This window comes from Suillus fuscotomentosus, assembly GCF_016647785.1.
Source record: "Suillus fuscotomentosus strain FC203 chromosome Unknown F5891scaffold_172, whole genome shotgun sequence".
Taxonomy (NCBI): Eukaryota; Fungi; Basidiomycota; class Agaricomycetes; order Boletales; family Suillaceae; genus Suillus; species Suillus fuscotomentosus.
Genome location: NW_024539684.1, coordinates 1 through 69,522, shown reverse-complemented (window position 1 = coordinate 69,522; position 69,522 = coordinate 1). Strand labels below are relative to the sequence as shown.

Genomic DNA, 69,522 nt, shown 5'->3' with positions numbered 1-69,522 from the left:
AATCGTCTCTTCACTCTCCGAGGAGGCCAATCGCCTCCGAGGAGAGCAGAAGCTCGCCGGACCAGGATCAGAGTATGCTAACGCTATGTCGTTCTCTCGACCTCCTGATGGGAAGGCAAATTCTAAGACAGGCATCCGAATCCATAAGTCGAATCCCAAGGGCGTCAGCTGCGACAACCCGGCATGTTCTGGGCTGCCACGGTCCTTAACACATGACCGTGAACATTGCTTTCAGCCAGGCGGGGGAATGGAAGGGCAGGGAGGCAACTTTCTCACAAGGGCTCGCGACAAGAGACCGGCAAAGAAACCGGAGGTCGCTGCTGCGACCACCAGTAGCACAGATCCTACATCCACTTCGCCTACTACGTCCTCCTCGAGCACTGATGAGCCTCGCAACCTCAGCTGTGCCGTCATTGAGGAACTTCCTTCTGAGTCTTACCCCAGCTTTGAGGACATGGCCTGCATAGTGCGCAGCTCCCTATCCACCATATTAGACTCAGGAACGACGTCGAACCTCATTGCAGATCGCAGTTTCTTCTGGACTTATACGGAGAGTTCACGCGTGACGGTCAAAACCGCCAACCACGGCAGTTTGCCCACTTCGGGACGCGGCGATTGCGTTGCAGAAATGTCACTGGGTGGGAAGACCTTCCGCATCACATTCACTGATTGTCTTCATGCTCCCGGGGCGATGATCAACTTGCTCTCCATCGGTCACATGCTCAAGAAGAAGTGGTCTTGTAACTTCGAACATTCGCCGGCTCGGTGTCAACTTAAGTATCACGGCGAAGTTCTGGGAGAAGTTCCAATGATAGGGAACCTATTCTTCATTGATCTTAAATTCATTCGTCCCAATAGTCCCGCACCTTCACCTCATCACGCACCTCGTGAGATCTCAGCATTCGCTCGTGTTCCCTTGTCGCTCGACTTATGGCACGCCCGTTTGGGTCACCCAGGGGGTGACATGATCAAACACCTCTCTCGTGCGGCCACCGGCATTACCATAGAGTCCACGGTTCCCCTTCAGCAATGTGAATCGTGTGTCATCGCCAAACACCCACGAAAGCCATTTCCTTCTTCTGACAGCCCTCGCACAGCTCATATGCTCGACCTTATTCATTCCGATCTTTGCGGTCCCTTTCCTGTCACGACGCCCCATGGTAAACTCCATTTCATCATATTTCTAGATGATCACACCAATTTGCTTAACCTGCAACTCCTCGCTACGAAGGACCAAGCTTTGGATGCCTGGGAGATTATCAGGAAACGCTGGGAGAATCACTCTGGGCGAGCGGTTAAGGCCTTTCGGTCTGACAATGGGGGGGAATTTGTGAGTAGTGCATTCTCTAAGGCTCTTCAGGATGCCGGGATAGAGCGTCAACTCTCCGTGCCATACGCACATCAACAAAATGGAAAAGCTGAGCGTGCGATTCGGACTATAGGAGGGCGTCTTTTCGCGATGTTAGAGGCCGCCAAGTTGCCTGCCAATCTCTGGGGCGAAGCCGCATTAACAGTCTGTTACCTATGGAACAGGAGTACCTCACGCGCTCTCCCACTCAATGTCACACCCTTCGAGCTGGTAAATGGCAGGAAGCCCGACCTTTCACATATCCGGGTATTCGGGTCTCGTTGCTTCGCTAGAATACCTGCTGAACTCCAGGTCAAACTCGGCCCGCACTCCCGACCGGCTATCTTCCTCGGGTACCCTGAGGGTACCAAAGGTTATCGCCTGCGTGATCAGGTCACCGGCGCCTTCTTTGTCGCACGCGACGTCATTTTTGATGAACACCTGCCTTCTGTGCCCCGTTCGGACGACGATTCAGACTCAGATGATGCGCTACCTCTCACTCCTTCTTCCGTTCCTCACGCTGTCCCTTCTCCTCCACAAGTCACCACAGCTCCCAAATCTCCTCTCATCGTCTCTACCATTCGACGTTCTACTCGGACTAAAGTATCTACTGCAGGCGGCCAGGCCTGGGAGGCTGAAATGAACGCCACCAAGAAACGCCTTCAAACTCTACGAGAATCTCGCGCCGCCCGCGCTCAAGTGCCTGTTCCGTCGAACGAGGGGGTGGTTGCTGAAGGAGAAGAAGCAGATGAGAAGGTGAACTTGGAGGAAATTGAGCCGAACATAGACGTCCCCGAGGCATTTGCTAACGTGATGATCGAGGAGCACGCGCACATCTCCATCCGAAGTGACCGAAGAAGAAATCCCAACGACTGCAACTACGACATGTCAATCCCTCCCGCGACGTACGAAGAAGCCATGCTGCGCCCTGACCATAATGAATGGCTTACCGCCATGAAAAAGGAGCTACAAATAATGGAGGAGATGCACGTCTACAAGATCGCGACCATCCCAGAAGGTCGCAAGGCAATCGGCAACCGTTGGGTCTTAGAGTTTAAAGAGGACAATAAGGGCGGGTCTATTTACAAGGCGCGTCTTGTCGCCCAAGGATTCTCTCAAATTCCAGGCATAGACTACGGCGCAACCTTTGCACCAGTACTAAAGACAGCATCCTTACGACTCATTGCAGCTCTGGCGTGCAAGCATGACTGGGAACTTCACTCCTTCGACGCCACACGCGCTTTCCTCTGGGGAGTACTTAAAGAGGAGATCTACATGCGTCAACCCAAGGGGTTCGAACATGGAGATTGGAGGGTACAGGTCTGGCGGATGCTTCGCACAATCTACGGATTGAAGCAGTCCGCCATGGAATGGTACGAGCAGGTGAGGGAGGTGATGGATGAGTTGGGTTTCACTCGGTGTCCCGTCGACTACACAGTGTTCCTTTTTGACAGCAGCACCTCCGGCACCCGTATACTCTGCATTATTGGGTTCCACGTCGACGACGGGATGGGAACGTCTAATTCGCCGGCTTTCTTAACCTGGGTCAAACAGAAGATCCATCAGCGTTTCGGCATCAAAGACATGGGACCAGTCACCAAGTTCATTGGTATCCAATTCGAACGAAACCGTAACACGCGCCAGCTGTGGATGCATCAAAGCGAGTATATCACCTACCTACTGGAAGAATACGACCTCCTTGAATGTAACCCAGTCCGTCTCCCTCTTGACCCACATCATCCATTCGGCAGACCAGACGCCGTCCATGACACAATCCCCAATCTCCCCACCCTCTTTCGCAAGCTCGTCAGTGAACTATTGTATCTCGCCATTTGTACCCGTCCAGATATCTCATACGCCGTCAACTCCCTTGCACAACACAACTCAAGCCCTCTCCCAGCACATTATGCAGCTGCGAAACGACTACTTCGCTATCTATCTGGTACTATCAACCTTCGCCTACAGTATGGGGGTGCCGGCGCAAACGATGAACTGCACGCGTACTGTGACGCCGATTGGGCTAGCTCACCCTCTGACCGGTTGTCAATCTCAGGCTACGTATGGTACTATGGCGGGGGCATCATAGCCCACGTCTCAAAGAAACAGACGACTCATGCTCTCTCATCCACAGAGGCCGAATATATGGCGGTCACGCACGTCATACAAGAAGGCCTCTGGATCAAGTCGCTCATCATCTCGCTTCACGTACATCTTCCTTTCCCCATCGTCATCTTCATGGACAATACTGGCGCCATCTCATTATCAACTGAAGCACGCAATCACATCCGTTCCAAGCACATTGACGTGCGATACCATTTCATCCGGGAACATATTGAGAAAGGAACATTCCTACTCAAATGGGTCGCCTCTCACAGGAACACCGCGGATATCTTCGCGAAAGCTCTCCCTCGACCTCTCTTCGAAAAACATCTGCCCGGCCTTCATCTGGTGTCTCGCTGAGGGGGTGTGTTGGACGATACGGGTCGGACGAATTGAGTATTGGATGGTACGAGTTGGGCGTTGGACGATACAAGTCGGACACACACGCATGGTACCAGTCCCGGAGGATTAGCCTCCGGGACCATTTTTGTCTTCTTTTCCTTTTCCGATCCTTATCGTATCTTGTCAGCTTCAGCACCATATGTTTCTCGGCAGCTTCTCTCCGTCTTGAACCTTCTATTGCTTACCTTTAAATATCTTGCTCGTACGCAGCGATACCTCAGCGTTGTCTTACACGTCCGCTGAGGTACGTATACCACTACTCTTTTGTATCCAGCTTTGCTAACGTACGACCTAGACCTTGGTCTAGGTAAATTCAATTCAGCGTTGTCTTACACGTCCGCTGAGACCTTGGTCTAGTTCCAACAGAAAGCCCAGAGAATAACAGCCGTATTGATGAAGATGGACCGATTCGCGACATGTTGACCAGGACACACTCTAGTATTTTCAAGTAAGGCATGAGAAAAGGTGGAAAGATGAACGATACCACTCACCGGCGGCCAAAACCAAAAGTGAAAAACTTGAGATCAGTGATCACCGCGCACACGACCTGCATCGTCGCGCGATGCGCAAAGCCTGTAGTGAAAGGTGGTCGTCCATTATCGCATCATCACAACTGAAATAAGACGTACCTCCAATAGCAGCCACTGTGACACTAATCCCATCAGCTACCCCTGACAGGTCTCCACCTGAGACCCTCGAGGATGAACACGGTAACTTGCGGCATAGCTTGAGCTCGAACGAAGACCGACAGACTCACGAACTGCGAACGGTGGGCAACGACTTGTATCAGCATGGCTGTTGCTTGAACGAGGATCGACACACTCACGACCTGCGAACGGTGGCCAACGTCTTGGATCAGCACGGCTCTTGTTCGAACGAGGAACGGTGGCCTGGTCCGCCAACGATTTGGATCAGAATGGTTCGAGCTCGAAAATCTTGACATACTCACTTCCTGCGAACAATAAGCAACGACTTTGATCAGCATGGCTCATAACATTCCCAAGTAGTACTTACCTATATTAATCATTAGCAAGAGTTCAAAGTGTTTGGAATTCATATAGCGACATAAGATACCTAGTGTTTGAACATGTTGTGACGGTGCAGTACTGTGTCACAGCGCGTCACGACTTAGTGGTGCCGAAGTCCGGTTCGGTTCGGTTCTTAGGCCTCTAAATGCGAACGCCGAACTGGACCATCGGTCGCGTTCAGGCAAGGAGGGCGAACGCTGGACCGGACCCTTATGAACGCGTTCACAAGCGTTCGGTTCAAGTTCAGAACGCGTTCGAACGCTCGAACGCTACATATAATTTGACAAAAATTGCAAGAAATACATGAACCGTAAATGAGTAGCTAAATTTCGTCCATGGCATAGTGTTCGTGAGCAGCAGCAAACTCAGCTTGAACCGTTGCAGAAATGTGGCCTTGACGGTACCCACTCTTCAATAACTGAAGGGCCTCGAATGTTGTTGGCAACAAACGATTACGGCGCGCAGTCCCAGTGATGCCGCCACTCGAAAAGGCTCGTTCAGATGCAACGGCAGAGCCTTGAATAGCGAGGTAATCCTTTGCAATGCGTGAGATGGTGGGATATTGAACGGAATGGTGCTAAAGGCATAATGAGTCAACTTGCAAGGAAATGCGATGCGAAAAAACTCACACCCCACCACGCCACTATATTCTCAACATCCTCTAATGGGGCAGCAAGGTAGTCGTCAAGCTCCTGGCGAGGTCTTCGATTTGCGGTGTCATTTGCGACACGAGTTTTGACAGCATCGCGCATCCAGCTATGGCCGTATGACCCACTGGAGTCGTGTTGCCAGCATCGCGGATTTTTTCTGTCGGTTTAACAGCTCGGCCTGAGCGAGACACAAAGGCAGTTAGCTTGCCATTGGATGCAGGAGGTGGAGGTGGAGGAAGCATGGGCGTGTCATCGTCAGGATCATTGTACCAATCGATGGCACTAGCATCCTTGAGTTGGCCGTCAGATCCAAGTGCGCACGACATTTGTGCAGCAAGGAGGGTGAAGATTGAACCTGTAGTAAGTAGCTCATTTATTCCAAATTTTATGATAAGAGATCAAAAAAATGACGCACCTTGAACATCCTGTTGCCATGCAATTACTTGGTGTTGAAGCTTGAAGTACCAGAACGAGAAACCTGAGAATATGTTCTGAAAATAAAGACCATTGAAGTCTGAATAAAGATTAACATTTGTTTAACATTAGGCTTACCAGAACATCGAGTAGATTACCAGGGAAGTCAGATCTCGCCAATGGAAATGTGTTGGGTGTTTTGGCTGCGAAGTCCGATCCGCTATTGATTGTCCCGAGATCGATCGACATGCCGGTTGCCAGAAGATCAGAGCAGATATATTGGTGGATCATGCAAAGAATATGAGAACACGTTCAGACGGGTTCGAACGGGTTCACAGTATTCAGGCAGCAGCCGAACGCTGAACTTAATAATCAGTTCGGTCCTTATACTATTTCGAACCCAGGACCGAACCCACGGTCCGGTCCGGGAGGGTTCAGGTCCGAACCGAAGTTCAGAACCGGACTGCGGCATCACTAGTTAGCACAAGCGTGTGGAGCTGCAGAGATCAATGCACGATGCCGTCGGTTACCTCCCAACCATCATATCCGACTATTCATGAAGGGTATTACCAGTCTCAGTCACCTCAGTGGTACTGAACACAGCCAAATATGTCGCTTCCTCCTTGGCATCATTATTGACATCCGGCTTCCCGGAAATCTTGCTTCGTCTCGCCTTCTAAAGGCTGTACACGGTCTCCTCGACTTCCTCTACCTTGCGCAATATCCATGTCATAGCTCTGAAACATTACTTTTACTAGATGAAGCTCGCGCACTCTTTCACGACAACAAGGAGATATTTGTTGACCTTGGAATCCGAAACAACTTCAACCTTCCAAAACTCCATGCAATATGTCATTATACGTCTATGATTCGGATGTTTGGGACAACGGATAACTACAACACCGAGTACACTGAAAGGCTGCATATAGATCTCGCCAAGGATGCCTATCATGCTACCAATCACAAGCACAAATTCACGCAGATGACACGATGGCTAGAACGAAAGGAGAAGATCATCTGTCACGAGCAGTACATAAAATGGCGCCTTGATAGAGATTGCGCTCCTTATCAACCGCGTCCACCCGACCTACGCCTCGACCGCACCCTAAAAATGACAAAGCATCCAAGCGCCAAAGCTGTCTCAGTTCCAACATTGATATCTGACTATGGCGCAACTTACTTCCGAGAAGCACTTGCTCGGTACATTGCAGAACAACAGAATCCAAATGAGGTTTTCACTCGTCAGCGGCTGGAGAACGTCGCTGCAGGTATCCATTTACCATTCCACTCCGTCCCCGTATATCACAAGATAAAGTGGTTATCGACTGACGCTCGAGGGCATGGTGATCCACTTGTGACGGTGGATAGCATACACGCTAAACCCCAACGCGCTGCTCTCCAAACTAGTGCTGCCGCAGTCCGGTTCCGAACCTCGGTTCGAACCTGAACCTTTCCGAACCGGACGCATGGTCCGGTCCAAGGTTCGGCCAAGACTCAGAACCGAACCTTTCCAGAGGTTCGGGGTTCGGGCTGGTAGTGAATAGGTTCGAACGGGTTCGAACCTCTCAATTTTTGTACGCTTTACACTTTTTTAAAAAGATGTAAGTATTTACTATGTGTCAATATATGCAAATGCATGTGTCTGCAACCCGCGCAGGTTTGAGCCGGGTGAAATTGACGCGGTCCTCTGTCGCGCCTGCCGCAGTCGTGATAGTGATGCCGCAGTCCGGTTCTGAACTTCGGTTCGGACCTGAACCCTCCCGGACCGGACCGTGGGTTCGGTCCTGGGTTCGAAATAGTATAAGGACCGAACTGATTATTAAGTTCAGCGTTCGGCTGCTGCCTGAATACTGTGAACCCGTTCGAACCCGTCTGAACGTGTTCTCATATTCTTTGCATGATCCACCAATATATCTGCTCTGATCTTCTGGCAACCGGCATGTCGATCGATCTCGGGACAATCAATAGCGGATCGGACTTCGCAGCCAAAACACCCAACACATTTCCATTGGCGAGATCTGACTTCCCTGGTAATCTACTCGATGTTCTGGTAAGCCTAATGTTAAACAAATGTTAATCTTTATTCAGACTTCAATGGTCTTTATTTTCAGAACATATTCTCAGGTTTCTCGTTCTGGTACTTCAAGCTTCAACACCAAGTAATTGCATGGCAACAGGATGTTCAAGGTGCGTCATTTTTTTGATCTCTTATCATAAAATTTGGAATAAATGAGCTACTTACTACAGGTTCAATCTTCACCCTCCTTGCTGCACAAATGTCGTGCGCACTTGGATCTGACGGCCAACTCAAGGATGCTAGTGCCATCGATTGGTACAATGATCCTGACGATGACACGCCCATGCTTCCTCCACCTCCACCTCCTGCATCCAATGGCAAGCTAACTGCCTTTGTGTCTCGCTCAGGCCGAGCTGTTAAACCGACAGAAAAAATCCGCGATGCTGGCAACACGACTCCAGTGGGTCATACGGCCATAGCTGGATGCGCGATGCTGTCAAAACTCGTGTCGCAAATGACACCGCAAATCGAAGACCTCGCCAGGAGCTTGACGACTACCTTGCTGCCCCATTAGAGGATGTTGAGAATATAGTGGCGTGGTGGGGTGTGAGTTTTTTCGCATCGCATTTCCTTGCAAGTTGACTCATTATGCCTTTAGCACCATTCCGTTCAATATCCCACCATCTCACGCATTGCAAAGGATTACCTCGCTATTCAAGGCTCTGCCGTTGCATCTGAACGAGCCTTTTCGAGTGGCGGCATCACTGGGACTGCGCGCCGTAATCGTTTGTTGCCAACAACATTCGAGGCCCTTCAGTTATTGAAGAGTGGGTACCGTCAAGGCCACATTTCTGCAACGGTTCAAGCTGAGTTTGCTGCTGCTCACGAACACTATGCCATGGACGAAATTTAGCTACTCATTTACGGTTCATGTATTTCTTGCAATTTTTGTCAAATTATATGTAGCGTTCGAGCGTTCGAACGCGTTCTGAACTTGAACCGAACGCTTGTGAACGCGTTCATAAGGGTCCGGTCCAGCGTTCGCCCTCCTTGCCTGAACGCGACCGATGGTCCAGTTCGGCGTTCGCATTTAGAGGCCTAAGAACCGAACCGAACCGGACTTCGGCACCACTAGTGCTAACCATCCAAGCAAATGCTTGACGAGACCCTGATATAGTTGGTGCAGCACGTCAGGCGTGATTGCCTGAAAAATGTTTGTATAGGGCAGGTCCTCTCAGAATGGATGGACAACTGGTTTGATTCCAGCAGCACGACATGCTTGTACAAAGGCCAGGTCACCTTCATCGATCAGAGCAAGAGCATCCAACACAGCATGAAGATCGCGTATATCGCATTGCGCTGTATTACTTTCGAGTTTGTCTGTGGGAACATCGCACTTCGGGCACTCCATCGACTTCACTCCAGCAGCAAGTAACTGCTCAGGATAGTCACCAACGAAGCATGCGAACAATGGGTGACAACGACGTCGTGCACCATCGCCACTACTCATCACAAGCCCATCAACTCCAGCAGTCTTTAGGGGAGCCAGTACGCGACTCATACAGGCATGGTAGAGGTTTGCAACAGCTCGACGTCTTGAGGCTTTATTTGCGATATGCTCAAGGCGGGTAGTAGGCAAATACGCTAGGAGAATGTGAGCGCGACGGGATGGCTTTCGTCGGATTTCCTTTGGAATGTTACTGATTGTAAGGTAGACGGGATATGCAGTTTTGTTGCGGAACATGGTAACCTGGGTTTTGTCGCTCGATATGATGACAGGGATGATTGTGGCACCTGGACGTCGTCGATCGAGCACTTTCTTGAATTACAAAGTCAATAATGTAGGCCAAGCATTGAATTTATGATACCATGCTTACCTGTGTGTCCCACCACCACTGACCAGTGTGCATATCATGAAATAATTGTATTGTCTTATCCTCATCAGCGTAATGACGCTCCGGTTTGAATATGAGAAAATCGGCGAAGTCAGGGTCACTATATAAAGATCTGATGCATTCAACAATATCTCGGTAGAAAATGTCAAATGCTTCGCCAGCGACAATGATTTGTTCACGCTTGAACTTTGGTCGTCCAGGAAGGTCCTTGTCGATTATCTTATTAAGCTCTTTTGAATTCTTGAATGAAAGGTTGAGCTGTTCACTGACCTACATATGGATATCAGAACAATCAAGGATGTAACCTTCACTGGCACCTACCTCATCAATTGCAAGAAGGTCAGTAAATGCTGTTGAACTAGGACTGCGTAACTTTGCCCACTTAGCAACGTCCCAGTCTATCTGGGAGGTGAAAGGAGCGTAAATATTGTTGGAGTTGCCAGCATCTATACCGTATGTGGTATTTGAATCATGAGCAGGCTGTCCAGTTATTGGTATGCCTGCATGGGCATCCGGATAGGGCACAATAACAATATGATCTTGCTCCATGGTACATTGCTCAATCTCCCGACGAGCTTCTCGGTTCTCCAAGGCTTCAGCACCTTCATTTTCCAGTATGTCGTCGTCAGGTACCGGAGGTTCCGGTTCATCATTATTGTCCTGTGCAGGAGGTTCCCATTCATCGTTGTAAAGGTCCTCTTCTTCGTCACCAGAATGGTCATCTGGCCATTCTAGATCAGCTTCCTCGTAAGTACCAAAAAAATCTCCCTCAAATAAGATTGGATGATCTTGTTCTTCCAAGGACCCTGGAGGCGGTGACAGGGAATGTGTGCCAGCTTGGAGTGTCGGATTCTTCGGACTCCCCAGGCCCTGGGAGTTAGAATTTGCACGAAAAGTAGCAAGGAAGGCTCTGCATTGCGTTTGTCTAGTCTTGGCTAGATGCTGACTATAACCTGTTGCAGAAAAGGATTCATGACATCCGGGGCAACTGACCATGCTGTATAATGCTATCACTGCGCTCTGCTGATAGATACTACTGTAGTAGTACACCCTGTAAGCTTCCTTTTTCAGGCTCCGCGCTAGGTATCCATTAATATATATCACCTGTATCACCACCTAAGTTCCGAGATTCCCTTACTATAGGATGGCCAACTCACCTCCGTCTCCTGTTCAATCTTGCAGCCCTCATTTGCCTTTGTCACCTGTAGAAATGAGCAGTCCCACAATTTCATCTTCTCCCGACTCCTTGGGCCAGTCTGACATGACTCTTTGTAATTCAAGCCTACAATCTGGCCTCTCTCCAAACATGATGAATAGTTCTCTGCGCATTGAACGGGATGGAGCATCCAAGCCTGCTGATTTAAAGGAGAGCCTATTCTCTAGGCATGGCAAAAGGTCACGGTCTCTATCTCCTCAACAGCACTTCGCACGCAAGAAACCATCAAGGACGTCTCTCCCATACCCCACCAACCCAGCTCCATTGGAACTTCGTTATGCAGCCTGGGTGATGAATCTCAAATTCCAATCCGAATTTCCATTGGAAGCAACTAAGAAGGTATATTGAATTGACTTCCCGATGTTAATAATCATGCTAATGTAGTCTTAAAGTTTGAAGAACAGTTAGAGAGTGGCCTCTCCCAAATGACAACTTTGACCTTGTACAGAGGATACAAGGCCAAGCTTGCAATGCGCGAGGTTGCGCGCCAACGCATGTTGTTGACAACGTGGGAAATCGAAGAGGCTGAGCGTCACTCAATATTTCTTGATGGTATCCACGCTGAAAACGAAGAACGATTCAAGTTGGCAGAGTGGGAATTGCAGTGCTTCAGGAAGATCTTTTCGCAGTGTGGCCAGGCAGAACTGGGTGATGATAGGAATTATCTCCAAGCTGTCTACCAGGACGAATCCGAGGCCCTTCGTATCATCAGTACACAAACTGATCAGGTTGCGAAGCTCCTGAGTGTACGTGTCAGGAAGGCGTTTTTGAAATCTCCCGAAGTATTCCCCATGTACCCCATCACATTCTCCTGCCTCAGCAATGAGGAACCTTCCGACTCATCTGATGAATCTTGCCATGTGGATGATTCGGACCTTGACTCCGAGGCTTCATGTGAAGGCTCTGAACAGTCGACTACCTGATAATTGCTCTTCCATTGGTACGTGAAATTCTCGTTTGAAGTATTACCACGCTGATCAACCATATAAAGCAGCGGTGAACTCAGATCGCATTTTCATCAATCCCCATTTGCCATCATCGTGACATCAATATGGAGGTGTCTATGGCGCGTCTGATAGTATTGCTTTAACCATATGTATTTTCTCTTCTGTGCAGTTATAATGTACTAGAGTTTTTTCATATTTATTTTCAAGTTGTTGTCACACTATTATGCTCGTTGGAACTACACATTTGTCAAAGAATACAACATCTGATCGGCACATGGAAGTCAGTGCGCAGCATTATTAAGATTCTCGGTACTGAATAACCATATTTGTCGACATTCAAACATCCCATATATGTACTGCTTCTCTTTGGCCGCCTTACATGCAATGCTCATGGTCGATTATTCAACGGATTGAGTGAGTCAATTCAAATTTCGCTTCCGTTCCCATCATCTCTTGAGCCTCACCCCACTGATATTGACCTTATGCGTCGCCATTATCATGGATTATTGCCGTTAGTATCAGATATGGCTAGCCCAATACCTTGGCTCTATTTAATTTTTCTTTTATTCGCTATTATATATTATAATGAGGTTCTACATCATGTTTCTAGCGCGCGATGCAGGAAATCGCTCAATTCCAGCCCCCAGATGCATGGTGTAAGTACCCTTTAACCAGTGGCCACTCCTTCCCCATCTCATTTCTCCTTACCTACTTGCTCTCAGCAAAGTATGCAGATGCCTGACCATAATCCGCGTTCAGGCATTTCTGGTGAACTTCAAGACATTACCAGCGAGTCATTTGAAAATGACTATGACAATCAATACAATGGATTCAGATCGGGAACAAGTTTGAATGGTATGTATTCATCCAATGTTATAGTAGTTGCGAGCTAATAGTGCATCAAGCAGATGATGAGGATCCACTTGAACGATTCCTCCGTATGACCGACCACCACCACATGATGAACACCGGTGATTTGCTATCTAACTCCCGAAAACCTTCCCCTGGGCCATCCAGCACTAATGATCCGTCGACCAGTAGCACTGTCGACAGCATTCAGCCTCTCATTCCCTCCTCCGCACAGTTCGACACCTTCTACCCACTACCCTTTCCCCAGTCATTTGTAGGATCCTCCCAGCGTTCTGAGAGGCATCGGCGTGCTCGGACCTCCTCCACCATGCCGTATTTCATACCCGGACCCAGAGCTGTTCCGCCACCTGAGCCAACGATGGCTGCCCTTGGTCCTGTGCAACCCGCAGTCACTGTCCCCCATACTACACACACGGCCCATCTAGCCCCTGCGCCACCACCTGAACCCATGGCCATGCAGCCGGCAATTATGCCGGTCATGCCGGTAGAACCTGTCACCTCACAGTCCACATCCAACACCGTTCCTGCTGCTATGCAGCCAGCCAGACCAGGTCCCATTATCCTTGATGTTACGCCTCAAGTTAAGAAGCAGATTGTTGAACACGTGAAGAGAAGAATTGTGAGGTTCATACTGACAGCAAATGCGATGGCCGGTACTGATGACACGGGTGCGGCACTTGTATCTGTTGCAATTTCGGAGGCAGCGTCTATCCTGGGTCTTAACGGTACGTTTTGGCAGATAAATTGAGTAGAATACTAATCTATTTATTTAGCTACAATTAAAACAACGAGTAGCCAACGGCAGCAGATTATGGTGGCATGGAATAACATTTTTCGGAAGCTCCTGGTCATCGTTCGGAGTTGTCTTGCCCTGGGCTACAACCTTTACCCACCAGTCGGCTCTAATGTCGTGCCAGATCAATTCCGGGGTCGCGTGATAGCTGCGTTGATCAACGATAGTGCCAACCCACTGGCCTTCATGCATAGGTTTACAGTCGACATAGTATGTTTAAATTTTGTTTCAAATAGACAGTGTTGATTGGTTGTTCTTCAGGACGGGAACATCGTTTTACTAGATGGCATCCTCGACAATCCCTTAATCTTTCACGTCACCGTTCACTTCATATGGTGCAGTGACCTCGGCATTTACGAATTTCTTGCCGCTATGACATCAGACCGACTCCAGCAAGTCAATTATGCTATCTCCGCTGTTGGTTCCATTGTGAAGCTTGTGCTGCGGGAGCAGCTGCCTCATCCACCGGTTGTCATACCATTCACGCAGCTTGAAGGGAAAGACACTTTCAACGACATCGTTCGCTACATTGATGGTCTGGACAATGTCCAGAAACTCATATTCGACCATTCTAAGTCTCACATGCTCAATGTTGGAGACTCGCAGCTCCAATCAACTAATGTATTAGCTCGACTTGACATGATGATGACTGGGGTCATGGTGCTGTAGTAGATATCATGTAGCACACATACTCATAACTTGTACTTCGTTCAACGTCTCTACAAATGCACAGTGTCTTCGCACATGAAAATTCATCCTTTTTCCTTGAGCTTACACTATACCTGTTATGATCACACCAAGTTCTAGAACAGGAGAGTCCAGTAAAGATGATATTCGAACACTAAGATATTGAAGGTAAAATTAAACTCCAGGCTCCTTTCCCAGCCCCCGATTCGAGTGTGAGGGGCGATATCTGAGGGCACCGTTTGATATGTCACCTGATACAAGAAAATTCGAACCCAGCATGACCTTATTCCTCAAACGGTGCCCTCAGATATCGCCCCTCACACTCGAATCGGGGGCTGGGAAAGGAGCCTGGTCAAATTCTAGCCTCTGTATATTTCTTTTCAGCTGCCTATACTCATGCGCTCTCAAGGACCTTATTTGTTAAGGGTAGGAGTGATCCTGAAATTGATGCTGACCAAATTGTACCTTTGATTTTGTTCGCGATCCGATGAAGCCTGAACTAATCTAAAACAGGCGCTCAAAAATTCAATCGTTTTGGAACCCATGGCAGGCGAGTAAGTTTTCCCTTGGCGGTGGCATCTAATATAAATTGGTAGTACCAAGGCCAGTACAAGGTAGTTTCCTCAATTTCCTTCCATTACATCCCAAAATCATCTACTAATATCTACTTGTTTAAAGTACCATTCAACAAGTCAGTATGGCACGCGCCGATAACACTGGTTCTAGTCGAAGTAAGTAGTACTTACTGTCATAATGAGAGCTAACTGTGAATATACATTATAGGTATTCGAAGCGCAAAGCAAAAGGCAATGGAAAACGCAGGTCAGTGTTATATGATGATTGTGGAATGCTTCTCACCAGATATTGTCCTAGTCTGGATGACTACAAAATCACAGCGGCAGCGTCCCACTGGAGGGAAGCTCACTCAAGCTCCTGTGCAATGCAAAACCCATGTGTCTACCAGTGCCACCAAGCGTCATGATGGCCACAGCAGTGTTGCTAGTCCTCATGTCCCAGAGATCCCTGGGCCTGTGGCTAGAAAGCGTCCAGGTAAGTGTTTGCACCAAGCAACGGACTTATGCTTACATGAGACTGTACCTCAAGCTCGTGACGCAACAGGGTCACTTACCAAGAAGCGCCGAGGTGAGCAAATGAACTATAATTTCATAGTCGTTGACTGATTCACCTGGCCCGGGTACCATTTAGTTGCTAAACCGCATGCAGTGTCCGACGATGAACTACTCAGCGATGAGATTTCCGAATTCCAACCTGGTCATGATGACTCGGAGCAGGAAAATGACTCGGAGCAGGAAAATAACTTGGACATGGAGGATATTGACGACGAGTTGGAGGAGCCCATTGACTCTGTCGTAAAGTCCTTATCAACTGAAGTAAGTGTCATTGTTACTGTTCTGGTAGCTGACTATACATTTCCTTTCAGAAACCAATTTTTGTTTCGATGTCGAAAGCTGAACAGGCTGACTTTCCTTTGACGCAAGCAACCTGGCCTCGCACAACTGCCTCAAAGAAGTCGAGGCAGATAGCTGAGCTGTTCCCCTTCGCGTCGACCCAACCAAGGACTCGTGCAGTGGCCCCTCAGAAGGCAAAAATTCAGTCCACACGCGATCGCAAACGAGCAGACGAGGTGAGCAAAAGTTTTATTGTGCTTATTTCCGTGTTTGATGTCACGGACACTGCAGATGCCTGTTTGGGCAGATGGTATTGCCGAGTCGGACAAGGAACTCGAAGAAATTATGGTGCCGGATGAGTCCAACGATTTAGAGGGATCTCAAGAGGTCGACTTAGATTATCATGATTCTGGCCTTACACGTCATGGTCGCCCTGGAAGTGCCAGACTCGTACGGACGAATACCGGTAAGCTGAAGTTGATGGACCAAGATATCGACACACGCCGTGTCGTCCAAAGAGCGATATTGGAGGCCAAAGTCCACGTTACATTTGTCAACGGGTATCCAGAACTCACCGAGAAGAGTCTGTTCACGTGGAATGCGCTCTTAACAGCAGCTCGTGCCTGTGGTGTCCCAATAATCCAGGATCGCCTCAAGTCCAACGACTCGTATGTGACAGCTCTTGCTACGCTGGTACGTTGTATTCTCTACTGGAGTACTAGTTAATTGAACCTCGTGCAGGTGGAAGCCAGAGTCCCACTTTTCCGCTCAGAATTGAAAGACGATGCTTGCGCACAGGTGACAGCATATTACCGTCTCGGGCCTGATTGTGTCGACACCACAAAAGCTTTGCTCGTCAATCACGTTTATCATTATGAGCAGCATTTCAATGTAGGTGGCTATATTCTGGGTCACACATGCTGATTTACCCGGTGACTGCAGGAGAAAAATATTCCAATTGCACAGTCAAAAAAACCATACTTCGCTGAGATCTTGCCATATCTGATGAGAGGGCACTACTTCAACGGGCCAAAGTCAGTTGGCATGAAATTTTCGGACCGTTTTGAGGAGATTGTGAGCAACAAGGCCCAACGGCCCGAGGTGACGATTCCAATGGTGGCCTTAACCAGTACTTCAGTATATTTCTTGATCCAGTCCGAGTTCATGTATTGACGAGTGCACAGGTATATGCTGCGCTTCTGTGGAAGGCCAATGGATCTCCATCCAAGTTCAATTTTACAGGCAATTTATTCAGCGAGGTCTACTTTTTTCATGTGAAACTTCTCGAGAAAATGAAGGGGGCCGCACCAGGCAAGTTTCATAAAATGATGGCCAATATTTTTGATGCTATCCAGTGAGTTGATTTCTGCATTGTACTATTGACTATCGTGTCCGAGTCTCACCTCTCCATAAGACAACTCTCCGCCAATGGCAATGCTGCTCTCGTCGGGTCACACGACTCCGCAATGGCATTCCTCGATCTTGATGGTATGGATGACGAAGAGTAGATTTCTGGGTTGACTGGCAGTTTCGTGTTAAATAGTCGCATTCGTTTATCTTCTTTTTTGCATTATGACTCGTTCTCTTAGAAGTGCTCCTTTCTCGTCTACTCAGCTATGTTGACATATCCCTCATTTAATAAAAGCTTAATTTGTTCTTGTAAAACGTTCGAACGAAATCAAAATCCTGAGCCGTCATCATTGATGTCATCATGTTCCGTGATAACTCATTGTAAATTTGCATAAAGCTTTGTAAATTTATTATAATTATCACTAAACTAGTGAGCGCGAGTGAGATATGGCGGGGCAGTAAAAAACTTTCTCTAATTCACTAAGGTGCCTACTTTTGTGAAACTATCGGGAATTAGAGAAAATTTTGTCAAATTCCACATACTTAGCCTAGGTTTATAGCGGAGGGTTTTCCTGATGCCACCGAGCCAGTTCCAGATAGATATATCTAACCGTTACATTTTCATGTGCCTTAGCTGTCAGTGTCATTGGACGTCATGTCCCCCTAGTAACTGACCATCTTCTCATTTTCTCTTTCGTACTTAAAGGTGGCTAGATGCTACACTTGCACCTCAGTCTTTCTTCCATTGACTGAGGTGCGTATACCATTCATTTATACTATACATGATACTTACTAGCGGTCCTACAGACTCGCACTACCTTAGGTTAGTTTACACGAACAGAGTCTTTCTTCCATTGACTGACACCAGTAGCTGGGAGAATGATGTATCACTTACTCATACTGTAGTAAATGTGTGATACACAAATGACTCTGAGCTGTAGGACCTGGTGATACATCATACTACTTGGCTTTACAGTCCGAGTCCGTCCCATCTATACTATGTTACTAAGCATAGAACTGTTTCTCGATCTTCTATACTATGTTACTAAGCATGGAACTGTTTCTCAATCTCATGACAGATCTTGGTGCCTTGCGAACCTCAAACTTCTGATCCGAGCGTGATATTGAAAACATGAAATGAATGACATATCAACAAGCTAATGTATTACTGACTACAGATCATCGTGCAACCGGGGCCGTGCATCAATAGTAGGTGGGACATCCTCGCTGTCCATTGGAATGCTCAGAGCGATTACACTCTTGGGTACGTCTCTCCACAAGTGCTGAAAGGAGGCAACGAGAGATGTGCGTAGTGCAGCCTGACGATAGGCATATGCAGCGACTCCCTCCTGTTCAGCTGACTCCAGCACACGAGCATTAACCCATTCACCCCACCACCCTGCCTGCCACTTCAAAAACTCTGTGACTCTTCGCATCTCCTCGAGCAGGAGATCAACTTCTTCGGACCACCGATTTACGCGTGCACGCGCTTTACACCACTCTACTCGAACGCCTATCACATTGAGTTAGTATCACTCCAACTTCGATCTCGGAGACTCACAGTCCTGAACTCGGTCATTTTCTGAATTAGTGTTATCTGTGCGCGAATCTAGCCAGATCCACGAGATGGTACCAGTCCCTTGTCTCTCCATATCGCCCATAGGCCGGACATCCGAATCCAAGAGCCGTGGAAGGGAAATTTCCCAGCCGGACTTGTCGAGTCGATGACTGAGAGCTAACAGTGCATTACGTGCACGCCGGTACTTCTCGACACTGGCTTGTTTCCTCACCTCGACACCATCAATGAGGGCCTGTGCGCGAGTGGAAGCGGCTTGACCGCGGACATTTCTGTCCTTGTAAATGTACATGTGCGACCAAAGACGAAGATGTGAACGGATTTCGTTGAGAGAATCGAGTGCTTGTGCATGCCGTAACTCCCATTCATGGGCAGCCAACCTCTCGTCGCATGTGGCTGTTGGCTCGAGCTCGGATGGAAGCCATAGCTTAAAGGTCTTGGGCCTCAGCACCGCAGTATTCGACACGCTAGCGTCAGACGATCGATGGCGAAATTGCGAAACAACAGGAATGTACAATTCCTGGATACGGGCCCAGGCATCAATGCGACGTTGAAGGGTGGTAATACGTGTCTGTAAATTTGTCTTCTGGTTGTCCGTGGGGTGAAGAGACATGTTGGCGATGTCCACCTTGAGGCGCTGCCTGTCGAGTTTTCTGATTAGCATAGTTTTCTTAGACTAATTAGCAAACTTACTGTTGGTCCTGTAGATCAATACCACTGGTGATTAGCCTGCTTGGAGAGATGTCGGTGTGCAGAGACACGTTGATCCCAGCCTGAAGCTCGCGAGCTTCGAGCTCAGCAAGCTGTAGGCGTACGGCAGCCTGTGTAATGGCTACCATAAATTAGTTTGTGAACTGTAGAACAAAAGAACATGACTCACGAGCAAAACGGCTCTCAAACGGATTGCGTTGAGAGTTATCATTTTCCCAAGCTTCCACTTCCCTCATCCACTGAAGGATCAGTGTCGGTTCGATGGTCTTCTCTAGTTCTCCGAGTGCCTCTCTGTGCTCCCTCTTCCACTTGATAGCGTCACCTATCTTGCGCAACAGTGTACGGCCTATTGCTGTGTGAGGCAAAGAAAATTGAATGAGAAACAGAACACACCTAATGCTGTGACCTTCTTCCAGTTCCAATCCCCAAAATGGTCGTCAAGAGTATCGCACCGCGAGCCTGGCCCCATCTCCTTTGTACTCGTCGCAACATGGTTAATATTTGACCACCCTCGCTCAGGAGCTTCCCCGTCTGTTCGTCCAACATGTTTGGTCCAGTTAAATGAAAAACTTCTCTGACATTCTTCGATGTGTGCCTTCAGATGAAACTTTGGCACGAAAAATCAGACGGTCATCGAGTCGTGAGGGATGTGCAACCGGGATGGCATGCCTTCCATGCGCGTCCAGAGTTTTTTATGCCATTTGCAGGCAATATTGTACGAGATGTTGACCATGGTTACTGTAAAGGCCAACAATGCTGAGAACACAAGATAGTCCATGTTAATATATCTAAATATGACAAACATTTAGTAATCATACGATATAAGATGAAAACATGACGCACTTTTCACCCTTCTGCAAATCTCCGACACCATTGGCAAGCTTCATATCGTGCCTGGCACAGTCTACCGCACCAACACCTGTTGCAGCCAGACCATCCGAGGACTTCGTGTCTGCCATATTAACAGCGTTGTGACTGACACACATGCTGCGCTGTATACTAGTCAGATGTTGCATCCCATAATAGTATAATGTACTTACATCTTGCTTGACGCCAGCTTGATCGGCCAGGTATGACTTGTAGGCAACCTCTTCGACAAAATAAGCCCACCCAGAGTTGAGGCTGGGGTCTACGTTATCCGATGATACTGCCTTGCGTTTTAGCCTAAAGTTTGCGTCGATCGCAATGAACAATGCATATTTCCACCTTCAAAATAAGCAATCAGCATGAATGCGGTACTGTAATCGCCAATTCAGACTTAGGACTGACCTAACTGATAGCGGTTGATCCTCCCAACCTTGCGGTAAATTTTTGCCAGGGTGGGGACACGCTGGACATTGCACAGCTAATTCACCCGTGGTAGTGGCATTGATGCCACCAGGGTCATGTCCCCTCCCTGCACGCCGAAGCTGCCTCAGATGCCGCCACTCGTGGACCATACACATGAATGCAGAGTAGCGATCCTAATATCACATGTCAGTATCCCGTAGACATTACATCTTTTGAATACATACCCTTATATCCGACAGGCCAGCGTTATTATTCCGTCTTGCTAGTGAGTGGTAAAATTCGTAAGCCGAAACCTTGCTTTCGAATGACAACAGGTGGAAATGTTCCAGTAAAGCGAAGGTTGCAGCAGTGCGAGGGTCTGATATGGTTGCTGGATACCAGCGGGCGCGGAGTAGCTGTTTGTAGCGAATTTGAGCACTCGCACACCCACAAAAATCCAGTGCAATCTCGTGGACACTGTGGACGTCGATGACGATAAATTCATCGCCAGAGGAGGTTCGAGGATTGTAGCATCTTTCGCCAGGAGTATGCCCTAGCTGTACGCGTAGACCCAGTTTTTTCAGGGAGGTGAGCTGAAAGAATGAATCATTCCACATCTTATAGGCACTCGTTAGTCTTTGATAGAATAATAAAAATATCTACGTACATCAATCCTGTGCAGAGGATTCCTTGTGTGGTTGTGAAGTACACACTCGTGGCAAAACATCTGTGTGCCAAAGCAGTCGCGACATCTGAAACGAGGGGCAGCAAGACCACAACAACAGAGACTTTCTGGAGTTCCGCGACCCTCCAGGCGAAGGGTTTCATCCAAAAAAAATTGACGCTTGGGGATCCACGCTAAGAGTGGTGTATCCTAAGGCATAATCAATCAATTAGAATAACAATAATAGGCGACAGTACTTACTGCAGCAGTGCATTTGCGTCTGTCAGATGAGGGTTCACAAAGCATTTGCTGCAGCCCCCCTTGTTCCAGTGGAATTTCATCCCAGTCGCCTCCACAAAACGGACCTGCATCAGAACCAGTATCTAGAGAGTCAAAGACATGGAGCGAGGGTGCAGGAACATAATGAGTGTGCAGTTGAGTGCGACCCTCAGTGGTGATTTCTCCTGTGCGAAGCCGTAACAGCGGAGAATTAGCGGCGGAGGAGGGTATGAAACGAGTTCGTTCGACCCGGGAACTCTTTGCTGAGCGTCCCCGAGACATTGTAACCAACACTCATCAACCAGGGTCAGTGTTCGAGTCTCTAAAGCCAAAAAGAAGCTTGGAGGGAGAATCAAGAATTTGTAAGCTTCTTTCGGCTTTGAATATAAAATGTACTCACTGACATTATGGTTGTCAACGATTCTTGCTGCCCTACCATCGTTTGCATGAGTACAACCAAAGACACAGATAAAAATATTAATCGGTGCTCACAGGCAGTATGGAATCCTCGCAGTCGTCTTTGACTCGAATGACTTATGCGCCTACCAGCGCTGCAACCCTGATACGTAGACGCCAAGGTAAGTAAATCAACCTATAGTGTCAGATTCAAGTGGATAATAAAATGTACATACTAAATGTGATTGCGCAAGCTCATTACCTCGTAGCCAGACATTATCGAAGGCCAACACGTGAGCCTACATTCACCTCAGATCAGTTGGAATGGCTCGCGGAACGCATACCTAGCTACATGCAATACGATCCGAAGTCTGATGAAACCCGTCGCTTCATCAGATCAACGATGGTCGAATTTGACGTGTTATGGCCGCTTCGACTGAAGTTGTGGCCAGAATACCCCGCAAGTACTCTATACACCAACGACATGCGTTCAGCGATGTTAGCGCAGACTTCTATACTTCGAGCAGTAAGCCAAGACTCCACGTAATAGTAACGAGCAAATGGACTCACTGGCCTCGGAGTAGAACATCACAGACCATCTGTTGTGGCAGACACGATATAAGCTTCGTCGCGAGAAAAATAAAACGGGTATCAAACCTGCTAAATGGTTCTGGTATTGGGGCGTTGGGCAAACTTGAAGGCTCGAAGTAGTAATATTAGTACCTGTGAACAGTAAACGGCAAATAACAGTCAGTTTTTCGAAGGTCCAAATGATAGAGACATGACTCAGATGATCATTGCACGAACAATGGAAAGGTGAATCACTGGGTGATCCGGGTGATCCGCACAAGCTTAGTCAGCTGGTCTGAACGACGGAAATGTGAATTGGGTGATCCGGGTGATCCGCACAAGCTTAGTCAGCTGGTTTTTGCTTCACTCCGTCCAAGTCAATTCCCGTTCTGTCTCTTATGTCCACGGACTTACTTACAATGTGTTCTTGAGGATCATGAATTACGACCGCACCTTGGCTGCATAAATAACTGTCTTGGTGAGTGATGTATTATTCATTGTCGCATACTCCCCTGCTCAATATCCAGCCTACAGTTGTGATGACTCAAATCCCAGCCCCTTCCAGTCAGACGGACACCTTAGTGTCCTTTCGACTGGATAGTCTTATAGACATCCTGCAGGGACTTAGTCTCTATGACAGGAAGGTGATATCTGATGCATTGTTGCCTGGTACCGGCGGTCAAGCAGTTGCTGAAGGTGAATCTATCTGTTTCTTTGATTTATCATGACTAACACCGCTTCTACACTATTCCAGAACATGTTGCTAATGTGATGGACACTTTCAGCATCGACGTTTCTGCACCTGCTGCCGAAAGCTCCGTGGCTACCACCGTGATTCCTTCCCCTCCCATCAGTGCAGCTCCTTCCGGACCTTCCCCTACTACTATTGCGGTGCCTGCTTCTGCCCTCGTTACTGTCCTCCTGGACTCTGAAGAGGAAGACTCCTCTGTCAACAAGGATGCAGCTAATGCAGCTGCGTCTCTCGCTGAGGACTCTACCCTCCTGTATTACCACGGCAAGTACTTCAATGTGCCTATTGAAGTCAAGGCGCCACTCTACTATATCACGAGAGGTCGCTACATTGGGGTCTTCTCAGGGTGGTAAGTCTAAATGTGCTTCATTTATTACGTTCACTGATTGTTTTTGCGCAGGGACGCTACCGGCCCCAAGGTACTTGGTGTTTCGCGTGCCATATATCACAAGGTAGAATCTGTTGAGCAAGGTGCTGGGATTGTGAGGCGCGCCATAGAACGTGGCAAGGCGGCGCAGGTAGTTTAGTATTAGCTGGTACACACATTGTTCGGTTGTCAATATCAAGCTATTTTGTTGCGCAAGCAGGGGAACACATTGAGAAAATTGAGCAGAGCACAATAGGATAGACATGTTTAATATCCTCATCGTTGTTGAGTGAGACATTACCTGAGATCTTTGGGGACTGTAGCTTAAACGAATGACTGATATTTGGTTCATTTCGAGTTTGAACTAGACAGATATTGAATTGAATGCGTAAATCTCCCAATTTATTTCCTACCTCGAAAGTGTTTGAAACTCATGCGCAAATACTGAACTGACACTAAGCTAATACCAAGCCACTCAGTTTGAAACTATACTAATACTATGGCAAAACCACGACTATACAACACCCCAGAAGAGAAATTAGAGGCCGCACGCACTTATCGGCGTGCTTACAATGCACGGTATGTTTCAATGGTCAGCGGTCTTAGTGACAGTTGAACAAATGATGTTTTTCAGTCAGCGCAACAAATTACTCGCCCCCGAAACAAAGACAACCAAGGCAAAACGAGATAGGTGAGAGACACATACCTGATCCGAACTGCACTCAATACAATCTGCGCAGTGTTCCATCAATGCCTGTCCCTGACAAGAAACGTGAAGCGAGATGTAGGTATAGACAGGTGTATTATGAATGGTATGTTGTGACGACTCACTGGTGAGATGGTCGGTGACCAGTCGTTTCCATTTAGTCACCGTGATGAGCTACGTGCTAAAAAACAGGAAAAATCTCGATCGAAATGTTGGTATGTTATTCGATATTCATTTCAGGAGCATTCCATTTACCTTAATCATTCAATTCAAGGACCACACAGTGTGCTGATATTGATGCACGCTTGCAGGCTGTCACTGGGTCTTCGAGCACAGCAAATTTTGTTGAGGGCCTTTGCAAGTACTTCGTTTCTCACCCGAACGATCCTGATTCATTGGACGTTATGTGGACCACTATTGGCATCTTAGAAAACCTTCATCAACATGTACAATCTGTGGTAGACAATGTTATTGAGAAGCGTGGGATGGGTTGCGACCTCAGTCGTACACAGGATTCTGTATTTCGAGTCTGTAGGGTTCTCACAGCTGTGGATGATGTACTCACTCATGCCATAGTGGGGGTCGGCCATTTGATTGAGGTACATGGACAATGCGGACTGAAGCATCAAATCGCTCAAGACAATATGACAGTTGCTATTCCTTAGATATACCATAGTATAGCATTTCTCGCATATCACTACCCTTGCTGCTTACCCTTACTGCTTGATCCCAGCCTCCACATTCCACGGTTTGCAAGCATTCATCACGGCAAACAGACCAAGCAGACTCCTCAGGTTCTAACAGCGATTAACATCTTGCAGCTGATCATTCGCCAGGTAAACAGACCAAGCAGACTCCTCAGGTTCTAACAGCGATTAACGTCTTGCAGCTGATCATCCGCCAGGCACCAAATCTGTGCATTTCGCTTTTATCGGTATTCGGTTAGCGATGCTCACTGTTTTCCGAAGGAAATATCCGAACAACACGCGTGCGTTTTTTACTAAGGATACATACCCTAGGTGGAGGTTTAGAACTGTGGCGTGGATACTTCCAGTAAGCTCGGCAGCCTGGCCTCACACTACGCCCCCAGTCCATAGCAAGATTGTACTTACCTTCAAATCAGCCACAAGAATAAATGGGCCGAAGTGGACGGTTCTAGGCTTTCTTCACATCAAGGAAGAAGCTCCATCACTTTGGACTCAGCGACCGCTTCTCATTTTCAAATTGGACTTTGCCTCGTTGCGTGCAGCAGGTTCCTTACATTGCAGCGCTTTACAATACTTTTTATTCTCATCATGACAATCAATATCTGACTTTTGCTAAATATCTCTGTGTTACGATGTCTGAATAATGTATGTGCCTCGAACATGGTGTACGCGCTGCATCCATTGGAAATTCCAAGATACTAGACCCTAACCCTTGACATTATTGACAGTGATTCGCCCAAGAACAACATAGAAGGACAACTGACTAATGATTTGTGAGTACACGCGTCTGTGGCTGGTGCAACTACGCGTCGTCTGCCTGATACCTTTCATTTTGCGTCCAACTTTGATCTCGAGCATCCCACACGAAGCGCCAACTCAGCAAAAACGCGACACGACAACTCAGATAGATCATAGATGGCACCATGTAGTTGGCTTTTGGGGGAGCAGCAGGCCTTTGTGCTCACCTACCATGAGAGTTTCCTCGAATGCAAAAAGAACGGGAACTATACCAATTTCTGGCCTCCCTTCTTTGAGAAATGGGAAGAAAAATGGCCAATTATTCTTGAAGAGGAGCCCGTAAATGAGGAGATGAAGCTCGAGGAGATAGCTAAGGCAAGAGATGCGCTTCAGACGGTATTATTATTTTCCTAATCAGTGTATTCGAATACTGGGTTGATCATGTACGAAACTAGTGTTTAACCGTCAAGCTATGGAATGACTTTGGTAATTCGAAAGCTGGTCGCCGAGCAAACGCCGCTGGGAACACCGTTGTTAGCAAACTGATTGGTGACATTGCTATCAAGTCAGGCAAGAAGAAATCACGTCCTCTCAATGCGACCGAGGTTTACGCCAAGAAATATTATGCGTCGCGCGTACAGCCTGCAGTGAAGGAGGAACTTGATGCCATGAAGGACGCACCAGATGCACCTGAACCGAAGAAGTGAGCTATGCAGGTTGTGCGCAAACAAATAGCATCTTACTGGGAAAATGAAAGCGCGGAGGTGAAGGAGGAAGTCGCCAAATTGGCTGAACAGATGAAGGAAGAGAGGGTGAAAGACGGGAAACGTGACAAGGAGCTGTCAAAGGAGACGTAAGTGACACCGAACATCTCGCTTCATCGTTGCTTATTGCAGGCAGAATCATATCAAGACTTACAGAAATCATGTCAACATTTTTCACCGAGTTGCACGATGCGACAGGATGGTCGTTCAGTGTTTTACTTGCTGGCCCTGACCCTATGAATGGTGGCAAACTCAACGTTAGTAGCTTGCATATCGGGACCACTACTGCCGGCAATCGGTTCAATCATGCATTTCCAAAGTTTGAGGAGAACATTATGGTGCCGTATTTTGAATTTGCATCGCGAGCATTTCGTGAGTCGTCAAATTGTTGGTGTCTCTTTCTAAGCTCATCAAGTTCTAGCTAGTGCTGCAGTATTGTTATCGAAAGGAACTACACTCCGAGCCCCTTCAGTGACAAATTCCGTATTATACGGGCCACCCGACCTCCATAATATCCCGTATGAGACGGGCCAGCTGATCATGGGCCCATGTTGTGTATATTCTCGATGATGACGGATGGGCCGGGACACATATTATTTCTGATGGAGACGGGTGGGCCCATGTATGCCAATGATATATATATCCTTAATGTTGACGGATGGGCCGGGGGAATATGATCATTCATGGAGATGGGTGGGCCCATCTGGGTAATATGTAGAGTAGGATATTATAGACAGCTGGGCTGAAGAGAGATGTAAGGCAAATATTGTTATATAGACGGGCGGGCCGACGTGGGTGTATTACATATATGGGTGGGCCGAGGTAGGGAAATATTACATAGACGGGTGGGCTGATGTAGGGTGTATTACATATACAGGTGGGCCGACGTGGAATGCATTACATATACGGGTGGGCTGACGAAAGGGATATCAAATAGACCGGTGGGCTGAGGGTGCTATAAAATATTTATTACATAGACAGGTGGGCCGAGGTGGGGTATAATTATATAGACGGGTGGGCCAATGCAGGATGTATTATATAGACGGGTGGGCCAACATAGGATGTATTACATAGATGGGTCGGCCGATGTGGGGGATAATACATAGATGGGTGGGCCGACGGGGGTGTATTACATATATGGGTGAGCCTAGATATGTTCCATCAAGACATACAGCTGATGTAGCCACCAGCGAATCAAACACATAGGATACATGTACACTATCAGTGCATATACCTACCATCAACCACCAAATCTAAACCCCTAAGCACAAAAACATGAATCGATCATGTGTGGCATTGACCAATAATCCAGGACTGAAGTGGAAAAACCCCACACCTGAACCCTGGTGTGCAACAAATCCTATTTCTAAGCATGGACACCAGAAGCACAACACTGACAAAAATATATATGTCAAATTTTCAGTGCCAAACCCCAAACCGAGATGTACCAACCCCTGAAACCCGAAACCCGAGACTGCCGGGTCTCAGGTATCGGGTGTCCGGAACTCGGAACTTGGGAGAATTTGGGGAGATCAATACAATTTAATTTACAATCGAGTTGATTGACAACACATTGACTTACCCATGTTTGCAATATATTTTTGTTTAGACATACCGAGTTCCGAGTTCCGGACACCCGAGACTGCCGGGTTTCGGGTGTCGAGTGTCCGGAACTCGGAACTTGGGAAAGTTTGGGGAGATCAATACAATTTGATTCACAATCAAGTTGATTGACAAACACATTGACTTAACTATGTTTGCAATATATTTTTGTTTAGACATACCGAGTTCCGAGTTCCGGACCCCCGGACCCCGAAACCTGAGACTGCCGGGTCTCGGGTATCGGGTGTCCGGAACTCGGTATGTCTAAACAAAAATATATTGCAAACATAGTTAAGTCAATGTGTTTGTCAATCAACTTGATTGTGAATCAAATTGTATTGATCTCCCCAAACTTTCCCAAGTTCCGAGTTCCGGACACCCGACACCCGAAACCCGGCAGTCTCGGGTCTCGGGTATCGGGTGTCCGGAACTCGGAACTCGGTATGTCTAAACAAAAATATATTGCAAACATGATTAAGTCAATGTGTTGTCAATTAACTCGATTGTAAATTAAATTGTATTGATCTCCCCAAATTTCCCCCGAGTTCCGAGTTCCGGACACCCGATACCCGAGACTGCCGGGTGTCGGGTGTCGGGTGTCCGGAACTTGGAACTTGGGAAAATTTGGGGAGATCAATACAATTTGAGTCTCGGGTATCAGGTGTCCGGAACTCGGAACTTGGGAAAGTTTGGGGAGATCAATACAATTTGATTCACAATTGAGTTGATTGACAAACACATTGACTTACCCATGTTTGAAATATATTTTTGTTTACACATACTGAGTTCTGAGTTCTGGACCCCCCAACCCCAAAACCCGAGACCCAGCAGTCCACAATTCTGGGGTTCAGGGGTTGGCAAAATGTGTATGAATATATGAAAGGTTGAATGAAACATTTTTGAAAGATGTCTCATATCAAATGTTAAGTCCCGAGTTTCGAATTTCGGGTTTCAAGACTCCAGGTTTCGGGACTCGGCACTCCCGAAATCCAGAAGTTGAAACTCGGGATTTGACATTTGATATGAGACATCTTTCAAAAATGTTTCATTCAACCTTTCATATATTCATACACATTTTACCAACCCCCGAACCCCAGAATTGTGGACTGCCGGGTCTCGGGTTTCAGGGTTCGGAGGTCCGGAACCCGGAACTCGGAACTCAGTATGTGTAAACAAAAATATATTTCAAACATGGGTAAGTCAATGTGTTTGCCAATCAACTCAATTGTAAATCAAATTTTATTGATCTCCCCAAATCTCCCCAAGTTCCGAGTGCCGGGACCCCCGAACCCCGAACCCCGAGACTGCCGGGTCTCGGGGTTCGGGGGTCCGGAACTCGGAACTCGGTATGTAGAACAAAAATATATTTTAAACATGGGTAAATCAAATTTTATTGATCTCCCCAAAATTCCCGAGTTCCGAGTTCCGGGACCCCCGAACCCCGAGACCTGGCAGTCCACAATTTCGGGGTTCAGGGGTTGGTAAAATGTGCATGGATATATGAAAGGTTGATTGAAACATTTCTGAAAGATGTCTCATATCAAATGTCAAGTCCCGAGTTTTGATTTCCAGGTTTCAGGACTCCGGGTTTCGGGACTCCGGGCTTCGGGACTCAGCACTCTTGAAACCCGGAAATCAAAACTTGGGACTTGACATTTGATATGAGACATCTTTTAAAATGTTTAAACCAACCCTTCATATATCCATACACATTTTACCAACCCCCGAACTCCGAAATTGTGGACTGCCGGGTTTCGGGGGTCCGGGGTCCCGGAACTCGGAACTCGGAATTTGGTATGTAAGACAACAAAAATATCTTTCAGGGTTCAGGGGTTAGTGAAATGTTTATAGATATACGTAGATTAATTCAAACATGTCTGAAAAATTTCGTTCATCTCAAATGTCAAATCCTGAGTTCCGGACTTCGGGACTCAGCACCCGGCAGTCAGGGTTAGGGGTTCGGCATCGAAAATTTGACATTCGGGTGTTCAGGTTTTGGGTGATATCTAAATCAACAACTTCGAGTTCTGCCAAAGCGTGAAACTTGAAAGAGTTCCGAGTGCCGAGGGCTGAGACCCAAAGCCTGAGACCTGAAAATATGTACACAACATGTCCATTTTTCACTCACTGCACAAATCATCGAGTTTCGAGTGCCAAAGCGTGAAACTTGAAACCCAGTGTGCAACATGTCCATTTTTCATGTACATTACACAATTCATTGAGTTCTGAGTGCCGAGGGCCGAAACCCGAACCCCGAGACCTGAAAATATGTATGCAACATTTCCATTTTTCACTTGTTGCACAAATCACCGAGTTTCAAGTGCTGAAACCCGAAACTCGAAACCCGGTGTGCAACATGTTCATTGTTCATTTACATTACACAGATCATTGAGTGCCAAGGGCAGAATCCTAAAACCCGAAGCCCAAAAACATGTATGCCACATGCCCATCTACTCATTGCACAAATCACCAAGTGTCGAGTGCCGAAACCCGAAACCCGGTACTTCAAATCAGTAGTCAGGTACTTGGTACTTGGTTCTGATACTTGGTACCCGAGAATCAGTAGTCAGGTACTTGGTACTTGGTTCTAATTCTCGGTACCTGGGAATCAATAGTTGGGTACTCCAGCCAATAGTCCCGAGTCCCGAGTACTGATATTTGGTATTCGGTAGTCAGGTTTGGAACTTGGGTCTTGGTTTGGTTATCATTTGACTGAGATATTGGTAGGCAATATTGGCACTCGGAGCTCAAATACTGACTATCAACTATCAAGTGTCGGGACTTGGTAATCGGTAGTTGAGACTTGGTGCTTAAATGGATATTGCATATATACATAATAATACAAAATATGTTCCTATGTGTTCATTTCTAGGTGAACAGACTTTGGAATTATATCTCAATCATCTATTCAACAATAGAAACAATGTATCAGGAGCTCAGGACCATAGGGTAATCCTTTATTGTATAGTGTACCTCCCCCTCTTCTGGTGGTTCACCCGCTGGGGGTTTTTCCCTGTAAAGCTGGACCTCAAGGACTGTAGGGAGTCTATTCCTGAGCATATTCGGAGTAGATATATCATATAACCAGCCCAGGACACACAGGATCCTTCTCCAGGAACAAAGCATAGACAATTGCACTTGTGACATTTTTTCACAATTTTCAGTATCTTGCCCTTGCATCCATGATCCAACCTTTTAATATATAATGAGCATAGCTTATATTCTTGCTTCTTATGACCAAGATCAGCTCACAATAGGCTGTAGTTTGTGAGCTAGTGTGCATACTTGCCATTTTGCCTGATAAGGGGCCCATGCCTTCAAAACATTGAATCTTCATAATCAGAAACCTGGGGTACATTTCAAATATCTTAAGTATCATAGACATAAATTTACAGACAAATCAACCAAGAATTGAGTACTGAGGAAGTGAAATGGGTAAGAAATTGAGTGTGGGAAACTTCAAAGACCCAAAGCATCGAAAATGGTTAGTTGAGCAGTGGTAGGACTTTAATGCTGGGTCAACTCATATTTTCACTATATCCCTTCTACCCACCCCCTACCCTCAGGGCAGTAGGCAGTATGGGTTCCTTGGGTAGTTTACAATCTATCCTACATATTTGTAATGATATTTTTGGCCTGAATCATATATAAATGTGACTTTGTATAAAAGATGTCTACTGTCACTCTCCACACATCATTTTGCCTATCATTACATCAATCCTTCATGAATATTTCTAAGCTTTTAAGCTATTATAATGGATGTATATGGGTGTTATTCCAGGTCTCTGATCACATCACAGGCTTGTCATGTTGGATATCTCGACATAATGTGCAAGTCTCGCTATTAATATTCATTCTTTATCTTTAGACTCACTTACTGCACACATGTATTTCATTTGTCATTATTGATGTTTTGGATTTCTTTAGCTTATATCTTGGTCACATGGTAACCAATGGACGAGAAAAGACTACAAATAAACTCACCTAGACTCGGACTACAACCTTGATTAAGCTGACTACTGATTCCCAGATACCGAGTATCAAAACCAAATACTGAGTACCAATTACCATGTACCAAGTACTGCGTAATGAGTAACAAGATAACCAATTGACAAGAAAAGACTACCACTACACTCACCTGGACTTGGACTACAACCTTTGGTAAGGAAGTTAAGCATAATAACAACTTTCATTTTTTCATTATTGCTGATGTTTTGCTGAATGACAAGGAAAGACTACCAAATCACTCACCTTGACATGGACTACAACTGTCATTTTTCATTATCATTTGCCTATATTGACTACCGAGTCTCGAGTACCAACCACTGACCACCAATCACCGAGTGCCGAGTACCGAGTACTGATAGGGAATAGTGTGGGTGAACCCCGGGGTATGAGTAGCACTACCCCCACCCATACCCCATGATATACCCACACCCACCTTGTGGGTGTGGGTTTTTTGGTGGGTATCAGGGAGAAACTACCGAGTCTTGAGTACCAACCACTGACCACCAATCACCGAGTGCCGAGGACCGAGTACCAAGTACCGAGTCCCAAGTCCCGAGTCCCGAGTCCCGAGTCCCGAGTCCCGAGTCCCGAGTCCCGAGTCCCGAGTCCCGAGTCCCGAGTCCCGAGTCCCGAGTCCCGAGTCCCGAGTCCCGAGTCCCGAGTCCCGAGTCCCGAGTCCCGAGTCCCGAGTCCCGAGTCCCGAGTCCCGAGTCCCGAGTCCCGAGTCCCGAGTCTCAAGTCTCGAGTCCCGAGTCTCGAGTCCCAAGTCCCGAGTACCGAGTCCCGAGAACCGAGTACCGAGTACCGAGTCCCAAGTACCAACCACTGACCACCGATCACTGAGTGCCAAGTCCCAAGTCCCAAGTCCCAAGTCCCAAGTCCCAAGTCCCAAGTCCCAAGTCCCAAGTCCCAAGTACCGAGTACTGACAAATACAATTCCCAGGTTATTTGAGCCCTACACCAATGGATAATACATACAAATACAATTTGTGTCCATTTGAAGTACCGGGTTTCAGGTTTTGACACTCGACACTTGGTGATTTGTGAAATGAGTGAAAAATGGACATGTTGTGTACATGATGTTGGGTTTCGGGCTTTGGGTCTCGGCCCTCGGCACTCAGAACTCGATGATTTGAGTAATGTAAATGAAAAATCAACATGTTGCATGCCGGGTTTTGAGTTTTGGGTTTCGGCACTTGAAACTCAGTGATTTGTGCAACAAGTAAAAAATGGACATGTTGTGCACATATTTTTGGGGTTCGGGGTTCGGGTTTCGGCCCTCGGAACTCGGAACTTAATGACTTGTGTAATATAATTGAACAGTGGACATGTTGCACACCCGGTTTTGAGTTTCAGGTTTCAGCACTTGAAACTCGGTGATTTGTGCAACAAGTGAAAAATGGAAATGTTGCATACATATTTTCGGGTCTTGGGCTTCGGGTCTCGGCCCTTGGCACTTGGAACTCGATGATTTGTGTAATGTAAATGAAAAATCAACATGTTGCATGCCAGGTTTCAAGTTTCGGGTTTCAGCACTCAAAACTCAGTGATTTGTGCAATGAGTGAAAAATGGACATGTTGTGTACATATTTTCGGGGTTCGGGGTTCGGGTTTCGGCCCTCGGAGCTCGGAACTCAATGACTTGTGTAATATAATTGAACAATGGACATGTTGCATGCCGGGTTTTGAGTTTTGGGTTTCGGCACTTGAAACTCAGTGATTTGTGCAACAAGTAAAAAATGGACATGTTGTGCACATATTTTTGGGGTTCGGGGTTCGGGTCTCGGACCTCGGACCTCGGAACTCAATGATTTGTGTGACGTAAATGAAAAATCAACATGTTGCATGCCGGGTTTCGAGTTTCGGGTTTCAGCACTTTAAAACTCAGTGATTTGTGCAATGAGTGAAAAATGGACATGTTGTGTACATATTTTCGGGTCTCGGGGTTCGGGTTTCGGCCCTCGGAGCTCGGAACTCAATGACTTGTGTAATATAATTGAACAATGGACATGTTGCATGCCGGGTTTTGAGTTTTGGGTTTCGGCACTTGAAACTCAGTGATTTGTGCAACAAGTAAAAAATGGAAATGTTGCATACATATTTTCGGGTCTCGGGCTTCGGGTTTCGGCACTTGGCACTTGGCACTTGGTTATTTGTGTGATATAAATGAAAAATCAACATGTCACACACTGGCTTTCCAGTTTCACGCTTTGGCACTTGAAACTCAGTGATTTGTGCAGTGAGTAAAAAATGGACATGTTGTGTACATATTTTCGGGTCTCGGGGTTCGGCCCTCGGCCCTCGGCACTCGTAACTCTATGATTTGGGTTATATAAATGAAAAATCAACATGTTGCACACTGGGTTTCAAGTTTCACGCTTTGGCACTCAAAACTCGGTGATTTGTGCAACAAGTGAAAAATGGAAATGTTGCATACATATTTTCGGGTCTCGGGGTTCGGGTTTCGGCACTTGGCACTCGGAACTCAATGAATTGTGTAATGTACATGAAAAATGGACATGTTGCACACTGGGTTTCAAGTTTCACGCTTTGGCACTCGAAACTTGGTGATTTGTGCAGTGAGTGAAAAATGGACATGTTGAACAATGGGTTTCAGGGTCTCGGGTTTGAAAAATAGCATAATAACAACTTTCATGTTTTCATTATCATTTGCCTATATTGACTACCGAGTCTGATAAGAGACCCCTTGGATGATTCATTGCTCAATGAAATACTACCTGATTGGAAGTATGCTGGTTATCAGATATTCATTTGTCGACTCCCGGGACGGTTGACCCAAATTTGGGTGGTCGGAACTTGGCATCTCATAGGGCAACACAAGCTTCACACCCTGGATTCCAAATTCTGCAAGACAACCTGTGCACCATCAAAGGCCATGTCAGGAGATCACCTGCTGCTCCGGGAACTCAGGAACTTTGATTTATTACCTCCTCTGAGTACGGTTGACCCAAAGGTTGGTAATCGGAACTTGGCTTCTCATAGGGTAACACAAGCTTCGCACCCCGGATTCCAAATTTTGCAAGACAACCTGTGCACCATCAAAGGCCATGTCAGGAGATCACCTGCTGCTCCAGGAACTTGGTCACTTTGATTTTATTACCTCCTCTGATTTGGTTGATGTACAACTACCTCAGCTCCATCGTGTTTACAATTATGATACACATGGGCCCACCCATCTATATTTTATACCACCCTCGGCCCACCTGTCTAATACAACATCCCATACAACACCCTCGGCCCACCGGTCTAATTAATATGCGTCTGGGCCCACCCGTATAATACAATATTGTATAATACCCTCGGCCCACCCATCTAATTTAATATATGTCTGGGCCCACCCGTGAATGTGATAACAAGTACCTACCCATCTATCTCATACACATCTACCTTAATACACTCATCTGCATAATATCCAACTACCTCGGCCCACCTGTCTACCTAATATTCATGTACATCGGCCCACTCATCTACTCTATATATCCCCTGCATGGGCCCACCCGCCTCCATCGGGAATAATTTGCCTCCCGGCCCATCCGTCATAGTCGAGGATATTTTGATCATGGGCCCATGGTCCGCTGGCCCGTATTATACGGGATATTATGCACGTCCGTTCCCTCGTATTATACGGAAATAGGTCACTGTAATATGTGACACTCCCTCAGGATGATACCTCAAGTGATACATCACCTGCTATGGTCCCTTCCACATCACCTGATACATCACTTACACTATTGGACCCATTGCCGTCGTCTATGGATACCACAAGTGATACATCACCCGCTATGGTCCCTTTTGCATCACCTGATGCATCACTTACGCTGTTGGACCCATTGCCGTCGTTGTCTGGACTATCCGGCGCACTTTTGGGGCAGGAAGCTGATACATCACTGGCTGGACTATCCAGCGCACTTTTGGGGCAGGAAACTTCCGGTCCTGATACATCACTCACTCATACACCACAGCCCGTCTACAACTTCTTTCGATACTCTCCCCCCGATCCTCAAGACGACAGTGTTGATCTGGACTTCAACAACACAATTCTACCCATGCCACCCAACTACAAACCGCCATCTCCGCTACCTCCATCTTCTCTGGTACTGTCTTCATCCCCCTCCTCTCAAACAGATTGTCTTCCTTCTTTGCAGCTCTCTCCCTTAACTTCCACCTCGCAAACTGGTCATAACGTCTCATTCAGTGATGCCGGAGAATTTCGTTTTGAGGATCCCTACGACGACACGACCTTGCAGACCTTCATGTCTCCTCCTCGTCTTCGCCACTTATCGTCAACTCTCGCAAACACTGCTCATAACCAACATCGCACCTCTCCTCTATACAACAATACTCCTACTCCCGCGGAAATTCCTGCTCCTGCCCACACTCCTACTGCTCATAACCAACATTGCACCTCTCCTCCACACAACAATACTCCTACTCCCACGGAAATTCCTGCTCCTGCCCACACTCCTACTGCAGTAGAGCTGCCTAATTCTACTCAACCGTCTGTCGTCATGCCTGAATCTGAATCTCTCACCGTGGGACCGATTTTGGCCGCGCCTGCTGCCAGTGGTGGCACATTGCTAGTCACAAAAAAGGCTTCTAAACGTAAACCCACCGAGAGCAACGCGGAGAATTTGGAGATGGCTGCAGTGAAGCGTCAGAAGGGGGGCGCAGTGGTTGTTTCCACCGAGAACTCTCAGCATCATGTCGAGGGAGGGCGGGGCAAACGACAGCGTTTTCAGTTGTCTCGCGCGGCCACTGCCAATGCCATTGGTACATAGCTATAGTTGTTCATAATAGCGTGATTTTGTTGTTAGTGTGCTGCATGCATGTCAGAATAATACTGTTTTGAATGACACTGCTCAAATTGATTGTTGGCTGCGTGAACGGAAATTCCTGTACTACTGTGTGATACTTGTAATGCTACACCATAAGGACCGAAAGACCAAAGTTCATAGCCTATGCGGTGTTTGACCTCAACTGGACTTGGCCAAATTTCTGCAATGTTCGGCCTCGGGCTTGGCTGATAAATTAAGTATCTCAGTACCTAGATCCCACGCTTAAAATACCAGGTGTATGGGTGATCTAGGCTGCTGACAAATAAAGGATGCGTAGGAAGTAGGATAAAAATAGAGTTACACCAAATATACCCAGGTAGCTAATATCAGAAGCGAAAAGTACAAGCGTGACTAAGCTTTATAGGCTGCTGACAAATAATGGATGCGTAGGAAGTAGGATAAAAATAGAGTCACACCAAATATACCCAAGTAGCTAATATCAGAAGCGAAAGAAGTAAAGTACAAGCGTGACTAAGCTTGATGGAAGCCAAGAACCTGGACCGGCAGCTGCTAGGTAGGATCCTCCACTGATACATTACTGATACATCACCACTACAGCTGCTAGTCATCCTTGGCAGTACAGTGATTCATGTATCACCCTTACACTGGCATCACTAGCTATATAATGTATCATTCTCACAGTATGGCCTGTGACTGAGACTCACGCTACCTTAGCTCTCACTCTCTAATAGGTTATGAGCCCTGCCTAAAAGGTAGCAACATCTCCTGAAAAATCTCTCACTCTCGCCAATAATTATTCGGCTCTGACACGACCATGTCGTCTTCTGACTCCCTTCCCAAAACTGAACGGTACCCGCATGAGAAGCTCACCCTTGACGGATCCAACTACTCTCAATGGGCCACTGGCTTTAAGATGTGGTCCGGCGGCATTGGACTATGGCCATATGTCAACGGCGATGAGAAGGAACCCCCCATTCCAGCCACACTCACGGATGTCGATCAAAACATCATTTGCGCAGAGAAACACAACGAGCAAGTACGAGTCTACAAGCAACGTCGGCTCCTTGCTCTCAGCGCCATGTCCACAGCAATTGATGCGCAGGACTTCGTCCATCTCCGCGACATTGACGATCCGCACGTGGCGTGGGTTGCTCTAGAGAAGAAATATCTTCCCCAAAAGGCTATTCGCTTTAACCAGTATCTGGACCGCTTGTTCACCATTCCCAAGGCGCACGACAGTACCTCCATCGCCCAAACCATGCAGACCCTCACCGTGCTGAAGTCAGACCTTGCAGCTCTCTCTGTCGCCACAGTCGCACCCCCAACCTCAGGCTCCAGTATCGCTACACCTGCAGCAAAGGACGAATACAAAGTCCCGGACGCGATCTTCATGCATGTCCTACTGCGCACCCTACCTGACTACTACGACCCACTTCGTCAAACTCTCGTCAACAGCGACACTTCGCTAGACTTTGGCGACATTGTGAACCGCCTGAAGACTCAGGAGTTACACCATGCTGGGACTGGTGGCAGTGACCATGTGGCCATGCTCTCTGGGCACCGAGGGGGAAATCCCTCCAACCCCAAGGTTGGTGAGCGTGTCCCGCCGAAGGGATTTGACGAGGCGAAAGGGGATGGTTGGATAATGGGTTGGCGACCTAAATGTGGCCACTGTCAAAAGGCCGGACATGTCTGGGTGCAGTGCCGTGCACGGCTCTCCAAGGACGAGAAGGCTCCAAAGTCAGCACCTCGTCCTCCCTCACCTGCCGATACCACCGCTAACACGGTGTCCTCCCTGCCAGACCCAACTGACACTATCATACCACCTCCCTTCGTCCTTACGCTGAAGGACCACTCAGCCAGTATCTCATCAGCCCTTACTTTACCGGCTGGATCCTTCCACGTAGACTCTGCCTCAACGGCCCATATGGAGCCCGAAATATCACGCTTTTCTCACTATACGAAACTGCGTGAACCTATCTGTGTGACGTTAGCTGATGAGCATGTGGTGTTAGCCTCAGGATGGGGTAAAGTGAGACTAGTTCTCCGGTTTGGTGATCCGTTGACGGAACACGAGCTCGAGTTCCTACATGTCCCTGACCTGCGTTGCATGCTCATTTCAGTCTCCACCTTCGCCTCAGCTTGTATATCCTTCATGACGACTTCTGAAGGAGGAACACTACGCTCTAACAACGGCAATGGGCAGTGTATCGCCCACGTGCACCAGAAAAGCGGACTATACTTGCTAGATGCGATGTACCATATGGCTGACTTCACTCCTGCACGTGCAATGCTCACAAAGACTCGACTTCCGTCTCTCAATACATGGCATCGTCGCCTTGGGCACGCTGGTTTTTCCACCATTATGAAGGCCACGGGGCACGTCAATGGGATGAACATCGATCAGGACATGCTGCATCACGACATCGACGGTGCCGACACGATACATTGTGTGTCCTGCATCATGGGAAAGCATAAACGGCTTCCCTTCCCTGCCGTTGCACGCCGCGCTGAAGCTACAGCTGACCTCATCCACTCTGACGTCTGGGGCCCAGTCAACGTCACAGCCTCTACCGGTGACCACTACTTCGTGGTATTCACCGACGACTACACGAGGTACTCAGTGGTCTATCTAATGTGTGCTAAGTCAGAAGTCTTTAGTCATTTCCGTCACTTTCTACCCTGGATAGAAACACAGTCTGGGGGGCGTGTCAAGCAACGTCGCAGTGACAATGGAGGTGAGTACATATCGCGGGAGTTTCTGACTTACCTTAAGGACCATGATATCGAGCACGAAACTACCATGCCCTATACTCCCCAACAAAACGGTGTCGCAGAACGCGGGCACCAAACTGTTGTCACTCGTGCACTAAGTGCGCACCACTTGAGTGGTTTCCCGTGTTCGTTCTGGGGCTGGGCGATTCTGAACTCAGCCCACATCAAGAACATGCTCCCTTCCTCCTCCCTCGCTGGTCGCACGCCATTTGAACTGTTCTATGGTCGGAAACCGGATGTCGGTTACCTTCGTCCTTTCGGTTGCCTTGCCTATGCGCATATACCAGAGGACACCCGCCACAAGTACGACTTCGTCTCTTGTCGCTGCTTCCTCCTTGGCCATGTCCGGAATGCAGGTTACATTCTCTGGGACCCCTCTGCCAAACACGTTGTGCGCTCCCGTCACGTCCACTTCGACGAACATGTGTTCTATGGGGACCCTGCTTCCTCACCCCTTGCTCTTCTCCTTCGCAACTCGCCGGATCTCGCTGGTGTCACTTCATCGGTGGGAGGTGTCTCTCAATCAGTGGGAGAACAGGCTGGTGAGCCACCTCTGTCGACCCCTGCTGACTGCATGCAGGTGTCAGTGGGAGAGAATGATGACCCACCTTCTGATGATAATGGCAACACAACCGGACAGCAACCTCCTCCTCCTGCACCTCCATCGGATATTCCACCTCGTCGCAGCACTCGCTCGCGCCAACCGGCACAAGCTGGCTATATTGCACCCTCTGGCACCAGCACAACAGCCATACCAGCACGACGAGTTCCCGTCGCCGAACGCTGGACATACGTACCAGAACCCACAGCCAGTCAGCACGACAGCAACAATACCGAATCCGCGATGCACACGGCCACCGAACCTCCCAAACGCCCAAACATAGTCATACCCGAATCTATCAACAAAGCTCGGTTGCTGCCCGAGTGGCCTCAATGGTCAGACACCTGCAAATCCGAGCTGAAATCAATGCAGGACCTCAAGACACACAAACTCACGCCACTCCCAGAAGGATGCAAAGCGATTGGTTCAAGATGGGTATTCACGGTAAAGACTGACGAAGAAGGCAACATCACCTGTCACAAGGCACGCCTCGTCGCGCAGGGATACACGCAAGTCAAAGGGATCGACTATACAGAGACGTTCGCGGCCGTCGCCAAGTACGATACGGTCCGTATTCTCCTCGCCCTTGCAGCAAAGTTCGACCTTGAACTGGATCAGATGGATGTACGTACCGCCTTCCTCAATGCTGACCTCAAAGAGGACATCTACCTCAAGCAACCAGCTGGTTTCGAAGACCCGGAGCATCCGGACTGGGTATGGAAGCTGGAGAAAGCGCTTTATGGGTTAAAGCAGGCGGGGTATGAGTGGAACCAGACTTTGGATGAGTACCTACGGAAGGAGGGATTCAGATTCGTAAGGAGCGAAGCTGACCACAGTCTGTACGTCCTCCACGAGGAGGACAATGTCGTATGGCTAGTCGTTTACGTCGACGACATGCTCGCAGCGTCGAACTCTCACGATTACCTGGACAAGTTCAAGGCGCAGCTAAAACGATGCTTCGACTTATCAGATCTCGGTCCCGCACGCCACTTCCTCGGCATGCACATTACGTGCGACCGAGAGAAGAAGCTCCTCACCATCAGCCAGAAGGCTTATCTTGAGAAGATTCTCGAGAATGCTGGCATGACACTGTGCAATCCTGTCAGTACGCCCATGACACCTGGAGTAACCTTACAGAAGGCTACGCGTCCTCCAACGACCGAGGAAGCGGACGCCATCGCGTCAATCCCATATCGCCGAACTATTGGGGAACTCAACTACGCTATGCGAACCACTCGTCCTGACATTGCTTACCCAGTTTCATGCCTCTCCCGATACATGGAGAACCCCAGTATCGACCACCATCGTCAGCTCAAACATCTTCTCCGGTACATCCATGGAACCACAGACTTAGTACTCATCTTCGGTTCATCGAATGAGGGACTCGTTGGACACTCGGACTCGGACTATGCTGCAGATTGAGACAATAGTAAATCCACCAGCGCTTACGTCTATCAGCTATTTGGGGGACCTATTAGTTGGAAGTCTCAGAAGCAATCTGTGGTCGCTACCTCGACCACAGAGGCTGAATACATAGGCCTATCGAATGCTTCATGCAAAGTGTTATATCTAATCCAGCTTCTTCATGACTTCCGCCTCGACCCCAAACTCTATGATCCCGCACTCCTATATGGAGACAACCAGTCCAGTATTGCGCTCTCAAAGAATCTGAGATTCCACGAAAGGGCCAAGCACATTCGCGTCCACTACCATCTCATCCGCGACCTCGTCGACACGAACAAGATCGAACTCCAGTACAAGTCCACCTCGGAGATGATCGCAGATAGCCTGATGAAGGCGTTACCTCGTCCAGCTGGAGTCCAGCATCGGGAGAACATGGGGTTACGTCGTCAAGACCTGCCAGGCGCTCTGACGAGTGGGAGTGTAGAGAGGTGATCCGTCAGAGCACCGAGCCGGTTCCAGATAGATATATCTAACCGTTACATTTTCATGTGCCTTAGCTGTCAGTGTCATTGGACGTCATGTCCCCCTAGTAACTGACCATCTTCTCATTTTCTCTTTCGTACTTAAAGGTGGCTAGATGCTACACTCGCACCTCAGTCTTTCTTCCATTGACTGAGGTGCGTATACCATTCATTTATACTATACACGATACTTACTAGCGGTCCTACAGACTCGCGCTACCTTAGGTTAGTTTACACGAACAGAGTCTTTCTTCCATTGACTGAGACTCGCGCTACCTTAGCTCTCACTCTCTAATATGTCAGAGAGTATCAACTCCTCTGGTGTTTGTTCAGTGAGCCGTGTTCTTCAAATCAACAGGGGAAGCTTACCCCCTACAACATACTCGAGATCTATTACCGAGATCACTCCGCAGGCAATGTTAACAGCCAAAAACATAATGACAAGGAAGATGAGCATCGTTCTAGATCCCTCATACATGACATGTAAGCGAGCAATCATGATGACTTGCATCAGATTTCAGTCGAGTCAATATCACCGAGGTATTGCAGCTGGGCAACTCACCGCCCAACATGGCAGCTACGACCACATTTGTCCCGTTCACTGCGTAGTACATAATATTGCCTGAAACACTCAATTAGTAAACACCCTCATATTACTAGGGATCACTCAGACTCACACCTATCGAGTTATTATGTTGAGCCAAATTAGTAAATGGTCAAGATCATACTCACCCCTACATATGGATATGAGTATGAGTATATTTGTTGAATAGGAATGGGATGGTTGTGGAATACTTACAGCATCTGTCAGCGGGATCAATGGTATAGTTCCTGTGTGCCGCCAGTCAGAAGAATCAAACACAGCACATATGAGACATACCCAGAAAATTGGCCCTAATTGTCAGAGGTGAGCGGTAGCTATTAGCACAGTGTTGATTTTTTGGCCTCGACACATACACAGAATACGGAATTCCAATATAGCGTATCTGAAATGTTTTGGAGTCAGCACAGCTGTCAACCACGCTATAGTACAACATGAGGTACGAACAACCAAATACAGCACGGTCATGAGAGACCAGTCTTGTCTCTGTCGCGAATTTATTGTATTCTGTTGTTTTTCTGAGACGGGACTCTTGTCACTCACCCAGATGAGTTCAATCTATGACACCATTCTCAGTGAGTTAGCCACTCCGGCGATAACATCGACGTACCTCTTGTCCGAGTGTTAAGACTGGAAATATCATGAGAATATCAGTGAGTTTCGAACACTGTCCTGCTTACCCCAATCGTATACCACTACGACGCTGGCAACAGCTGCAAAACCGCAAGTCAGTGTTAGATCTAGACATGTTGATGTGACGAACCCATCCAATAGCTGAAGAAAAAATTTGAATTGATTGTCGGCCACCAACTGGGATCATTTGAGACGAATGTCATGCTTGAGGGACGGGTATGCACGAGCGAGAAATGTTTGGTAGTGTATAACGATCTAGTGTTTGTGCTAGATATACCATCGATGTTCAGCGCTTCTATTGCCAAATCAAAAGAGGAAGCCCTGGATAATCAAAGTAGAATTTGATTTACAATGCATGTGACCACATGGATACCAGAAAAGTTCCAGTCGTTGGCGATGTCAGCCAAGGACATTTTCGAGGTGTTTCGTATGAAACCATGTGGCCGTCGATCTAACATAGGTATGAGCATGATGTGGTTGCAACAAGCATGTGCGTTCTCTTGGCTGCGCTGGCCAAGTCCGAGATTTGCTATTAGCTCCCTTGATTGCTTTCTGTAACAAGGTTGCGTTCTGTAGTATGGCAAAAGTCAGAGAAGAAATACAGCAGCAAGCCCTATTCAGTGGACCTGATCGTACACTTTTTTTTTGCTTCAGAGTTGGTCCGTTGGGGTCATAGTCTCATAGACCCTATATTGGACATTATGATCGTGCACTTAATGCGATGGTGATCTATTGCACTGGTGGATACATCTCGACTCATGAGTCATGCTGTATGATTGACGCCTGGACATAAGACACCATATATACTCGGTCGAAAGAGAAATCGCACCTGGAAGACAAGAAGCCTGTGACAGGCAAAATGCCTGATTTCTAATTGCACAGCCTCATATCAGTAACCATTGTATTTTAGTGATGTTTTGCAGTGCTGACTTGAGTAGGAGCTGGTAATGGTTGCGTGAGCAAAGAATCCCATTGTCAGACTTTCATCATGTTCAGTAATTTCATGGACAGGCTATGAAAGTCGCATCGTGGTCTGATGCCTACACACGCACAGCCGTCTTAGAGACACCATTGCTGTAGAATCCTAATTGTACCTTGACAGGGTGACAACGATACAAATCTGAAACAGTCACATGTCGCAACATGCAGATAGCATCGCGTTTTCACGCAATGAAACGCACAGTAAGTATTCCATTCTCCATCTTCGCCTGGAAATCCTCAGCCTGGACGATGTAATCGCCGTGACCCAGAGAGCTTGCCATGGCCCATATGTACGTTCCTCCATCAGCTATTCGCCTTCTTTGTGGTTCTCCGAGCGCTTCAAATGCCCAGATATTGTTAGGCGATTCCCATGGCTTTGACATTGATATCTTGTTGTTCATAATAGAGAAGCTCGACTGTCGCGGCTGCTGTCTTGACTTCGGAGCTCTTGTGTAGGTCCATCCTGTGTTGGCATAGATTAGTGCTATTCAGTGTTAAATACATGAAAGCTATGATATACTTGCCTGTGGCAACCCCAAATCATGGCAATGAATCAAGGCTTTAGAATTGCCATCGACGATGGTAGAAGGGAAACAGAAATGGAAATAACTTGTCGAAGGGGTCGTAGAATATGCGCACATGAGACACGATGAAATGAATATATGATGGAAGTTCAGGGAAGATGCTTTGATGGTTGTGGGTTGTGTTGTCGTTACAAGCACGAAGGGCGACTGTGCTTTACAAAGAAACAGATTGTAAAACCGAACCACAATTCGATCGACACAACGAATAGACAGTCAGGGGCGAGGAGATAGGGTAGTGATAGGGTAGGTGACTGAGACCTGGTAGGGCCAATCTCGCTGTGGCTGCAGGCGCAGTGCACGGAGACTTGTTTGCTGAAGTACGTTGGTCGCCGGCTGTAAGGCACCAAAAGCACTGCTGGTTATGCCCATAGTCCAGAGAAAGAACTGACCGTTTTAAGGCAGGAGGCTGAAGATGCACACGATACTGAGAACGATGAACCAATAAATATTCGCGGGCCAAACATGATAGGAAAGAGGTGGGGGAAACACGTTGCTGCGTCACTGGCGATTTTTCGCACGCACATGACCAAAAAGGACATTACTGAAAAATCGTGAACACGACGCTTCACAGATGCGACTTCCCGCAATTCTACATAATATCTAAGTCTTTTCATCTACGATTATTCCACATCCTCGTAAGAGTATATTGATGGCGAAGAAGAAACGAACCGTTTCCAAGAAGCTTACCATCAAGCTTCCTGCAGGAAAGAAACTAGACCTTCTGGACAAGATACTCGAATGCCCGTGAGGAAATGATGAGGTCTTCACTGAAGATAAGTATCTTCGACAGCTATCAGGAGTGCTAGTTTGCAACTTCACAAGGTTAGGCGGGACATACCTGATGGAATGAAGACTACCGGAATGACTTTCTTTGTTCACTCCAGCCATGTGCTTGAGGCTGGTACTCCGTTGAATAATGTGCATTGTGCAGGAGAGTTCCCAACAACATGAGATTCGAAGAAACAATGACGAGTCACAGCCGAAACAGCATCACGCGACTGGCTATAAATTTCAAATTTATCTTTGTTCGACTAGTCTGGGACTCTGGGTTCAGTACTTCAAAGCTTCAAGCTTCAAGCTTCAGTGGTGACAAACATTTGCACCCAACAATACTCGTTAATGTTCACATCCACCAGCAGAATGTTCGAATTCTCTGACCGGTAGATTGGTATTGGTTGGAAACCAAAATCTACTTTCATTCGATTGATACCTAGGACTTCCATTTTTGATTGATGTCGCATCACAATCGTGACTCAAGGGCCCGCCACCCATTGAATCCGACTCGGAGATGGGTATGCCAATTCTGGCGATACAAGCGGTGAATGTTTGAACAGCAGTGTATACTAGCACAAACACTACATCGTTATAACCCCCCCAGCATCTCTTACTCGCTCAAACCCTTCCCTCGAATATGACTCTGGTCTCAAATGATCCCAGTTCGTGGCTGATAATCAATTCAAATATTCATTCAAGCTATTTCTCAGGTTTGTCATATCAGTTGATAATGTCTTGATCTAACATCGACTTGCGGTTTCACAGTCGCAATAGGCGTCGTGGTGGTATACGATTGGGGTGAGCAGCACAGCTTTCTACAACCTTGATATTCTCATAATATTTCCAGTCTTAACACTCAGACAAGAGGTACGTCGATGTTATCGCAGTGGCAGCCAACTCGCTAAAAATGGTGTCATAGATTGAACTAATCTGGGTGAGTGACAAAGTCCCATATCAGGAGAAACACAAGGAAATACAATAAACTTGCGACAGAGGCAATGCTGGTCTTTAATAACTGTGCTATACCTGGTTGTTCGTACCTCGTGTTATACTATAGCGTAGTTGGCGAGTTATGCTGACTCCAAAATGTTCTAGATATGCTATGTCGGAATACCATATTCTGTGTATGTTTCTAAAGCCAACAAGTTGGTACTATACTAATGGCCCATCTCGTAATCAGTGTCAACATTCTGGGTATGTCTCATATGCATCATGTTCGATTCTTCTGACCAGTGGCACACAGCATATATGCCATTGGTCCCGAAGACAGATGCAGTGAGTATTTCCCAACCGATCTCATTCTCATCCAATGAATAACGAATACACTCATTTGCAGGGGCGAGTGAGATTCTGACCATTCAACTTGGCTCAACATAATGACTCGATAGGTGTGAGTTCGAGTGTTTGATGCTAGTACCGTCGCTAATTCTTGAGTGTTTCAGGTAATTTTACGTACTACACAATAAATGTGGCAAGTGTGATCGTACCTGCTATGTTGGGCGGTGAGTTATCCAGCTGCAATAATTCCGTGATATTGATTCGACAAGTCATCATGATTGCTCGCTTACATGCAATGTACCAGGGATCTAGAATAATGCTTATCTTCCTTGTTATTATCCTCCTAGCTATAAACATCGGCTGCGGAGTACTTATGGCAATAGCATTCAAATATATTGTAATGGGTAAGCTTTATTTGTTGACTTGAAGAATACAGCTCATCGGACGAGCACCAGAGGTACTGATACTCTCTGGCACGTATATGTGCGCTTACGAATATGAGGAGAATGCCCAGCTTCTGATTTCAATGCTTTGGATGCTCTACACCATTTGGGAGGTCCTCGCATTGTGTCTTTCAGTCCGGGTTGCTGTGAAACATTTTCATGACCTGCGACGTCTCAGTCTATCGAGATCGATTATCGGGGACTGTTTCAGGGTGCTGATGGAATCTCACGTGCTTTATTTTGCAAGGTGATTGTAATGCGAATACAGTTATCTTCCCTGCTGAAGTTCCATACATACCAGCTTTGTCTGTGTCTCGTGCATCCAATTTGTTATTCTCTCTCCAGAGTTGCAGGTATGCAGACCTGTTGTTGACATCTGCTTGTAACCACTGCTCACCATCTCTGTAGAATCCATCTTTTATTGGAACTCAAATCCTCGGTGGTATTCGTGAATTCGTCTTCGGCGTGCAGCTGTTTGTGCTGGGACCACACCTCGTCCTTAGTGTTCGAGAATATCACGCCAACCTCGTGGCCGAATCCGACGCAGAAACTAGCATAAATTCGATTGTCTTCCAGGAGCGTGTACATATACCAACTAGTAGTCCTGTGTAAGGAAATGCTTGCCGAGTATTTTGCAGGGAGATGTTCGGCGGAGGATCCGTCGTAGTATTTACATTATAGTGCGTTGAAGCATATTTAAGACGAGTTTGATATAGACAAACCCATTTCTTGTCGCACTACCGGAAGTTGGTGACTTGCCCTTTTGTGGCTTGACTATATGCCTCTATCACAAATGAGTATGGCAAGGAGATGGGATGCGGAGCATGGATTGGAAAATTAGAGAACCAGAGCTTCAAGCCTCGAGCGCACCTGTAAATTATTGATTAGGCATTGACCACGATATTCTGAATCGCATGCATAAATACGTTGATCGGAGTCACGCCATCGGAGCGTTCCGCCCATGCGACTGCAGATTGTGTGTCGTGTTTGTATCCTTGCAGTGATCTGTTGGAGCTACCAAGACCGTCAGAGTAAAGTACCGATCGAAATACATACGTACATACATATATCCATCATCTGGATCGAATGAATGGAAAGTAGAAGTAGCGTGTCTGAGCTCACACAGTTGATAGTACAAGGGTTCTGCAGCATATCGACTCTCACCTTCACTCAGTGGCGTCATACGACAGAGTTGTGCCTGGCAAGCCATTAGAGTGGCCAATGTAGTCCCTGAATGGACTCATCGCTGATTGTCCCTCTCCACGCTGTCCACCTTTGAAGGTGCTTGTAAGTCAAGCCCTTATTGTTGAATGTCTGACGGTCATAGATATAAGCGTAACCGGCCAGACGCGTGCCCCCATATCATCCATCTCGACAAGAGAGAAGTAAAGGATCGTAGGTCAAGAGTGGAAGGAAGCACTGTTCAGGTCGAGCGTGAAAATTTTAAAAAGGCACTTATGGGGTGAGTATATGCATCTGTCACGAATGAATGCGCGTGGTAGAGATGAGAGCTTCAAGTCCGAGGGCATCAAGCTGACCTAAAAATGTATCAGGAAAGCGCCGACCACGATATTTTCATATGCGTACTTGGATCTGACAGCACTGTCATGTGCCAGAGTAAAGCAAAGGAAGAAGCGACTTAAGCAAGTCATGAAATCGCAGATAGTTGATAATGCATCAGGTCCGCTAGAATGCTCGGATGTCTTCATTGTAATTTGTCTGTGCAGTAGTGAAGTAGTGCGAAATTGTGCGTAAAGGGAAAAGGCTGTCGATGTCCAGGAGACCACCAGTTAACTGATTGGGTGCCGATAATCTGACCGAACCAATGCATCGCTGACCACTGTTAGATAGACATGTCTTCATCAACAATCATCTGGTTTCGAGCACGATTCAACGATACGGAGTATTATGGTTATTAAAAAAATTACGGCTCGAGTATTTGCTTCTATCTTGGATGCGCATGGCAAAGAAATGCGGCGTGTTGAGCGGGGAGTAAAGCGCACTTGACAAAGTATCACTGAGGCGCCAGTCGTCCGAGCACAACAAAAGTGTGCAGTCATCCATCTGGGCCGGACACATCAGGAAAAACCCGAACGGCGGTAGCCCTGGTCACCAATATAATGCACTCCATAGCTACCATACTGACAGGTAGGCACCCGCCTAAATCTGTCGGTCGATGTACCCGATGTAGCTGACACGACGCATACAGAGACCAACGTATATAACATTATCACGTCCAAAAACCTATAGTACCAGTATCCTACATACCTGTCTGTAGTAGCGGCAACTCTATGTAATGGCACTTGAGACGCAAAACATATCAAGGTCAATAAATTCGTTGAAATAGAAATTGCTTGCCATCTCATAGACGTTTGCGCTTGTCCAGCTGGGGTCTACCTTTTGGCCCATTTTCGGAACAAGGTGACATGGCCGAACAAGCTCGTCGACGTGTACGACTGCTCCATTCCAACGTAAGTGACGAGTCGAACGTGAAACTTGACGCAAACCTGAGAACTGGTCTGGCTCCCTGAATGGCGTGAACCATTCAACATAGGCAAGAGGTCGCGAGTATGAGCCGAACTGACGAGGCAGCGTGAAGATTACACGCACCTGCGCAACCTGAACAGCTATGACTGGGAGTCCATCACCGTACATTGTAAGTTAAAAAGCAATAACATACCTTCCAAAGTGTACAACTTTGATGCTCGGACACCATCAGTCAACAACGCCATGTCAAATCGCGCGGGAGAACCTGGCTTCCGTCCAGAAGGTGATGGAAGCACTTCAGGTGTTGCCCTCACCCGCAGACGCTTCGGTAACTCCGACACACGGGGGTTGGGGGGAATGATTATGACAGCTTGCCGAAAAACATCAAAATGGTCTTGATAACCGGGCACGATGTGATTGTGTGGCATGTACTTCCGTAAAAATGACTTGAAAGCAGGCAGAAAATCGATGGCGCCATGCATGGTTTCATGATGCTGGATAGATTGTCGTGGGTGTGGAGGTGTCTTCGCAAGAACGTGGACAATGTCTTGCGAAACCACTGGTACGAAGTCAAAGTCTTCCTCGGCATCAGAGTCGGAGTCATAGCCATATTGATGTTCAGTCTGAGCGCAATGTTCAGCGACCCACTCAAGGTAAGAGACCCGCCAGAAGATTGCTTCGTGTGAAAAATTGACGGTCCTTTCAGTGGTGTTTGCAGTCCTCGCTTGAGACTGCAAACTTGTCACGTGACGACTCAGCCACAGCGCTCGCCTTCCTTTCTAAGTTTCTTGCGCTCGTTTTTGCCAATACCATTCCACATGCGCCTGGACCTCGACCACCGACGATCGACACCGATCGACGTCTCGCGGATCAAAAAGCAGCCCGAGAAATGGAACGACCAACGTCGTTGACTGCCTCCAAGGCACCTGCAAAAACCACTGACAAAGAAGCAGGTGGACCTTGATATGGGGTTCTCGATTCTCGATCTCCAACAAGGCCAATCTCATATGATATCTTCGAGCGCGTCAGTACGTTGTCCTACCTCTACATCAACTTCGTCGCGGGTCTAATTTGGCCGCAGTGTTTGAGGCAGGTGCACCCTGATATGTGCCCATCTCCAATGGGACTGTGGCCATCCTGAACTCGTTTGTCAATGACATCTTCGAGCGCATTGGTACGTCCTCCTACTTCTTCGTCGTGGGTCTATAACCTTTGTCGCAGTGTTCAGGCAGGTGCACCCTGATATGTGCCCATCTCCAATGGGACCGTGGCCATCCTGAACTCGTTTGTCAATGACATCTTTGAGCGCATTGGTATGTCCTCCTACTTCTTCGTCGCGGGTCTAACCTTTGTCGCAGTGTTGAGGCAGGTGCACCCTGATACCGGGGATCTCCAATGGGGCCACGGCCATCTTGAACTCGTTTGTTCAAACGATATCTTCGTGCGCACCTGTGCACCCTGACAGACTGAAGAAAGTCGCCGCAGATCCAATTGGATTTAGGTATGAACTTCTATTGGACGAGTTTTCTCAATTTTCACTTACTATCGAATTATAGGGAATTGTTTTGTCACAAACGATATTCTTCGTGCGCACCTGTGCACCCTGACAGATGGGCATATCCAATGGGCCACGGCTGTCGGATAAACCACGAGTAGATGGGTCTGCCCCCAATGCACGGCATTTTTTATATCACCACTTATTCACTAGTTGAGACACGACGAGAACATGTATTGTAAGTATCTAGTTAACCACAATGACAAGTTCTTCCGCAGCTATAGCAAGGGTCACAGCCTGGCCTGTTTGGGTTCATGTAATGTTCGCGAGCCTCTGCTGGATTGTCGTTCCAAGACAAGAGGTACTTGAATATGGTACCAGGGTTGTCGAAATTCTCAGCCCACCCACCCCAGTCGCAGATCTTCCGAAATGACCAGCCTCGCACTGTGTGCAGAAATTGATACCCGCTGCAACGAAACGAGTGGGTACCGTATGGACACGGATCAACACTTATGTCGAGGAGATTGTTCCGGAAGCATTCGAGGAAGGAGTCTGAGGTCTGAGTATAACATATCAACCTTAATTCTCTTGATGACTACTAACCTTGAGCTCACCATGCAGTCTGTCGGGCTCACACTAATGCTGTCCACACCAATCCTTTTGCGAAAGATGAACCCATTGAGTTCTCTGTGTCTCTCGTGAGCTATTAGCCACCAGATAGCGAATGCTCGCAGCAAGCACATCCACGGTCGGTCAGGATCAGCGTAGATGTAAAATGGGGCTATGCCTGTGGGTTTGAGGTTAGCTGTAAGGTGGGCAACAGCCCATACAGTCACTGACCTCCATACTGATGTGTCTTTCGAAATGGTAATTCTAGCTTCACTCGAAACTGTGCAGGTTGGTAGCTGACCTGTGACGTGAAAAGCTCGGGAGTCGCATCGAGCCAGTGGTTTTTTATCAGCAAGTCCTGAACCTGGAATGTGACATCGGCCCAGGTGATCCGCAATGCTTCGTCATAGCGGAGCAGGCAAAGCATGGAGAGAAGGTAGAGTAAATAAAGCATCTCACGGAGTAAAAATCCAGCCCATTCAGAAGGATTTTCTGCCTTTCGTTTGCGTGAGATCGGGCCAAATTCTTTTCGGTCTGTGGACCATGCAAATTCCCAGAGCCTCTTCATGGTAGGTTCATCCATCGCGCGAGCACTCATTACTGCTTCGCCTGCTCGGATCTATAGCGTGAAATCAGCACCGACACCTATTTTCATGATGCTAAAGTCCAATACCTTTCGCCGGCGAAGACTGACCATATACTGTGAAATCGTCACCGAAAGTGAGGGGTTTCCGATGAATCTGCCTGGCATAGCTGGGTGCTCCAGCCATGGCTATGTTCCGAGCTGGTAGTCTCTGCCAAATTTGTGGCTTATGGCGGCACGCATCTTCTGTGCTGTGCCATACGTTGTCTTCTTAGATAGATGATCTATAGATAAACACCTATAAAAACAAATATCTCCACGGTCAGCGATTCAGACAAATACCAATGGCTGATAACATGGTCGTTCGTGGGTGGCTGTTTACACTTCCCAAGCTATGTCAGACCACAGTACTTCTGTAAGGTCAGCAACAATGCAGTCAATCCAACAAAAATGAAACTGAAATGAAATCACTCCAACGGTATGGCAGTGATTGAAAGACGAAAGAAAACTAGTCAACCTAACGGTATGGTGATGACAAAAAGAAACAAAGAAAAAAAAGACACCTCTTCAAACCTTCCTTCAACAACAATGCCTTGTAACAATCGTATCTCGAAAGAGTTGTGTGGAATTACAGCAATCAACCCCCTCAGCACAAACAGGTAGAATCAAAGGTCAAGACTAATCAATGCTCAGTAGAACTCTTAGCTCACTGTTGAACCTGCTGCCAAGGAACTCATGATGAGTATTAAACAGAATCAGGAACGGACATCCTTGGTTTCAGTACCAAGTCCCCTATTCAACAACTAAAGTCTAGCAGACAAGGAAGATCCTGGCTCAGTATCACTACTCAGATGAGTGAGGTCAAGCGTTACTGTCAATCCCTAAAGTCTCCCCACTAAACTATTCGGAGTCTAGATGGACGAAAGAGACAACACAAAAGCTTCTGAAAATATGAATGAAAGCTTAGCACTGAAACTTGAAAGAGAAGAAAGAGAGAGGATCACAGAGAGAGAGAAAAGAGAGAAAGAGAGAAAGAACGAAAAAAAACAAAAACAAAAACAAAAGAAAAAGAAAGACTAAAACAAAAGAGTGACAGAAAAGAAAGACAAAGAAAGAAAGAGAGAGAAAAGAGAAAAAGAGAAAAAAAAAAGAGAAAGAAGAAAACTAGAAAATCAAAGAAGAAAAAAATAAAAATAAAGTTCTGTCGGTCATTGAGCACAGTGAGCTCAAGGTCTTGGTCGTCGTTGGTGGTGATGAGCTAAGGGTGTTGCTGAATGCTGATGCTGATGAGCTTAGGGGCTTGCTGGTTACTGAAAGTTGCTGGCTGACTACTGGTTACAATGACTTTGCTGAAGGTACTTGACAGCCCTGGTCACTGTTGTTGACAATGATCACACTTCACACACAATTTTATTCTGAAAGTGGGGCTTAAAAGCTCTCTTCTTTGGGCAAAAATTTGGGTCTTATATACAAAAAAAAGGGTGGCTGTGCTACATTTTTCCCGCCATCTATGAGGGGTGGGCTTAGTCAGCGGTACCAAAAATCATTTTGCAGGGGTTGCTTATGTTGCACCAAATGAGACCATAATTAGTCAGCATTAGTCAGCATGCTTGGGCTGAGTGTTCTGTCATCACTTGATTTGGATCAAAAGTCACCTGACTTAAGATCATGTGATTTAGCATCATGTGACTGAAGGGTCATGTGACAGGCTGATTGTGCACTGCAAGAGAAATATTCATGATCATTGGTGTTCCATTCTGATGTCATTTTGTTGAATGAGAAAATGACGCGAGGCATGTATTTAGGGTTTTGAGGAAGTTTTCCCAGGGTAACCCATGCTAGAACTATTTTTCACAGTCACCTGACATGTGTGGGATTCAGCCTGAGTCATTGTTGAGGATGACTAAGCAAAATTTATCGCAGAATTAAATATACAAAAAATATTCAGCCTGTCTGAGTTCCATTGAAAAGATGAAATGACATATTTGTCTGAGCTGCATTCTGGCTTTAGAATAGAGGGAAATGGTTTCGTAGTGATTTCTAGGGTATTAGGCTCATGGGAGAGCATTAGTCATCCATGCACCGAACCAGTTTGGTGCAGGTCAACGTTGCACGTGGAACACTGGGATCCTTTGCTTTCCCGGTCCATATATCGTTTTCGTCGCATCTCGATTCCATAGCTTAGCACGAAATAAACACAACATTTGATGCACTCACTTATCCATGATCCATAGCGCGATCCACGTTGGAAATTCAGCTGGAAGGTTCGGAAAAAGATTGTCAATCTCGCTCGCAACTTGTGCTTTGTCGATGGTGACACAAAATTCTTTAAACTGATTCCAGTATCTGGAGAGATCACATGCGTGAGATTCAAGAAATTTTCGCTGGTCCCATGCCATACCTCTGGTAGTCGGAGAGTGTTGTACCAATAACCACTCCCTCTGATGCTGCCTGCAAACTAGATGCTAACTGGTTGTTGCTGCGTTTAGGCTTCTTCTTTTTCACATTGTCCTCGCCACCAGCAGTGTTTGTAGTACTGAACCGAAGGGTGCCGGCAGCTTCACAGTCATCAACATCAAAGCTGTTGAGGAGAGATTCCTCCTCCTCGGTCTGATCCTCTTCTGCAGCCTCGATACTGATGCGTTTTGACTCGGTAAAGTATAAATCAGCACCTTTGAAGGCATGTAGTAAGGACTCGGACATGATAGAAAATTTGGGTTCAGAGTCTAGACCAAGTGATCGAGAATTGAAACACTCGGCCGGCACGGAAACAAACTAACTTGAATGCCCTGATTCAATTTAAACATTGAAACTGACACGTAAATATATTACCATTACAGTTCATGGTGTCACCATGTCTCAACATCACTCAGAGTCAGAAGAGCTCGAACTGCCCGTACTTGGTCAAATGTACACACCAGGACAAGCAGTTGAATCTTTCATTTGGACAGTGTATGTCACACATTTCTCCCCCTTTCAGCATGTTTGATTTAATTCATGAAAATACAACAGAACAGCGAAGACAACGAAGGCTAACTTACACGAGAAGCTCAAGAGCTATGACAGGCCAACCCGTGGCAATCACATGGAGATGTTGGACAGACTTCGTCAGTTTTCCAATGACCGAGACGAGGGGCTGAGGTGTGTCACCGGCGTGTGTGCTGAATCAGTGCTCGTGTACCTAATTCTTGGTAAAGCTTATTCAGGCCTAAGTTGAAACAGAAACGAGGGGAACATGCCTCACGCCAATCCCTTTCGAAACGAAGGATTGAGGAGGTGTATAAAGATACACGCACGTTACACATGGAGACTCCAAGCTCTGGGTGCCATAACACAGTTGTCCAGTCCCACGCAGAAGCATGCATTGTCAGCAACAACGCGCCGTCCAAACCTCGCACAATGATGCAGACAGCATCCATGTCTCTGCCTCCAGAGGTAATCCCCCCCAAAAACCTCGGAATTGCGCACCTTGGCCAAGAGCAGTTTTCGTATGACAGGACAACTGTGCCGTCACCTCCTACAGTCCACCTCTCAAAAGATATCAACCAGCTGTGTGAAGAATGGGAGGAATCGAACTTACTTGTTGTCAACGGTCGTGGAATCCCTGTCAAGTATTGGGGTGAGTTCTACAAGAAAGGAAAGGGTGTCAAGACTGCAGCATGGGATGCACTTTGAGTAGAATAGGGAAATTGGAAGGTATGATTGATCTCCAGCGAGTCACACATGCTATCTGACCGTTCATTTGTCTTCAAGTTCATTGCTGAAGAACGGCAGCGATACCCAGACAACACCTCGTTCTGGCGTGCATTCAGTGATGAGAATAGTAAGATTTTTTCTTACCAACAGATCCTGAACCATCTTGCAGAGCACCGAGTCTCTGCTGCTGCCCGAGATGCTAAAGATGCACGCGATTTTTTTGGTGGCAACCTCAACCACCCACTGGCCCGCGGTGCCTTTTGCTACACAAAAGGTGGCAGGGCTTACTTGTCGAGCAAGGACGACGCCATTGCAAAAAAGTGGCGCGAGCTTCTGACGACACGTCCTGACATTGTCGAACAACGGACACGCCAAATCTTCGATGGACCACAACCCTGAGGAGCAGGTTTCTTGATCATAAGTAAGGTAGCTTCGATGTTCACTCAGGCATTTGTCCAATAGTTCATTAACAGTAAATTTTTCTAATCTACTACTGTACACACAAGTATGCGCTACATAATCTAGTTATTTTGTCTCCACACCTGCGGCCCCAACTGTTGCGCCCAAAGATGTTGTTGACAAGGGGCCATGCTTTCTCCGACACCGAGGGCAGTGGTCGTAGATAACTTGGCACAGTTAGATGCTAAACCGAGCCATTCAAGGTTTTCATGAAGGAACACATCGGAAGTTGTTCCAGTGTGCATGAAGGTGTTCTGCGGAGTGACTGAGGTATGATATATAGACGTCCGGGCCTCGAGAACGTCCTGGCGACAAATATTAATGACAATTTAATCTATAACGAGAATACTCACTTTCGTGTTCCTCAGAACCAGCATATCTACCTTATTGCTGTGCTTCAAGAATTCCAGGTATAGTTTGACAGACTCTTGCCCATCCAGAATTTTATGGAGCTTGTCGTATATGTCTTGGATTTCCTAGAGACAAAGTTAATATATTACTAGCATGTAGATACCAATACTCGACTTTGATGATGGCTTATGGTGCGCCATGTGCCAGGACGTGCGTGAGATGACCGTCGTCCACAGAATATTGACAGTGGAGCTATGTAACTGCATGAATTAGGATGGGATGTCAGGAGAGCCCATCACACAGGCTCGTGTTTTGGGATGACAACGTCAATGCTATACAAGCTGCGCGATACTAAATACATGGGGGAAGGGGGCACTAGATACAGTAGGTTGAAAAATAACAAGTGTATCAGAGAGTAAGATCGATAAAGTTATGACTGGCACCGGCGCTCCAGGGCACTACATCATCCCCATCTTGAGTGAGGTCCATGACATCACTGACTGCCACTGCTTCGTCATCGCGCGTGAGATCAATGACACCAGTCGCAGAAGAGAGAGTAGCGTTTGAGGTGCTGGGATGATTCGGAGACTGCAGAATCATTGTCTGCACCCAGGAATCGTAAATTTTGTCGGCGAGCCAAACTCGAACATATCTGTGAGATCGCGGTGCACGATCCTCACAATGAGAGCAGCCAGGTGAATCCTCGAGCAACTGGAGTGTGGACTGCTCGAGGTCATGAGTGGGCACATCGTTATTGTGCCCTGGAACACCTGCAAGGGCTTTTTTCGGGTGCACAGCATGGCTCTGAAACACTGCCCTCGTGCAGGCAGGAGCAAGGGCAATCTGTACCTGACATTAATCAAAATATTCCACGCAGAGGAGAACGGCGACAAACCTCATCACTTGCAGGAGAATTATTAGCCAGGTCCTCGAGGACTTCATTCAAGACCACAACAGGCCAGATCATCGAGCGAAAGGTGCTAACAACCTTCTTCGATTCCCAGCCAAGAAGCTGTTGAACAAGCGAGGCAAGTGGAGCAATGTCGGGCGGGGCGGGGGATTGGAGAATAGGCAGCTTGGTGATTGCAGTGACAGCAGGGCGTGCATACAAGTCGACAACATGTGGATCAGGGAATGAGTCAGGGAACGAGCGTGCAAGAGTAGGATGAGAACGTCCCATTTTTCCAGTGGGGTCATCCACAAGATGATACCGAGCGGCATCCCGCCACCGTTGCAGAGGCCCATCAAGGCTGTTGCCACACATGGCAGTGCGAATCACACCAGCATCCATGCAGCGAGCCAGGCCAAGCGCCATTTCACGACCACACCCCACCAGGCCCTTCTGGAAAGCAGGTCTTGTCAGCCAGGCTGGCAGCAGACTGGTTCAGCTTACCTTGTCATAATCACCGCCACAGCATATGGCAAGGGTGAGGAATCCATCGCCAGTAAGATGGCAGTCCACGTGCTCTTGAATCGCACTCGCTGTATATAGTTTGACCATCGAATCAATTGAAAATGTCGAACTTGAAATGGATCAGAGCATGCAAATGAGAGAACGAGAGAGAACTTACTTGCGCAGGACAGTGTGAGCACCAAAAACAAATGTGTCGCTGTCGTCCATCATGACAGCGTCAATAACACCGGCACCGTTCATCTGCGCCAGCTGCGCCTCGGCTTCTCCAGCAGCCTGCCAGTAGATAGATCTAAGTGAAAAGTGTGAATAAAAAATAATAAGAAAAAAATGTACCGTGATCCATTGCACATTGAACACATTCAGTAGTCGCTGCGTAGGCTTGACCATCCAATGGTCGTTGGTGGATACCCTGTGGCCCCATTTGATCTGCGGTCGCTGGTTGCCGTCGAACACGAAGACTAGCTGGACTGGCAGACAGGCGAGGCAAGCGAGGCGAAATAAAAATGTGCGGAGGGCAGGATTTTGGCCCGTCTAAGCATGTGCACGGTGCCACCTGCCCTGCTGGCATTGTTCGAACCACGCACTAGATTTAAACGTGAGTATTCAAGCACAGACAGCGAGCAGGAGAACACGAACCTTGCGTCGATGCCCACAACATAAGGCACATGCGGTGTGGGTCCCTCGTAGTGGCCCTGGATGGTGAGAGAGATGAGGGGCATGGTTGCTGCAGCAGGTTTGAGGACCTGAAAAACGGGGTGAGTTGTCATCACCCGGCGAGTGAACAATGGGGAGGACGTGTCTCCCATAAGTCGTTGATGCCCATCATGACGAGCACGCTAGAAATGTAATTATAGATCAGTAAGGGCTGATGAGCACAGCTGCTAGATAGGTGGAGGAGATGGGGAGCTGAACGAGAACAGGAGACTCACTTACCTACAGCGAAATGTGTACATAAGCGCCGGTGGCAGTACCAGCCAAGGTCCTGGACTGCAAATCCGAGGACCGTCAATCTGCAGTATAGCAGCATGCAGCGCGGTTTTTTTGGCGGGAGGAGAGGTCGGGTTACCACCCAAACCGAAGGTGGGTGCAAATGGAAGATTGACGGTCCTAATGTGCGAAATTCGCAGTCCCTCGGTTAGCGTGTCGGCATTTTCCCTTAGGCATGTTACATTGTGCTCACCTGCTCACCCAGGCACCCTCTGATCCGTCCAGCAGCTTTTGGAGCTCTCCCGCAGCTCAAAACCGTCGATTTTCGCCGCCCACGGCGTCCGCTGATCCGTCCCGCACATATTCCGTGCTGATTTCAAACTCTGGATGGGCTGGACTTAGAACTTCTGGGGTCGCGTCTGGACTTGTGGCAGTTTCACGCGAGGCAGTGTAGATGAGGAATCTTGACTATACGTGAAAACACTTAAAACAAAAGGGGTGCTCAACAGCAAGACCGGGATACGAGACAACGACTCGACCCAAAGGACAACCACTGAGAGAAGTTCCTCGAAATAAAGTGGAGGGAAACTCTGTGAGCTAGGCGGGCGCTAATAGGCGCGAGAAGATAACGCGCGCGAAGGCGCGCGTGCGCGAGGTGAAGGCGCGCGAGATGCGCGCGTGAGCGGGAGGTCCGAGAATGCGCGCGCGCGAAGCGAAGGTGCGCCTAAAGCGTTAGAGGCAAGATCTTACTGAGGAGTGAGTGCAAAGGTGGAGGATTGACAGGAGGATATGATCGGATAACAAGTGGGGAGGTGATCTATTCACTTTCCAGTACACAAAGATAAGGGAAAAGTAAGTACCAGAACCAAAGGAAACCCTTCTGTATTTAAGAATGGAGAAGGCGCGCTTCCGAGCGCGCTCCCGAACCGAGTAACCATATCAACTCTAATTATAACTAAGTTTAAATAAACTTTCCATAAGTAGCGCGGATGTCGGACCGAAGATTTTATTAGTTCAATGGATAAGATAGAAATAACGCACCAGCGAATCAGTAAGGACATGGGACGGATGGACGGACAATAGCGCGAAGACCTATGAGGAGGCGCGCGAAGCGCGCATAGCGCATGCCTAGGTAAGGCGCGCCTAAGTTCGCACGAGTTCGCACGAGACTGGTCCTTAGGAGTAGAGCTGTAACATATAGGAATGTATGGTTAAAGGCCGGATATTCGTCATTGAGACGCGCGAGTCTCTACAGCGGTGGCACTGCAAGATTGGTCAGCTGTCACACAGTCACACTGGACCGTCAATTTGTTCATGATCAGCTCTACTTCCTCATCAGGGAAAACCTCCCGCGAAGATTTTGTAAAATTTTGTAAAATTTTCTGACTTTCTGAAAATACATTAAAATATTCCAAGTCCCTCTACGGATGGGTGAAAATTTATGAAAATCCACACGAATACAACAAAATGATTATAATGTGATTAAATACTAGAATATCGCAAATCACAAGATATGAAAATGAGGAAATGAGACAAAACGTGTAACGCAAAGTCCCTGTGCTATCAGGAATGCCCTACTCATCCCATCGAAATTGATTCGCGCAAATGCTGCTTTCAACTCAGCGGATGCAAAGTCAACCAACTTCAGATCAAGTAGGGAAGAAAAAATCTGGTAGAACACAGTAAGATAGTGCTTGAACAGTTAGAAAAAGATGCACCACAGTAACCACAGCTGAGACCATGGAATTCGGGATCCGATGTTCATAGTAGCAATAATGGCATCGACTGCTGATAAATTTTTAGAAGTATAGTTATGATCAGAGTATTGCGGTGTATCGTAGCACACGTGTCGGAAGATCGGACAGTGGACATGAGTCAAGAGCTCATCCCGATTGGCTTGAGGACTATGAATAACGCAGTCGAGGTTGGCTTCCAACTTCCTGGAAGCATGTCAATAATATTTGTAGTCTCCAATCCGAGCACCATACCGGAAGGCTGCAGTAGGATTGCCACCGAACATAGGGCTAGCAGTGAGGCCCAAGACCATGGGATGTTCGTCCTGCTCAGTCGTCACACTAGAGCCGTGGACCACAGGGAGGTGGGTAGGGAGGAACCAGGAATCAACCACATGACTCACCTGCGCGCCTCAGAATGCAGTGGCCCGGCTCTGGCCTGAGCTGCGGCTCGAGTAGGGAATTTGCAATTCTGACAGTGAGCATGAGCGGGTCGCTGTGAAACCAGGATTCAACTACATGACTCACCCTCAGAATGCAGTTTTGAGCTATGTGTATGCTCCAAATTGAGCCTGTAGCTGGGAGAGATCAGGAAGGCCGGTTGGACCGCCAAAAAGAAGGGAAAAAAAGGAATCCTACATAGACACCTGGTTTGAATGACCACGCACAGATGAATGCGACAACAGAATTCAGACGCCCGCTCAGAGCGAGACTTAGCTCTGTGGTGGTGATGCCTCTCACCTAGAGTCCCCAACAGTAACCGTAAGGGAGAATGAAAACATAAAGAAAACGACGTGACAGGGTGTGCAAGTGGTTGCCGTGGCTCGTGTAAGTTGCAGAGTGAAACATGAATATTTGAATGAGTTCATTGAAATCAACCATGGGAGCCCTGTGATTAGTAATTAAATCGTTGGTGGTTCAATTTTCAATTTCTCAATTTACTTGTTGTCGCTGAGGCTAAGGCCCTTCGAGCGAGCTCTATGTAGCCAGCAGCAGACACCTCCGAATTCTCCCTCCCACCTGTTTAAATATGTCCCCGTTCTGCATTGCGTGAACTCTACATTTTTGATATACTAGTAATTAGTTACATATCTCATGGCAGGTTCAACTAGAGCCCTGTAGATATCTTTTTCAGTGCATTCACTGACTGCGTTATGGATGTGACTATTTATCAACTATTTACAAGCTTTTACAAAAATTTGATGAAAGTTTGCCATAATTCTCGAGAATTGTTGTCACATTTTCAAAATTCCTGTGGGAGGTTTTCCCTGATGCTGGCGTTGAAGCCATAACGCCATTTGTTCCTCATAGTCACGCTTGTTGCTCGCACGGTAAGCTTCTTTAGCGAAGTCGATGTGCAGGCGCTCAGGAAGCTCGGTGTTGAATCCATCAGCAGCCCTGAACAATTTGATTGACTGGACATAGTGAGACAATTGATGCAGCTTCGGAATGTTTAAATGATCGTGAACATCAAGTTCCTTCAACACATCCTTGTGCACGTGAAATACTGTGAGTGTGTTTTCGAGACCGTCCAGGGATTCGCTCGTATGTGTATGCAGTTGTGCATAATAGCAAAAGTCCAGTATGGCCCGTGCAACAACAACGACTCGACTGAAAACCGAAGTGGATCAAATACTTGAAAAATAGCACAAATAAAAACATACCTTGGTACTGCGCCAGCAATTAATGCAACAAAGATATGTTGCATCTCCTTGTGTTCCGTTCCTGTCCACTGTTTGACACTAGATATACCTTTCTTAAAATGACGAAGACCTGGGTAGTCAGGCATGGCCTTGAAGCGGGCATCAATTTCATCCTCGCCCGCAATGTCGAGACACCACTTCACAAGGTGGTCTTTGAAGACTCCTTTGTGCAGCTGGTGGAGGAAGTCTGGTGTGAAAGCTGTGAAGATGTTGGTGTGGGGTAAATTGCCCCAGAATGGCCTATACATGGCACGCAGCCCATCCTCGTCGAATTCTACAGGGTGCCGACCATTCCTCCGTCTCTCTAGCGTCTCTTTTGTTGACTCCGGGTCCTGCATCAACGAGTTTAGTGGGTTGCCCCGCTCATCAGCCGCAACCAAACACTTAGGGCAACGATTCTCCTTACAGCATGCAACAAGGCACTGTTCAGGGAAATCTGCGACATATGCAGCCAGTATGGGGTACACTCGCCGAATGAAGGAGTCAGCACACACCATTTCCACACCATCCCGACCAGCTGCAATGAGAGGTTCCAGCAGCAGAGACAAACAGTGATGAAAAAGTTGGTATCCAGCCAGGGAACATGCGTCAGAGGTGAAGCAGTCGAGTTTTGTGGCTGGTAGGTACCCAATGAGGATTGTTGCCCAGGCAGATGTTTGTCGTCGCTTTTCTTTTGCGATGTTGCCGATTGATAGGTAAATGGGCCAAGCAGATTTGTCGCCTCGAAATTGTGATAACAATGTCTTGTCAGAGGCCAGAATAATAGGTGCCAAGGTTGCTCCTTCGGGCAGTTCTTTCTGATCCAGCGGCAACTTAGATCACGGCGCTACTCTCATTTCAAAATCAATGTTCTACTCACCTGCTTGTCCCACCACCAATCAGCCATCCACATGTCATCTATGAGCTGTTCACTACCTCCTTTGTCCTTGTATGCTCGTGATGGTGCGTATGCCATATGGTTTTTGAATGACGGATTCCCAATAAGATCTTTGACACACTCTACAGGATCTTGCATCCAGATTTCAACCTCTTCACTCAATGACCGCCCATCCTCGTCTTCCCGATTTCCTTGCACCATCACTTTCTTGCAACTCCACGAAGCGCCATGCGGGAGCTCATCCACCCTCTTGAGGAATGTCTGATTGTTGTGAAATGATGGCTTCGTTCGATTTTTGGTCTGTCGTGTCTCATTTTATAGTTTTCTTCATAATATTCAACCAAATACTCACTATGGGTAATTTCAGATATTCATCTGTTTGTGTCTGACCAAGATTTTTGATCATCCATTCGGCTAGTCTCCACTCTTCCTCGTCAGCAAAAGGTGCCCAGACATCCTCGCCCTCATCCTCCTTGTGCTGACAATAGCTTTCAAACACAGTCTTTCCCTCTTCTATTGGCCGGCCAGCATTAGGGTAGCTTTCAAAAAAGCGCCTGTTATATGTGCCATCTTCGTCTTCGACTTCCTCAACAGTTACACGGCGAATTTTCAAAGTGGCATTGTCCAGATCAGGAGGCGAGTGTGTGCGACTGAAGGGGGGAAAATGAGTCTGCGATTTCACCGAGCATATGATCAGGTGCGAATTCCCTTTCATTATCATGTGTATTCGAGTCATCAATCACATCAGCTACAGCATCTGTTTCTGCGATTAAGGCTTCCCACTCCTTTCTGCATTGAGGGCGCCCAAGAATGTGTCTTTTGACACCTCCAACGGTCAGGATGTCCTTGCCGCAGAAGCCACAGTGGTGAGACATGGTAAGGGTGGTAAGGGTAAGAGATATCACAGTTTCGCATTTTCGGGCTTGCTCGGACTCTCAGACTTTTGTTTGGATTGGCAATAGGCAAGTTTTGATTCAGTTTCGCTTTTTTGAGCTATTTTACACTAAACTAATTTAGTGATTCTGAGTGCTGCAAGGTGCACCTCCAACAGTTGTGCCTTGCGTGCCTCCTCACAATGCTCAAATTCTGCCTCCCAACGCTCCAAGACAAGTTTTCGCAGGTATGACTGCAAAACAGTAACTGGTGCTGGTGTTTGGCGATACGGGGGGTAGGTGTCTCAGGTACTTCCAAGAGATGGGGAGCGGGAAGGGGGCTTGGAGTAGGAGCAGGAAGGAGACTTGGTGTGGCAGATGAGGCTGCCCCGTTGTCATAGTAAATTGGCAACAGAATTCTGCGGACAAGCTTTCGCCTGTAAGTTGATTAGTAATTGTGAGGATGCAAACATGAATTGACGCACTTTTTTAGGTTCAATTTGAATGTTATCGGCTCTGTGGTGAAGTCTGCTGATGGTGTGCATGATCTAGATATCAAGTCAGATCATGGTAAGTGTTTTGAAATCGGACTCATTCATACTGCTTGAAGAGGTTTACTTGATCCATGGCAGGGCAACTCAATGGATGAATGGATGCAGTTATGGGATTGAACGTTGCAGGTATGTTTTCGCCTTCTTATAGGCTGCAGACTCCTGATTCACCCGAAGATAATTTTTATTCAATTCAACAGACTTAAAGTTTGGAAGAGCGTGTTGTTGACACGCTGTGTGCATGTTGTCATGCACATAAAAATCGGTATGTTCCTCACATTTAAATTTTACCTGATCATCTCTTAACCTAAAATTTTGTTCTATGGCTGGCAGATTACTCTCGAAGTCTCAGCGCACTGCACCAGGTGCTTCCAAAGCAGGATCCAAGGATATACCAACCCGCCTTGGACAATCACCCATGCGCACATCCAGTGGTCGTCAACGCCATCCCACAGAGAAAGAAAATTATCGAAGTAAGTCCCAATTGCTCTCAGAGATTTTAACTGAGCCAAACATACTAGTCTCCGAAGTTCAACATGTTGAGCGACGCCATGAACAGAAAAAACAAAGGACCGACCAAAGGACTGTGAAGGCACTTCGCACAGTCTTCAAACATCATCCTGAAGTCTTTGACAATGAGCCTGCGGAACTCCATAGTGATGCTGACGTTGATGAAGACACTATGGTACGTCTCTCTGTCCTCAGCCGTAGATGATCACTGATTGATGAATCATAATTAGTTCACAGATCGAAATGTTCATAGCAAGCTTTCCTTTAGTACTGGGAAGATACCACCTACTCTCACACCAGTTTCGTGCAACACAAGCTCTGCATGCAAGTCCTTAAGCAACAGCCTCATAAAGGGTTATAAAGGTGCGTGTTCAGAATGTACATCTAGCTACTACTAACACTTGAATCCCAGGCTCATTGTCATCTTCGACTGCGGTGAGTAGTGGTGAAGTCTCCATGTCAGATGGCAGCCCTACTTATCCAGGACGCCACCCTACTGTCCACAATAGTGAGGATGAGTGGGCTGATGATCCTGATGCAGATGAGGATGACTTAGAGGACGGTGACAGTGATGGAGACTCAATTGGTGAACGTGAACCTGTCGTTTTGGGCATCAAGCGGCCCTCAGACACAAAATTTGAAGACCCTATCATGCCGAAGGTGAAGAAAAGTATGGACGGCTCAGCTCAGCGCTTGAAGGCCAGTGATTTCGATGATATCACGAAGGAGATTCTCACTACTGCAATCACAATTTTCCAGTGCCTGGTTGTCACTCGCGCACCATTTCCAGACTCGATCCTCATTGAGACGAAGCTAGCTAAGGAGGCCTGGCGTGAAGCATGCAGCACCAAAGGGATCAATGTTCGACTAACACCTGGGTTAATGAAAATGGTGAGCTGTCTAATCTTGTGATTGTGTTGGACTCATTCATCGTGATCTAGATCTTGAAGAGAACTTCTCATGTCCGCAGCGAGCTGAAGACCAAGATGCGATCGCTGACAGGGTCATTTTTTGGCTTTCGTGCGAATGACAGTAGGGAAGTGATTAGGCGCAATCGTGATCGTGCAGAATCTCTCAAGGAGGGTTTGCTGTTTGCTTACAAGGTGTGTGATGGATCATCTACATTATTTGTTGTTTGAACTCATGCGATTCTAGGACTGGGAGTCCAAGCAGGGAATCTACAAGACGGACTTATTACAAATGGGTGTCAATCACATGTGGTTTGCAAACCGCAATGATGAGGGCATCGTTTACCACCGGTACTTCAACCCTTTGCCTGTCGAAACAATGGCACTCTTGCTGGCGTCTGTGAGTACTAGGACCACTTTTCTGATGTTAGCAACACTGACGAATGACAGATTGAATGTTGCATTGACGAGTGGGGTACAGGTATCAAAGAAGATGTCAAGTTCTCGGCAGCAAATTATGCATCTGTCTACAACACCCATCTCGACTCCTTGCAGCGCTTTGAGGAACACACGGCCCCCTACAAACTCCTCGAAAAAATCCATGTCAATCTGCACGATGCAGCTAGGTGAGTCTTCATTCAATCAAGACTACTATAGAAGTTCTAATGGCAACTTGAAGGTTTCATGCAGGTGTAGACTTCCTCCTCGCGTCGTCAACTGGGTCCCATGTGACTGAGGAAGCATTTGATGATGCTCTTCTGGAGTATGAGCAGGAGTTGCAGGACGAGGAGGAGGAACAGGACGAGAGGGATGGGACAGAGGCTCAGGGAGATATGTAATTTTATATTGAAATATATAACTACATTGTGCTACATACAGGTGCGCTATGACAGATATATTTTGTCACTCTCATGTTACATGGCATGTCATAGCGCTCTGTAGAGTCCTCGGGAGGTACATTGCTCTACAGATTGGGGGGATGACGACGGGGCTACAGAGGCTATGTTGCCTACAGAGCCCTATATTCTCATCTAGATTTTTCCTGATGCATGTGTGGCGTAATGCAAAGGTTCTGTGGAACAGGGAAGTAAAAGCAGCATGTCTGAGCTGATAGCCCCAAGGATAAACCCATTTGAGATCCATCATATATCTGAACATAACGAAGGAAGTGAGTAGAAGCCCAGATGGTTGACAATACAGTGGCACTGGTTTGCAGGACACGACTTAAGTGACTCATCTGACATCTGGACTGGACTTAGGCGAATGGTGAAATCATATTTGTGAAAATGAAAGTGTGAGAAGTATATGGATGGGTACGATGAGCACCATCAAACATAATGGCAATGATTCATGATGCTGCAAGGAGAACAACTCTCTTCTCACTCACGGCGTGGCAATAAGCAGAATGGTTGGTGCCTTTCACATTACACAATATTGATGTCTGTGCTAGTATGACAACATCTGGCACAAATGGTACCTGCATATTTTCAAACTCCGTGCTTCGCCTCCGACTCAGAGATCGACCAGTTCAAGCACAGCATCAAATTTCCTCACTCTCAAAACACATACATAACATATATATAGTCAGATCACAAGTCTATCAATAGAGGGCATTCGCATAGGAAATACTCTCATGTTTGGCGCAGTTCCCTACATCCGCAACTAGTGGGTGCGAATGACGCATAGTATGGTATTCCCTGGTGAAGCCATATCATATGTGTGGCACTAGGTGAGACTTCGTGAGGGGTGGTAGTCAAATGCCAGTAGAACATTCTGGAAAACATAAACATTAACTATATACACATGGCATCACCAGTACATGCATCATGTAGATCTCGGCGGTACAAACAGGCGGCCCGAACGTTGGTATATCTAGTACGAACATTAGATCATTATAACCCCCAATATCCCCCGCTCACTCATGCCCATCCCTCAAATATGACCCTGGTCTCAAATGATCCTACTTGGTGGCCCATGATCAAATTGAATATCTTTAATAGCTATTGGATTGGTTTGTCGTATCAGTTCATGATGTCTCGAATCTCTCGATCTAACATCGACTTGTGGTTTTGCAGTTGCCGCAGGCGTTGTGGTGTTATATGATTGGGGTGGAGCCCCTTCAGTGACAAATTCTGTATTATACGGGCCAGCTGATCATGGGCCCATGTTGTGTATATTCTCGATGATGACGGATGGGCTGGGACTCATATTATTTCCGATGGAGACGGGTGGGCCCATGTATGCCAATGATATATATATCCTTAATGTTGACGGATGGGCCGGGGGAATATGATCATTCATGGAGATGGGTGGGCCCATCTGGGTAATATGTAGAGTAGGATATTATAGACAGCTGGGCTGAAGAGAGATGTAAGGCAAATATTGTTATATAGACGGGCAGGCCGACGTGGGTGTATTACATATATGGGTGGGCCGAGGTAGGGGAATATTACATAGACGGGTGGGCTGACGTAGGGTGTATTACATATACAGGTGGGCCGACATGGAATGTATTACATATACGGATGGGCCGACGAAAGAGATATCAAATAGACCGGTGGGCCGAGGGTGCTATAAAATATTTATTACATAGACAGGTGGGCCGAGGTGGGGTATAATTATATAGACGGGTGGGCCGATGTAGGATGTATTATATAGACGGGTGGGCCAACATAGGATGTATCACATAGACGGGTCGGCC

General features: G+C 47.2%; 18 protein-coding genes across 18 annotated transcripts; 9 read left to right on the top strand and 9 right to left on the bottom strand.

Moving 5' to 3' along the window:
* Positions 1–4,203: 4,203 nt before the first annotated feature.
* F5891DRAFT_1199019 (uncharacterized protein) lies at positions 4,204–4,835 on the bottom strand (the record flags this gene model as incomplete). Its single annotated transcript, XM_041368703.1, has 6 exons — positions 4,204–4,285; positions 4,342–4,423; positions 4,480–4,536; positions 4,590–4,610; positions 4,677–4,740; positions 4,800–4,835. The coding sequence occupies 6 exons, from the start codon at positions 4,833–4,835 to the stop codon at positions 4,204–4,206; spliced, it is 342 nt and encodes a 113-aa protein (XP_041217282.1).
* Positions 4,836–6,420: 1,585 nt separating this feature from the next.
* On the top strand, positions 6,421–6,990 carry F5891DRAFT_932086 (uncharacterized protein; the record flags this gene model as incomplete). The annotated part of the gene is made up of 1 exon (XM_041373977.1): positions 6,421–6,990. A coding segment is annotated over one exon (570 nt), but the record flags the coding sequence as incomplete, so codon positions are not given.
* A 2,203-nt stretch (positions 6,991–9,193) lies between these two features.
* F5891DRAFT_1199015 (uncharacterized protein) lies at positions 9,194–10,850 on the bottom strand (the record flags this gene model as incomplete). Its single annotated transcript, XM_041368702.1, has 3 exons — positions 9,194–9,778; positions 9,837–10,124; positions 10,176–10,850. The coding sequence occupies 3 exons, from the start codon at positions 10,848–10,850 to the stop codon at positions 9,194–9,196; spliced, it is 1,548 nt and encodes a 515-aa protein (XP_041217280.1).
* A 148-nt stretch (positions 10,851–10,998) lies between these two features.
* On the top strand, positions 10,999–11,993 carry F5891DRAFT_1199014 (uncharacterized protein; the record flags this gene model as incomplete). The annotated part of the gene is made up of 2 exons (XM_041368701.1): positions 10,999–11,409; positions 11,463–11,993. 2 exons carry the CDS (start codon positions 10,999–11,001, stop codon positions 11,991–11,993), a joined length of 942 nt encoding a protein of 313 aa, XP_041217279.1.
* A 640-nt stretch (positions 11,994–12,633) lies between these two features.
* Positions 12,634–14,349, top strand: F5891DRAFT_987667 (uncharacterized protein; the record flags this gene model as incomplete). The annotated part of the gene is made up of 5 exons (XM_041377929.1): positions 12,634–12,673; positions 12,777–12,872; positions 12,926–13,612; positions 13,661–13,890; positions 13,942–14,349. 5 exons carry the CDS (start codon positions 12,634–12,636, stop codon positions 14,347–14,349), a joined length of 1,461 nt encoding a protein of 486 aa, XP_041217278.1.
* A 715-nt stretch (positions 14,350–15,064) lies between these two features.
* F5891DRAFT_1199012 (uncharacterized protein) lies at positions 15,065–17,284 on the top strand (the record flags this gene model as incomplete). The annotated part of the gene is made up of 11 exons (XM_041368700.1): positions 15,065–15,098; positions 15,151–15,189; positions 15,241–15,417; positions 15,472–15,510; positions 15,574–15,758; positions 15,809–16,012; positions 16,068–16,469; positions 16,518–16,667; positions 16,719–16,913; positions 16,961–17,130; positions 17,191–17,284. The coding sequence occupies 11 exons, from the start codon at positions 15,065–15,067 to the stop codon at positions 17,282–17,284; spliced, it is 1,689 nt and encodes a 562-aa protein (XP_041217277.1).
* Positions 17,285–18,231: 947 nt separating this feature from the next.
* Positions 18,232–21,907, bottom strand: F5891DRAFT_1216956 (uncharacterized protein; the record flags this gene model as incomplete). The annotated part of the gene is made up of 12 exons (XM_041369328.1): positions 18,232–18,639; positions 18,688–19,343; positions 19,396–19,534; positions 19,583–19,759; positions 19,807–20,020; positions 20,042–20,201; positions 20,257–20,405; positions 20,454–20,619; positions 20,683–20,876; positions 20,928–21,299; positions 21,350–21,474; positions 21,712–21,907. The coding sequence occupies 12 exons, from the start codon at positions 21,905–21,907 to the stop codon at positions 18,299–18,301; spliced, it is 2,889 nt and encodes a 962-aa protein (XP_041217276.1). The 3' UTR covers positions 18,232–18,298.
* A 1,223-nt stretch (positions 21,908–23,130) lies between these two features.
* On the top strand, positions 23,131–23,869 carry F5891DRAFT_987664 (uncharacterized protein; the record flags this gene model as incomplete). Its single annotated transcript, XM_041377928.1, has 3 exons — positions 23,131–23,287; positions 23,346–23,691; positions 23,743–23,869. 3 exons carry the CDS (start codon positions 23,131–23,133, stop codon positions 23,867–23,869), a joined length of 630 nt encoding a protein of 209 aa, XP_041217275.1.
* Positions 23,870–26,037: 2,168 nt separating this feature from the next.
* On the top strand, positions 26,038–27,099 carry F5891DRAFT_1199009 (uncharacterized protein; the record flags this gene model as incomplete). Its single annotated transcript, XM_041368699.1, has 5 exons — positions 26,038–26,256; positions 26,316–26,563; positions 26,618–26,713; positions 26,761–26,996; positions 27,050–27,099. The coding sequence occupies 5 exons, from the start codon at positions 26,038–26,040 to the stop codon at positions 27,097–27,099; spliced, it is 849 nt and encodes a 282-aa protein (XP_041217274.1).
* An 8,848-nt stretch (positions 27,100–35,947) lies between these two features.
* On the top strand, positions 35,948–37,033 carry F5891DRAFT_1199008 (uncharacterized protein; the record flags this gene model as incomplete). The annotated part of the gene is made up of 1 exon (XM_041368698.1): positions 35,948–37,033. One exon carries the CDS (start codon positions 35,948–35,950, stop codon positions 37,031–37,033), a length of 1,086 nt encoding a protein of 361 aa, XP_041217273.1.
* A 12,902-nt stretch (positions 37,034–49,935) lies between these two features.
* F5891DRAFT_965943 (uncharacterized protein) lies at positions 49,936–50,735 on the bottom strand (the record flags this gene model as incomplete). The annotated part of the gene is made up of 2 exons (XM_041376200.1): positions 49,936–50,279; positions 50,327–50,735. Coding segments are annotated over 2 exons (753 nt in total), but the record flags the coding sequence as incomplete, so codon positions are not given.
* Positions 50,736–51,878: 1,143 nt separating this feature from the next.
* On the bottom strand, positions 51,879–52,187 carry F5891DRAFT_965937 (uncharacterized protein; the record flags this gene model as incomplete). Its single annotated transcript, XM_041376199.1, has 1 exon — positions 51,879–52,187. A coding segment is annotated over one exon (309 nt), but the record flags the coding sequence as incomplete, so codon positions are not given.
* Positions 52,188–52,341: 154 nt separating this feature from the next.
* F5891DRAFT_903691 (uncharacterized protein) lies at positions 52,342–52,982 on the bottom strand (the record flags this gene model as incomplete). Its single annotated transcript, XM_041373511.1, has 4 exons — positions 52,342–52,415; positions 52,469–52,538; positions 52,602–52,856; positions 52,911–52,982. Coding segments are annotated over 4 exons (471 nt in total), but the record flags the coding sequence as incomplete, so codon positions are not given.
* Positions 52,983–55,033: 2,051 nt separating this feature from the next.
* On the bottom strand, positions 55,034–55,523 carry F5891DRAFT_1199002 (uncharacterized protein; the record flags this gene model as incomplete). The annotated part of the gene is made up of 2 exons (XM_041368697.1): positions 55,034–55,166; positions 55,222–55,523. 2 exons carry the CDS (start codon positions 55,521–55,523, stop codon positions 55,034–55,036), a joined length of 435 nt encoding a protein of 144 aa, XP_041217269.1.
* Positions 55,524–56,333: 810 nt separating this feature from the next.
* On the top strand, positions 56,334–56,849 carry F5891DRAFT_904697 (uncharacterized protein; the record flags this gene model as incomplete). Its single annotated transcript, XM_041373525.1, has 2 exons — positions 56,334–56,465; positions 56,538–56,849. Coding segments are annotated over 2 exons (444 nt in total), but the record flags the coding sequence as incomplete, so codon positions are not given.
* Positions 56,850–58,185: 1,336 nt separating this feature from the next.
* F5891DRAFT_965935 (PIN domain-like protein) lies at positions 58,186–59,507 on the bottom strand (the record flags this gene model as incomplete). The annotated part of the gene is made up of 5 exons (XM_041376198.1): positions 58,186–58,668; positions 58,720–58,849; positions 58,898–59,013; positions 59,074–59,271; positions 59,325–59,507. The coding sequence occupies 5 exons, from the start codon at positions 59,505–59,507 to the stop codon at positions 58,186–58,188; spliced, it is 1,110 nt and encodes a 369-aa protein (XP_041217267.1).
* Positions 59,508–62,635: 3,128 nt separating this feature from the next.
* On the bottom strand, positions 62,636–64,695 carry F5891DRAFT_965917 (uncharacterized protein; the record flags this gene model as incomplete). Its single annotated transcript, XM_041376196.1, has 4 exons — positions 62,636–63,011; positions 63,065–63,900; positions 63,963–64,280; positions 64,333–64,695. The coding sequence occupies 4 exons, from the start codon at positions 64,693–64,695 to the stop codon at positions 62,636–62,638; spliced, it is 1,893 nt and encodes a 630-aa protein (XP_041217266.1).
* A 2,073-nt stretch (positions 64,696–66,768) lies between these two features.
* On the top strand, positions 66,769–67,236 carry F5891DRAFT_929510 (uncharacterized protein; the record flags this gene model as incomplete). Its single annotated transcript, XM_041373928.1, has 3 exons — positions 66,769–66,804; positions 66,855–67,016; positions 67,069–67,236. Coding segments are annotated over 3 exons (366 nt in total), but the record flags the coding sequence as incomplete, so codon positions are not given.
* Positions 67,237–69,522: the final 2,286 nt, after the last annotated feature.